Below are 52,263 nucleotides of genomic sequence, written 5' to 3'. Positions count from 1 at the left end.
TGTGTGTGTGTTCCCAGACAGCGCACACACAAGCTCCTCTCCCACTCACATGCTCACAGCGACACACGCACTGAGATCACAGCTGCTCAATGATCAGAGCAGAAGCTGCAGTTGGTTTGCAACGAGATGGAGTTTCTGTGCTAACTGCTTGATAACTAAACACGTGACTGTCATCTTAATTCATCCCATTCAAAAATAGAACAAATTAACGTGCTTGGGCCCCAATAATAATAACCATTTCCATTTCAAAAGGGCCTACGCACTGTCGGTTCTCGGGCACTAAATAGTATTAGCAGGAGCACAACACGATTAGCTGGTTGGAGATATACGATACGCCAATATGCTACGGCAGCTTCGACAAACAACGGAAGTTACGTTTGGCAGCTTCCGCTGACACCGGAAGTCTCACTGCAAGCTGCCGCTGGCTGCCACAATTTGAGTTTGCTGTCACTGGGGCAAGGACACGCAGGGCTGCAATGACATTGTGCAAGTTAGCTAAGTAGTCCTTACTAGCTCGTTACTAACGTCAAGCCGCTGGTTACCACTCTATAAAATATGTCATGGAGATGCGCTGGCTGAACCTCTGTCGGTCTTAACAAGGTTTTCGTCCGCAACAGGTAAATTTATCTTATATCGCACGTTTGCTTTGCCGGTAGTTGCTCAGTACTAGGTGCTTGCGGGTAACCCTCGTAAGCTAGCATCTATTGACTCATATTATGCAGTAGGCACTAGCAAACAACACGGACTGTAGTGTCAGCGATTAAAGGAAGGTATCTCAAACCATGTGTCCCGACTAATCTAGTAACTGTGTCTCAAACAGTGATCATAGCAACTTAAAATGCATCCGTTTCAAATTCAACCTAAATGGTTATTGACATTACATAAACGTTCGGATTAATGTAGAAAATAGTGGCGTCAATCTCCCATTATCACAATTTATTGAAACTAAATCAGTGCCAATGTTTTGTGTCCGTTCTTTCGCCATATAGGCACTATTCACGCATTTAGATAACTGCCACCAATTATCAGTAAATACTAAATATCATCTGTTGTATTAGGCCTGCGATTTACTGTAGTTAATTTTGACCTATATTGATCACAATAATTTACATATTTGTTATCCCTTTACCCAAGAAAATCGACATGCCTTTCATACGTTGCTAAGTGACATCTTAATTTTACTGGAAGGTATTCACATAGACGATGTATACCCACACATACAGTTACCCTTTGCAGGTTTTTAGAATCTGTTTGGGTAAAACATTTATTTTGGAGTATGTTCATGACTGCAGAACTCATTCTCAGCTGTCATGGTGGAGTCTCTGATTATAGACATGTGGTCTGCTAAGGTCATGTGCTCCTGGCATCAGCTCTGACTACCAATGTAAAAACAGTGAATATATCTGGCTGTCGTTTTCTGCTTTAAACTTCACACATTTTGAGGACAGAGGCAATATCCAATTCTTGATTGCTTCCTGCTCAGATTTGTCTTATCTGTGTTCTCAGGTCTCAAGGACATAGTGTCTGTGTCTTTGCAGTGTCCTCTGTGCTGTGGGTGATGCTCTGCTGGTGACTGCAGTTGCCGTGGCCCTGGTAGTGAATGGCTGTGTGCAGAGGTGTTCTTGCTTTCTGGATGGGTTGTGTTGGCAGCCATGGCAGAAGGCAACTCATCAAAAAACGGAGCTGGACCCTAAACCAGGTAATCCGTTTGAGATGCAAAACAGCACAGCTGCTTCAGGATGAGGGCAGAAGTACTGGTTGGTTTGTACTGTGTCTCCTCTCTGGGTGTGCTCCGTCCACACTGACTGCAGTCACTTTACAAAAAAAAAGTCGAACATTTTGTGGGCACTCACCTGCCACACACAAGATAAAACTCAAATAGCCAGGACATCATCGTTAAAGTGACCTGAATGATCCGTATTCATGATCCAACACCATCTTTAAATAACTAAATAAATGTGATTATCTGTTTGTGTGTGAAGAGCGACAGAAATAAGCAGACAAACAGACTAAAAGAAGCACTGGAATGCTAACCTAATACATTACAAACATAAAAGCTCATCTAAAACATATCCATCCCATCCTGTTAACAGAGTTGGTAACATATATCTTGTGCCAAATCTTTCATGTAGAGTAATTTTTGTTAACAGAGCCAGAGGGTTAATTTTATTTATGGTTTTGGTTGTGTGTGGTTTATTTTATTATTTTAAATTATAATTCAAATGTTAGACTGAATAATCTTAAGAATGAATAGTTAATTGCTCCCTGAAAGGGTGTACTTGCATGATTATGCTATAATATCATATCAGTGGTATAAATTAGTTTAAAAACAATGACAATACTATCATTTATGCAATATATTGTCCAACAAAATTTCTTACTGTGACAGTCCTATCTTAATATTTTCAATAATGCGCGAAGTGAGAGGTTTCGTTGCACAGTTTACTGTAGTGATGGCGAGATGAAGCTTCATGAAGCTTTGAAGCTTTCCATCCAATTGGTTCGCTCATGGGCCGAAGCTTCATGGTGCTTCATTTGCTCTACTGCGCCATCAAGTGGACATTAAATGTAATGTAATTATAATGAAACCATGGCTTTGGTGTGTGAAGCTTTGAATTGAATAAACGAATTAATGATGTTTGTGATGCCAATACACGTACACGTACAAAATGGATAACAGTTAATTTATTTTTATTTAAAAACAACAGCTTCTCAACAGTGCTGGGTTTCAGGCGGATTAATTTTTTTGAAATAATTTCGCCTGCTTTAGAAACTATCATTTCACAGCGCACAGATGATGCTGGGGTACAAAGAAAAGATACTTCAAGTTTGTACAAGTTAGGAAATAAATTCCTTTTCTCCCTGCAATACTCAGAATATATTGCAAGCAAACGCACAATAAAGTCCCAAGACAAGTAGTGTGGGGGGGAATCCATTGCGTTTCGCGGCCCCTTTTATTTTGAATCGCACACCAAACCCGCAAACCCTTTCCTGAATCAGTGACGTGCTCGGCCGGCTCGCGAGGCTTTGAACGTCATCACATACGTCATCAACACAAGCCTCGATACGCGCTTCATAAAAATCATCCTCGATTACTCGACACACGCTTCGAAGCCTCGACACGGGAGGACACATCACTAGTTTACAGCTCTAGTTCTATGAAAATTCATGTTATATCCTTAACTTAATCAATACTGAATCGAATTGGAAATCAAATCAAATCGAATTATGTGCTTGTGCACCTAAATGAAAAAGTTAGGTGCACCATTGCAACCAATGTTAAGAGTGAGTTTGGAGCCCTGATAAGTGATTCCTGCTTTCCCCTGTTTAACTATCAAAGAAATCAAATAAACTCAATGTCAGATGACTAAAGCTTAAATAAAACTATAACAATGATCTGATTATTTACAATAATTTATTAATGTTTTTAATTTACTAATTTAGTTAGAATGATACCTACACATGTGAAAAAAACCAACCCCAAAAAATCTTTAACAACACAAACTAAAACATTTCTTACATGTCCTAGCATTCAAATAATAAGGGTTAGGTTGGCACTTAATGGAGTTGAAAGCTTGCACAAGCTTGCACACTACACAAGTGCACTAAAGTAGACTGAAAACAAATGATTGCATAGCGCCAAATCACAACATTCGTTATCTCAATACACTTGACACAGTAAGGTGGAGACCTTTTTAAAATTTTCGAGGAGCTGTTCAGATGAAGCAAAACAGCTGAGATGGCTCACTCATCAATTTATATACTTTTTTATTCTAACTTAGGTAGTTATTTAATTTTTCCCGGAGCTGATGGTGTAAATAGCTAACGAGTGAGGCATCTTGCTTCTCATCTCTGTTGAGGTTTCACATGCGCAATATTTGATCGATTCCACAGTAAAATAAAGCTTAACTTAAAGGTCCCATATTTAACAATTTCTGGGATTTAATTTGAGGTATTCGTACCTATAAGATGATATGTCAGTGGTTTAAAGTCGAAAAAACTGCTGCAATGTGTATTTAAGATATGATATGAAGTCCTTTATTAGTTCCGCAAAGGGGGAAATTTGCAATGTTACAGCATGATGACAATACATTAGTAGCATTGCAGTACTTGGGTGAAGATATATTTATATTTTTTATATATAGAAAAAATATATAAATAGTACAGTAAATGGATGCACATAGTGGTTTATATTGCACAGATATATATTGTAGAGTTTCACAATGGAGTATCAGTCCCTTGTACGGCTAGGTTACTCCGTACTGGGCACAGCGACACGGCACGTCAGAAGAAATAAAGAGTAACCACTGGTCTCGAACAGTTACGTTCTTAGGAGAAATGTGCACGGACACATTCTTCCTTGCATCCCTCAACGCTGCAGTGTTGTTCAGTGTAGTCTGTTGGGGTTAGCCTGTGGTGGCTAACAAGCTGCTAGCTCAGCAACAAGTCTGGTGGTGGTGGGCAGCAGGGGTGGTGGGTTCGGAGGCTGGACTGGTTACGGCTGGGTGGGGCTGAGAGAAGAGTACGAACCCCTATGACTCATACGGGGAAGAAAGTACAAAACGCGACGTTTCAATGGCACATTTCTTAGAATCGACTGAGTGAAAAAGTCTTCAGAGTGACTGTTTTCATACTTTTAGGGTCTCTACTGACCCCCTTCAAGGAAATTACGGATATTAAAAGCCCAGAAAATGTATTTTACACAATATTGGCCCTTTAAGCGGCTGTTGCCATGCCAATAATAAACCATCAATCAATCAAATTTTATTTGTATAGCCCATATTGACAAATCACAATTTGTCTCATAGGGCTTTAAGGTGTGCCCTTAAACCTCAACAAGAGTAAGGAAAAACTACCCAGATAACTTTTAACAGGCTAAAAAGAATGTATAAACCTCAGAGAGAGCCACATATGAGGGATCCCTCTCCCAGGATGGACAGAAGTGAAATAGATGTCGCGTGTAATAGAGAACATCAGAAAGATAAGGGTATTTGCTAGGGATGGGCATTCGATTAAATTGTCTTAATCGATTGTCGGGAGAATTAACGATCGATTTTTGATTAATTATTAATATTTTTATATTAAAATTCCCTATTTATAGGCTATATTTAAATGCAGTGAAGATCTTTATTACAAAATGAACAACTCTTGTGGCAATTAAACAGGATCCGTTCATTGATTACACTTGAAAATATGCGCTACTGTACTCTTAAGCCCCTATGAGAGAGCAGCAGCTAGCCGCTGAGAGCTAGCTGGATTTGAAGGTTCTCGACCTCTCAGTCCGGTTGTTGTCACGTCCTCACTCCCGGAACCCCTCACCCAGACCCAGGTCTGTCCGGGTGTCCCCGTGGACTGAGGGTCCGTGTGCGGACTTGAAGCAGAGCAGTGGAGGCTAGCTACGGGCTTCTTTCTCCAGCTGCTAACATCCTGACTGTGCTGCGTTCGGGGCAACTCGGATATTCCGACCTCCTGACACATAACGAAATCCATTTTTTTCGATGCTGAAAAAATTATGTCATCGACGAAATTCTTAATGATCAATAATCGATCGTTGATTAATTATGCCCATCCCTAGTATTTGCAGCATTCATTAGGATACAAATTTTGTAGCATAATGAGAGGTAAATGAATTGATGGATTAGTGTCCGTAATGGTCGAGTATCTGAGTAGACATATTGTATATCAAGCAGTCTTGTTGTAATCAGGGTCCATGGTCAGCAGCTACCTCGATCGTGGTCCACCACCACTATCAGATGCCAACTCGATACAGGATCCGCTATTATTAATAAAATCAGCCAGCACGATACAGGATCCGCCCTTACGATCACGATCTCTGATTTGCTATCCACCATCATTATCCACGATGTGGCCGCAGCCCTGGATCTGCGGTCAATAAGGCATAGGGACTCCGAGGTAGAAGTCAAGTCAGTAACATGTTTTGATGAGATATTAATTTCTTTGATGTGATAAGGAGGGAGAGGTGGAAGGAGAAGCTTGGAAGAGAAGCTTGATGTGTCATGTATCCCCCGACATTCTAGACCAGTGGTCACCAACATTTTCAAGCGAAAAATCACTTGTTAATTCCAAACGTAAGCTGAGATCTACCACCCGGATATCTTCCAAAAATCCACTAAGAAGGGTCATATATATTATTTTCTGCAATTTGTTTTAAAGGATGAATGTGCAATAAATAAATATACACAAAGAGAGGCAGTTATGCAACTTTTTCTATTCAATGCACAATATTAAAATTAATATCAATTCATATTTAAAATGCACAATATGTAGTTTCTCAGTTCCACATCATGTTCTTACATATAGGCTTTGATTTAAATATGGCCACAAATATGATTATTGCCTTGTATGAAAGAAGTCCCTTATACTCAAATAAATACCAGTACTACACTGTATGAAGCCGTGCATCTTCCGCTCTTGCAAATATTTCACAATAAATAAAAACTTTTTAAACAAGCAAATGGATCTCATTAACAGAATCACTGGAGTCCTTTTATTTTGAAAAGGCATATCGAAAGTTTTTCGATAATTTTTTTGCGACATCATTTTTCAGATATACATTAAAACTCAGGTAAGATAATTTTCTCTGTTTTTTCTGCTGTGAACCACAATGTTTATCTGTTTATGACACAAATGTATTAACACTTTCCGAACCCCTCTCAAAGTGAAAGCACTCCAGGGTTTCACTTTCGTAATCCACTCATTTGTTCCAACGGGGCTTTGATTGTTATCGACAGACCAAAAGATGCGCATCTTCATACCTGACATTTAGTTTAGTACATAAACCAACTTGTTCTTGAAGAAAATGCAGGAGATAAACAGCAGCTCAGACGCCAGTAGCTGACACACAGCGCGTGTAAAAAACAGACAACTGACGCAGAGCTGATCTGTGGTGCGACGACAGCCAGTGAGTCCAGGGAGTTGGGGGATCGACAGTGAAGACTGGGAGATCGACCGGTAGATAGCGATCGACGGGTTGGCGACCTCTGTACTAGACCTGTAGCAGCTTAACCAATAGCAGGTCCAAGACAAGCGTGAAGTAAAAAAAAAAAAAAACTGTTTAAAAAAAAACTCTCCGACAGGCAGAGACGCAACGCAAGTCGCTTTCTACCAGCACCACGTCTGAACGAACCCACGTTTAACAGAACTCTACTGGTTAATAAGTAAGTACAAACTTCAAGCTGAAGAAACCCTAAACGTTAACGGAAAAGACCCGCGAACCTGAGTGACTGAGAGACAGAGAGCTGTTCTGTGAGTGAGTGAGCAGAGCGGTGTGTGAGGATTTTCATTCAGTCCGAGCACAGATATTGACTCGTATAATACTCGTGCTCGGCAAAAGTGCTTTATCCGTACCGGATACTCGTTTCAGCCGAGTATCTGGCTCATCTCTAGTTGATATGGTACTATCAGCTCTTTAAGGTATACTGGTGCCGTTATATTAAGGGCCTTGAAGATGAGGAAGATAATTTTATATTGTATTCTAGATTTAATCCGGAAGCCAGTGTAGAGAAGCTCATACAGGAGAAATGTGGACTCTTTTCACAGTTCTTGTCAGGACAAGTGCTGCAGCATTTTGGACGGCGCCAAGGAAAGCCAGGCGCCGTCTATCCAACCCGCTGTTAAACCTTTGTGCGGTTCACATGGGCTGCTATGCGCCTCGCGCCCTGCACTGATGGTTTCGCCGTTGAGTCTGTCGAGATCGCTTAATAATGTGCTTGAGACAGACTGTGTACAATGTTGACATCTTTATTCGGGTCCTCATTTCCGTGTCTGACCCCGCCCCCCACATTCATGCCTCCTCCTGTTGGTCCACAACATTCCAACATAGGGGCTCCCTATTAGCTAAATCTACTGTCAATCAACTGTTGTGAAACACATTGAACGATATCACAGTCTATTTTTTCCGCTCGCTGCAAGCGTATCGCGCCAGGAAACACACTGGAAAATGATTTTAAACGATATTAATCATATTTTATATGATATAAATGATCAAATATGTATCCCATATTTTGTATTCCCCTTCTGTTGTCCTGGAGTTTTAATTTCCCCAATCACATAATTAAATGACACCCTCTGCACATCCACTACAAGCACACAAGCAGATAGAGAAAGAGAGGGGGGGGGGCGGCTATGAACACTATCATCATTTACCCGCAAACCAGTACATTGAACAGGTTACATACAACAACAAGCGGAGAAAGCAGAATCGTTGGCTGACCGTTGCTGAGAAATGCGCGTCCCGTGTGAACAGCAGGGCGCCTGCGCACCCTTGAGAATAGCGCGTAGCGGAGCAGAACGGCGCTAAAAAGAGCGGCGTAAATTCATAATTTGTGTGGGTCCGACGCGTCGGTTTAAAATATTGATGTCGACGCATTTTCAGCGTCATCGATGACGTCGACTAATCGCGGCAGCCCTAATTAGAATAAAATTGGGTCGAGCACAGAACCCTTTGGAACACATTAGGACACTGAAAGTCTATCATCTCCCGCCGCAAACTATATACTTCTTGATTCTTGTTGTTCTGGGCTTGTACCCTCATGGTTAAATGCACTTATTGTAAGTCGCCTGGGATAAAAGCGTCCGCTAAATAGATGTAATGTAATGTAACACTGTGGTTAACTTTGGTGTGCATAGATGACTCATCATTAATTTGCAGAAATTGGAATCGATCTGTAAAATAGGATTTAAACCAGCTATGGGCGGTCCCTTTAATGCCAATTAGCTGTTCTAGTCCCTGTAATACAATTGGATGGACTAAAGTGTTGAATGCTGCACTAAGATGTAACAAAACAAGGACAGACACAAATCCATTATCTGAAGCTATTAGAAGGTCAATAGTGACCTTCGCCAAGGCTGTTTCTCTGCTGTGATTAGCTCTAAACCTTGACTGAAAGTCTTCATATCATTACTTTCCTGGAGAAACTCACACAGCTAGCTGGCTACAACCTTTTCAAGGATTTTAGACAGGAAGGCGAGGTTGAATATCGGTCTGTAGTTGGCTAAAACATCCGGTTCCAGAGTGTTTTTTTTTTAGAAGGGGTTTGATTACAGCTAGTTTAGAAGGACTGTGTTACATATCCTGATGATAATGAGAGATTCGGTGTGTTCAGTAACGTACTATCAACTAGGGGCAGAATTTCAAAAAGTTATTTTGTATGACAAGTTGTGTGTTTAGAAGATGAGATTATTTTGGTCAGCTGATCAAGGGTGATCAGAGAGTAGGCTGTGTAAATAATTGGTAAGATTCTCAGCTGTTCCTGAGATATCTGTTCTTAATAGGGTATTAGTGCCAACTGAGTGCAGGACTGAGGGTTGATATCGCTGGAGCTTTTTTTTTTTTTTTTATTCGTTGGTTATAATAATAAACAGTTGACACTTTTTCCTTCACTGATTTCATACAATGTTGTTAATATAGTTGAATAAATAAATGATGCTACATAATACATAGAAGGCTTTCAAATTGAGATCCGATCGCTCAGACCATATTCAGCTATGCTTCCTGGGCGACATTGAAGGATAATATGCCATACCTGCCATGCTGCAAGTACACATGAAACACACTCTGATCACCATTTGCTTCAGATTTTGTTCTGTAATATCACCAGACTCCCTTTTCAATCTTGCACTTTTGAAAGTTGTTAAATGGTTAATGGTTTTGTATTTATATAGCGCTTTTTCTAGTCTTGATGACCACTGAAATGTCTTTACAGTACAGTTTTACATTCACCCATTCACACACACACACACACACACTCATACAGTGCATCTATTAGCAGCACTTTGTTGTTCTATGGGGGGCAGTTCGGGTTTCAGCATCTTGCCCAAGGACACTACGGCATGCAGATGGGGAGGACTGGGGATCGTACTGCCGACCTTCAGGTTGGAGGACGACCGCTCTACCCCTCAGCCACAGCCGTTTAGTGAAGAGAAACTTTGTCGATGACTAACTCTTAATTATTTGAGCCTTCTTGTAAATTCGGCTCTTTATTTTCAAGTTTAGGGAGGAGAGATCATAGCTCGTTCACATGAAGCAGCCAGTAAGTCACTTTGTTGAAGAACATGGAAACTGTGAAACAGAGTTTCTTTAGTCACAGCTGATCAATTATCAGAGCAGAAGCTGCAGTTGGTTTGTACCGAGCTGGAGCTTCTAACCCTAACCCTGAGCTGCTCTCACTTTAACTAATAAACACACATCACTTTTATCAGGACTGATCAGTACATGAAGTAACTTAGTATGTTTGATTCGCTCCAGAGTTTGTGGATGCTTTTAAACATCATGAAAAATGACTCGTCAACATTTTGTGCTCAGTACAATACAACACTAGACATGATGCTCAAAATGACCGGAGCGACACGCAGACATGATCCGACACCATTGATTAAAAACTAAACACATGATCTTAAGCTTGTCACCTAAATCTTCCCAATAAAAAACGAATGAACGTGAACTAGTATTACTATATACAAAAACCTAATAAGTTGTGTTATCAAATGTTTTGTGGCTTCAGGCAAATTTTTATTTGGTGGAAGACAGGGCAAAATGGCTCTTTTGATAGAAAAGGCTGCCAAACTCTGCACCATGAGAATTAGAGTAGCGCCGCGCCGAACCAATCATGTGGCTAGAATAGAGTTACGCCTACATCAGGTAAGGTTGACGCACACAGCAGAGGAGGAGCAGCAGAACCTGTTTAAATGTTTGGGCTCCTGCACAAAGGTGGATGATTCTGCATCCTAGCAGTGACTGAACATAGTCATGTTTTCTGCTATATTCATTGTTTCAGACGTTTTCCACCGTTGAATAATTGTAACACCGGTGCTTCAAGAAAGACGCTCATTAAAGGTCTGGTCTTGTTTGTATGAAGGACGAAACATGACTTAAGTATAAATAAATAAATGCATAAATAAATAAGGAAATGTATACAAAATAAATGTATACAGAAATATATATACAATGAATAAATGTCCTCAATTTATTTCCACATTGGAAGGATTGGTCACAAGAGTGTGATGTATAATCCCAGAGGCCTGTGTGTGCGCCCGCTGTCTGGGAGATGAACACACATCGCTAGTGATCAGGACCTTATCAGTAAATGAAGTAACTTGGTGTTTGTCTGATTCGCTCCAGAGTTTGAGACTGCATTTAAACATCATTCAAAAAATGACTTGTCCACATGTGCTCAATACAACACGAGACAAGATGCTCACAGTCGGGACTAAATCAACCCAATAAATATTTAAAAAATTACTCTGAATGTGGAATAGTTAATTTTCATCTGCATGAACTGAACTTGTTACTAGTTGCTTTTAAGTGTGAACTGGCACAACACTGCAAACAGCTACTGGACACCAGTCAGCATTGAAAGGCGGAAGTAGTAGATCTGGAGCATCACACTCCTGTCAACAATCCTGCATGACACTGGATTTGGACTGCTTTTATCATTAGCATATGGACACAGAAATACAGAAATAAATAAATGCGGAAATAAATATGGAAATATATTTAGGCCTTTATTCATTTCTTTCTGTATTGATTTCTTTTTGTATTTATCTATTTCGTTATTTATTTCCTTATTCATTTATTCATTTATTTATTAAGATTTTACTTACGTCATGTTTCCTTCTCACATCGCCTCTGACCTGCACTCACTTTACACTTTAACGATAAACACTATCACTGATCATAAGTTATTAGGACAAGAACAGGACTGACATTTACTTTATTTGTTTGAGTTGCTCCAGAATTTATGAGTCACATGTTTAAACTTGCTACACATCACCAGATGTAACGTGACGTGCACAGTCCGGGTAAAAGAGAACTGGAGTCATGATCCGACATCATTGATTAAAATATATTTTTGAATATGGGACTAGATGGTGAATATCCCATGTGATTATCAGTTGGTGTTTGAAAAAGGACAAAGACGAGCGGATGTCAGATGTCACTAAATTCTACACACTGAACCTCTAAAACCAACAAAAAAAAGTAAAGTCCTCTTTGCCACAGAGAGTTGTTGAGGTTTTCTCTCGGTTGAAAGTGAACCACCCGTATTTATAGCGCACTACAATAGGCTGATAGACTCCTTGGTGGTGGGTGTGGTTAACTATTTCAACCACTTCAGGAAAAAACGTCTACAACACACAAAATTACAACGAGACCTACAACCAGGTATTAACAGGCCCTAAAACCTCGGTGGCAGTCGGGCAGCAACACGGACGTGGTGAGCCTGCCACATCCTGGCCAACATTTCCACTAAAAGGCACTCACTCGTTTTTTGACAGGAAGGATGTTCGAGGATGTCCCTGATTGTAGATTGTGTCTCACAATTCAGCTATGAGGTCTGGAGTCAGCTGTCAACATTTCTATGTAAATCCTATGACGTTTGAACCAGAAACACCACTTACTGGTGTTTCTGGTTTCTGGAACATCCTGTTTCATAGCTATATGGTCACAGGCATGCTGTTGAAGGAAAATAAAAAAGGTTTAATTGTTGAGGTTGTTTGTTTGCACTGACCAAATTTGAAGTTGATATTAACAACATTCACAAGATATCTTCATCACAGTCCTAATGGTCTTTGAACCAAATTGGATTGGACTAGTTTAGTTGGAACAACTTCCTGTTTTACGGCTAAAGATGTACATTCAATGCCCTCTGACAAACCTCCTGGAGAGTAGGGCTGCACCTAACGGTTATTTTTTTAATCGATAATCTAAAAAAAAAAATTCTGATTAATCTAACATTCATTTTGTATTAGGGGAGAGCGGGGTAATGTGGGACATCGGGTAATGTGAGACACCCCCTGTATCTAGGCAACGGAAAACATTTGTGGTCATTTGACCATTATGTTTTCAAGCCCCTCCCATTCCCCCCTTGCCATGAAGGAGAAGTTGGTGCTGTAGAAAGTATGTTTTTTCACAAAAATTTGTTTTTTGCATGTAAAAGTAAATTTTCTTGCTTTGAACTTACTCAACTGTTGTGTCAAAACAAATTGAATCAGGTAGAAAAACTTATATCATACATGTTGGTGAACTTCCAACATATAAAACCATGTGATTAATGCCATCCGAAGATTAGCCTGAATTGCTAAGAGATGAAGCACAAGTTAAGTTTAGTCTTAAACATATTTTAGTGTTATATTACATTATATATGTTTTATTTTTAATTTCATAAACATTGTAGAAAAGCCATCATGCCAAGAAACTATAAACCAGGAAGACAACCTTGGGCCAAACACCCCTCGCAGAGATGGAGAGTTCAGCCGCTGAGGTCATGCAAGGAAAGAAGTCTTTAAGAAAAGCTGGAAGGGATAGAAATATTGATAAGATAACCCTCAAAAGATTCATAAAGAAAAAAGAGAAAGGGAAAGTAAAATCAGTAGCCTGGGGTGCAGTAGCTGAGGCAAAGAGAATATTCACAGATGAGATGGAGGAGGAGCTTGCCAAACACTTGAAACAACTAGCTGACCAGTTCCATGGCCTTGCTCCAGTTAAGTGCCGTGAACTGGCGTTTGCAAACGAAGAGAAAAACAATATCCCTGTCCCTACCAATTGGACCGAAACAATGTGCCGGTAAGCTAGGGTGTGCAAGAGATCACATTAATCATAATAATCATAAATGTGCTTAATTGACCAATCCCCATGATTCTGTTACTAGTCCGATATTAGTGGTTGTCAATCTAGCTGTCGGGATTTTAACTATTACAACATTTGTTGTTATGGTAGTTTTAAAGTGGAAAAAGTAAGTGGACCACTTTACCCCGTAGCTGGGGTAAAGTGGGACACAAGACCACATTTTTTTACAACAATCATATTTTCACTGCCCTTTGTCCTGAAGACATTCTGATCATTTCCATTTCTAGAAAACATCCTGAATTAATGGGAAATGTGTAAATTTTACTGATATATCATTTTAGCTGAAGATGAAGTTTGAGTTTCCTCTATTATTCTTTCCTAATATATAACTACATTTCAGATTTTTCAGTTTTTTCATTTAATTTCAGTTAGCTAATGCTTTTATCCGAAGCGATTTACAATAAGGGCATTCAAACTTGAGGGTACAAACCAAGGAACAGCAAGAATCAGGAAAGAAATTTGTCTTCAAGAAAGCCAATCTACAAAGTGCTATATGTCAGTGCCATATAAGTTTTCTTATAGTACTTACGTTTTTTTTTTTTCTCCAAGGTATAGTCGGAAGAGATGTGTTTTTAGTCAGCTGCGTAAGATGTGTAGACTTTCTGGTGTCCTGATGTCATTTGGGAGCTTGTTCCACCATTTAATTAGCCTGGATGCCAGACGAATTTAGCCCCGCCTACAACATTTTTGGTCGGGCAGTTCGGTCTGGAGTCGCTCCATTGGGAAAAAATTATGGGGCGTGTTTCAACTGACCAGGAAGTAAAATTCCTCTTCGCTCAATTGGATAGACCTACAACCAATCAGAGCAACGTAGTATGTGACGTATACTAAGCAACGCATTGTGAGTTATTTACTAACGCCGGGTTCACACCGGACGCTTCAGCGCAGCGCCAAGCCTTAAATAACAGCTGGCTCCCATCCACTCCCATGTTAAAACTTTGTGCCGGTCACACCGGAGGCTGAAGCACCGCGAGGTAGCCTTGGCGCAGCGTGGTGCTTCAGCCTCCGGTGTGACTGGCACAAAGCTGTGCAGCGATCTACTGGATCAACGGGTGATATTATTAGCGCTGCCCGGCGGTTCAGCGTCGCTTCAGCGTCCGTTGTGAACAGCCAAGCGCCGGGGCGATAGGGATTAGCGCGGTGCTTTGGCGTCGCCTCCACGTTCTGTGTTCCTCTTTCAAAATGAATGCGCTGTCGATGTCTTCTAAAACAGACTCAATGGCAGCATCTACACATCTCAGCTCGCCAGCGGCAGGCATGTTTGTTGAAAACGAATTCAACCCAAGGGCACTTTGATGACGTGGTTGATTACGTCACCGTTGATCATCTGTCAATCATCTATAAAGCCCGCCCTGACAATCGATAAAATGCAATTTTCTAATCGCAACGTGCGCGATTAAAACGTGCGAAAGAGAGTAGGGCACTGGGCTGCTGTCCTCACCCGCAGCAAGAATGCCGCAGGACCACAAAACTCCTCTGATCAAGAAGATAGCGAAGCAAGCCTGCATCACCTACAGGGTCCTAAAGTCTTTGGCCGACGTGGCGGACTCACAGAGCGAGCTCATCCCGCTGCTGACCGCGGTGCGGGCGGCGGACCTGAAAATCCCTCCCCGGAAAAGCAAGCCGTGCTCCGGGGCGGCAGGGCTCCAGAGCCACCCGGTCACCTACATGCACATCTGCGAGACGGAGGTGTTCAGCATGGGGGTGTTCCTGCTGAGGCCCGGCGCCTCCATACCGCTGCACGACCACCCGGACATGAACGGGAATCTACGGAGCTGCTGATCCGCAAGCTGCCCTTCCAGCGCATCCAGCTGGCCCGCCGCATCCGCGGACACAGAGCTTAAACTGCTGCTGCTCCACTGACAATAACAACGCCGCATTCCAACACTTTGCAATTCAATGTGGAAGTAATCCAAGTATTCAGAATACGTTACTCAGATTAGTTTATGTAACGGAATACGTTACAGATCACATTTTTGGGCATGTATTCTGTAAAGGAATACGTTTTGAAAGTATCCTTCCCAACACTGGAAATGTTACTGACTTGGGAGCAGTAAGACACCTATAATTTAAAAAATGTTTTTCTCAAGATGGTCAATTTTGCACACAGGTTATAAAAAGTGCATGTCTTGTGTTTATACTTACAATGACTTTGATTAAATTACTTACTGCAGTTAATTAATTACTGCACACTGATTTGTTGTACTGAGCCGTTAAATTAAATGTGGGAAAGAATATTGTACAGTAAATGTATCTAATATTGTGTTGGTCATATTTAAATCATTCATTATGTTTTTTTTGGGGGGGGGGGGAGAGGATAAAATAAAAAAATCGCATATTAAATCGCAATATTTGGGAAAAAAATCGCAATTAGATTCATTTCCCAAATCGTTCAGCCCTAGTTAAAATAGAAACTGTCAGTCAAATTCTAATAACAAGTCTGGGTTTGTATAGAGCATCTTCTTGATTCGCGAGTCAATGTATTAACGTAATCGATGATGTTGATTAGGGATGGGCGTTCGATAAAATTGTCTTCGTCGATCGTCGGGAGAGTTAATGACGAATTTTCGATTAATCATTAATATTTTCAAGTTCAAAAATTCACTATTTATAAGCTACATTAAAATGCAGTGGGAAAAAAAGCGTGTTTCCTCATTGAGATCTTTATTACAAGATGAACAAAATATGCGCTGCCGTAATCTTAAGCAGCGGAACCGACAGCTAGAAGCCGGTGCTACTAAACACAACTGACCCTCGTTTTTTTTTCCTCCAAAATAAAATAATAATAATATAAAAAAACAATGTTAAACAACAACTACAAATATATAATACTTAGGTCTGACAGGTTTTGCCAAATGTAACTCAAAACTATCAAACAAGGTACTGAGTCGAGAAAGCTTCATAAAAATAACCAGTAACTCACATACAACTTCAGCACCAGCCTACAGATTTGTGTTGAGAAAGTTGAGCATGTTAACATGCTCTGGGGTCAGACGCTAAAGCAGACTGGTGACCGTCAGTCCAGCCGCCGAAAAACCCGCTCTCGGGGGACTGACGTCGCCCTGATACACAGGTAGCTCCGTGCTAACTTAGCTAGCCTGGCCGCGGCTCCGGTGTTTGCGCTCCCCTCGTCCGTGTCAGACAACGCAGGCTCCTCGTCTCCCCCAGTCTCTGGGATAACTTCGCAGTGTTGGCAGTGAACCAAGTCATTTTTTAACTCAAAATGATCCCATGCAACACTTCGCCGTGACCTCTTCATGTTTACTTTGGAAATGGAACCACACGGTAACTTGCAGCCAGTCGCAGGTAACTGAGTAGGACTGTGGCGTTTTTTTCAAACACTGCCCCCCGTGGTCAATTGTGTAATTAGCGAATTCCTCGATGAAAAAATTATTTCATCGAGGAAATTCTTAATGATCAATTAATCGATCGTCGATTAATAATGCCCATCCCTAATGTTGATACATAGACGCGTCTCCCAAGCCCTAATGAAGAATACAACTTTTCATCTAGAAGGTTTTTAGATTACACTCACGAAAAATGAAGCTGATGCGATGACTTGTTTGTTGAAGTACAATACATAGAAATGTCAAAAACCAAGCAAACATGTACATTACAATCAAAATGGCAGATCTCCTGATGGGTTGTGGGTGTAGGTACAAAATAATGGACTTTCATACCCACTTTTCAAGCATGTTTAGCAACCCAAAAATGTGATCAATTGTTAAAACTAAATATAACATTTTGGCGCGTTGCCAGCGCATCAGCCTTCAACAATAATGCACAACATCAGATAGATTTTATTAAAATCTACGATCATTATGTGATGATCAGTGTTAAAATTGTGGCGAAAAAGACACAGACATTTTTTTCTAAAGAGAGGGACTTCAGGTTCAACTGCATGGAGTGAAAGAAATACATTGCACACACAGGAAATATAAAGCTCACTCATACACACTCATTCATACAACTAACGATGATCAGCAGCCGGTGTGAACTTGTATGGGAACACTTCGGAGTCGAAGAATCCGACAAGAAGCAGCGTCCATTCTCGAGCACACTCCCGCCTGGCTGTTCACACCGGACCCGCATTTCTCCGCGCTGGTCAGCCTGCGATTCTCCGCTTGTTGTTGTATGTAACCCGTTCAATGTAAGGGTTTGGGGGTAAATGATGATGGTCCTCATAGCCACCCCCCACCCCTCTCTTTTTCTCTCTGTCTGTGTGCTTGTGGGGGGGGCAGATGGGGACATTTAATAATGAGAGGACAAAGTTCTCAGTTACAAAGTGTTTTTTTTTGGAGAGTGTTAGGGTTGCCATCATTAAGGGTTTGAATAACCGGGTACCGATATTCCGGTTTCACGGAGGAATAAAACACGCAGCCGTCATCGGTGTTTACCTGAACCGGAAGTGATTCACTTTATTGCGCACAGTCCAGTCATTTAAAGAATAAAAGCATAGACTTCAGAATAAGGGCACACATTAAGAATCGTTTGAAAAATCGTGATTATGATTTTTTCCATTATCGAGCGCCCCTAGCTCTAAATATTTATTGATTTGTTAATCCAGGTGAACTTCAGGTTGGACAGTTCCAGCTGTAAGTAGACGTTTCACGTCACATTGATAAATAATTAATTACCTGTGAAGGTTGTGACTGCTGAAATTGATCCATCACTGATTGTAGTTTAATCATTTTTTAATGATGTTTAACATTTTTTACTACCACCTCTGAAGCCTGCAGAAATTAAGTAAAAGGTGAGAAACTGAACATGAGAATATAGAAACACAAACACAAAGTTCTTCACTGTTTACTTCATTTAAAGTGAGTCACATGTGACAGAACCAAAGCAAGCCTTGCATAGTAGCATGTAGCATAGTGAACCCAAAATGGCATCATTTACTCCATCTTTTTAGCCTACAATTCCTATTATATCCTCTTCTGGGGTGCGTTCATGTTTTCCGGACACATCAGAAGACTGCAACACTCTCGCACAGGTGCACGTGCCCTTGGTCCGCATTGTTACGTCTGCTAGCATTGCTACTTCCAAAAGTAGACCATTAGGCTTCAAACCCGATATAAATTACCTTGTTTTGAGTCAAATATGACTGTCGGGGCTTGGAGACACTTAGATGACACCAAACGAGCAGTATGTAGGCAAGTTGTGTTTTTTTCTGTTTTATAATGTCTGAAGAAGGGGTCAATCCTGCTGCAACACTGTTTACCCCTGATACTCCTAAAGTTTATTGTGGACTCAAACACTTCAGCAACCCAAGCAGAAGCTCATATTTATATTGTTCTGACAGATGAGCTTGATTCCCCACAAGATTATCCAGATCCCTCTTGAGGAGTAGATAGTCACTCTATCTCTTTCAAAATAAGCAGTCTAGGGAAAAAAAAAATTATGTATGATTTTGGCTTTGAGGTCCCCAGCTGTACTGGATTAATACTTGGGGGAGCAACAGGCAGATAGGATGATACCATAGGCTGTTGTCCCTGGTTAAGATACTGTTGATGTGTTAAGGTAGTGAGTGACTGAGTTGCTGAAAGTCCACAAGTTGTTGCTGAGGCCAGAGGTTGCCAAGTGGGCCTAAAATGGTCAAAAGAAGAACTTATGGATGCCCGGGATAGTTGCAAATTGAGGTATGGTGCAGGAAATGGCAATATTTTGAAAGAAGGAGGTGAAGTGTCTTTGCAGGCTCAGTTGACTTTGACATCATTGACAATGGATGTTGCTTATTACCTTTCAATTGATCAGACTGCACTGGTATATCAGCTGAAACAGAGTCCCATGGAGCAGTTGTCATTTCAGACAGGGGGTAACTTAGCCACTCCACCCTTAGCACAGATCAAAGGAGATAAATGTGGAGAATGTGAAATTGCAACCTCTGCTGTCTCTTCAGGGGGAGTAGTTGTGTATGCTATTTTATTCTGTCAGAGGCTGGAAACCAGTTTACCCTTCTCCAGCTCCCTCTCTGCGTGTGTGAGCCTCCTAGCTCTTGAGAGTTTATCGGGTAAAAGCTGTGGTTTTGTGTGGCTTCATGTGCTTGGTCATCAAGTTCCCTTTAAGTCCTTTCTGCCTCAATTAACCCCCTTATGTTGTTGTGTGATTTCCTCCAGTTCCATTAATTTAAGTTTTTCCTCCAGCAGAGCAGACTGTAGTGGGTCCAGAGCTTTTCTTGAGGAAGCTCTACTCCTTCTTGATCCAGAGGAGGCATGGCTATGGTGTCCATTGGAGTGAGTATGGATGGATGATCTGTTTTCCTGTTCCTGTGCAGCTCAGCATGAAGGCATATGTTGAACACCAACTGTAGTGACGTAGTCTTTAAGATAGGTTCAGGGGCGCCTGTCTTGCTGCACCCTGGTTCTTCCTGATGGCATTGTTTTTGGCCTGGCTCCTTACTGGTTAGTCTGTGTAGCTGCTGTGTCAGCTTTGGGGTGAAAGTCAGGTTTGGACACACCAGGTTCGATCAGGGTTATCCGGGCTCATATCATTAAGTCTTTGAAGTCTGGCTCAAAGGACCATTTGTTGGATGGGATTTTGCTGCTGTAGACTGTGATGATATGTACATCAAAAAGGGAAGGAGATTTCAATTCCATTAAAAAAAAATATGTTGTATTCAGGCGTTGGTGAATGAATCAGGTAATTGTGATCGTGCTCTAATATTGTGAAAAAAAAGGTTTACAGCAAAGTAAAGAAATCAATAAACAGCACAAAACAAACATATCTCAAAGTAATCACATGATATTAATTTAATAATCAAAATATTGAAATATGTTACTTGGCAACATAACAGAAGACTTCAACAAAGGTGCAGGTAAACGGTGAATGTCTGTGAGGCAGCAGACACAGGTGCTTTGAGCTTCCTGATCAGTGATCAGCTCATAAATTTGGGCTTCAAATCTTATCACACATTATTGTTTAAATGACGACAAAAATAAACAGGGTCATTTTTTACGTGGTATTTTGTTTTGTTTTAAAGGAGACATATTATGCCCATATTACCGCAAGTTGAAATGGTTTCTTGGGGTCTTAATGAAATGTCTGTAACATTTTTTGGTCAAAATACCACAAGGATCATTTAAAACAGCACCCTTTTTACCCTGTCTAAAACAGCCCTCCTCAGATTGACCTGTTTTGAGTGCAATCCCTGCAATACTGCTGTAAACACGTGCACAAGCAACCATTCCAGAAAGTGCTGCAACTTTAAACACAAACTAGCAGCAAGCTAGCATTAGCTCGCTGCTGCTACCCATAAGGCATCTAAGTGGCCGCAGCGGCAGAGACACTGTCCCCTCACCGGCACGTCCCCGGAACAAACACAGGCACGTCCCCAGAGCAAACACCGGCACGTCCCCGGAGCAAACACTGGCAAGTTATTCCCTGTAGACAGACTGTGACGTCAATTCGGGTCGTAATCCCATTCGACGCACTCTAGAGTATCGTTTCTGACATAGAGGAGCCACAACAAATCGCGGGATTTTTTTGCCGAATGACCCTACCAGTTCGCAAAACCAATAGGTGATGTCACGGTGGGTTGCTATATGGTTAAAGGAAAATTCACTCATTATCTTCTCACCACTATGCCGATGGAGGGGTGGGTGAAGTGTTTGAGTCGACTAAACAGTGTTAAGCAAAGGCAACCTCTTCTTCAGTAGTAATAAAAAAATATATATATATATAACAGGCAGGGCCAGCCCTAGCACATTTGGCGCTCTAGGCAAGCTTCACTCCTGGCGCCTATACAGCCGAATGTAGCCCCGCCCACCTAGTAGCGCGAGTGTCTCCCCTCACTGCCCAGCAGAGTTTCTAAGTTTTACCAGTCTAAGTTAATAACCAAACAACATCAATATGTCTCAATGACACTCGTGGTGATCAAACGAGGCTTTAGGAGCTAACGTAGGTGACTCTCACCCACTACTGACCTGTAGAATACAGGATGAATGCAGCAGCAATAAAGACATGGAGCATTCACTTCCTCATCCAGACTGCATCTGACAGTACGGGGTGCAACTGCTCCCGTGCCAAACGTTCCTCCTGAAGGCCGAATTAGGCCGAATTATAGTCGGGTTGCACGCACGCACGAATGCACGCAAGACATGCAACACGCCCCTTTCGTGCCCTCTGGCGGCTTGCGTGCGTCCGCCAATTTTTCTAACTATACGACAAAGCAACGCGAGCCTCACGCAGCCCGCAAGGCTTGTGATTGGTCTGCTTACTACATCCCGTCCGGAGTCTAGTTTCCGGTTTCATGCCCCACAATCAGTGATGCCGGTAACGCGCTACTTAGTAACGCGTTACTCTAATCTGACCACTTTTTTCAGTAACGAGTAATCTAACGCGTTACTATTTCCAAACCAGTAATCAGATTAAAGTTACTTGTCCAAGTCACCTTGCGTTACTATTTCGGTATTTGTGGTTAACCCGCTGGGCACGTCCTGCGGCTGGGGGAGCAGTCGCCCCGTCGCCCTCCTCACCACGCCGCCGGAGGCTCGGTGTGCGGCACGCCTCTACGTTTTTTTAGGGGGGGAGGTGCTCATCCGCGGTGCGGGGGCTTTCCTTCTAGTATGCCGCGGGGCGGTGTCCGTCGGCGCTGCGGAAGGCGGGGACCGGTTGGAGGGGACCGGGTACGGCGGTCGGCGGCAGCGACTCTGGACGCGTGTCGGTCCCGTCAGATCACCTCAGCTACAGCGCCCGTTGGGGGAACCCTCCGTTCGCGCGGGGGGGGGGGGGACCTCCGGCGGTGTCTAATAAAGTTAGTGTTGGCAAAACCGGTTGTCATTTTTATGTTGAGGCGGCGGGGGTGTTGTCGGCAGCTGCTGAATGTAACTAATAAAGTAACTTGTAATCTAACTTAGTTACTTTTAAAATCAAGTAACTTGTAATCTAACTTAGTTACTTTTAAAGTCAAGTAACTTGTAAAGTAACTAAGTTACTTTTTAAAGTAACTATGGCAACACTGCCCACAATACGCGGAAATCACGGAAGATTTAGAAGAACGAATATGGCCCAAATATATGAGCACTTGGCAGAAGAGATCCGAAAGTATGACCACTTGTATAACCCGTCACTGACTGGCCGATTTGTCCGCAAGAAATAGGCTATGAGGAGCCGGAGTGGCGATCTAAATAAACAGTCGACGAAGAAGAAGACGTCTCTTCTTTGTGTGTTTTGTCTTCGACAAACAACGTTACTCCGCCTAGTGTTCTGGCGGTGAATTGCGTTGCAACACGCGCAACACATTAGAGAAGCATAAACCAAAACGAGTCCGTCGATGCAACTGCGTGGCCTTCCGCAGGACTATAATTCGGCCTTCAAGGCAATGAGTGCTGCTGTCATTAACTGATTTCTCTAATGAATCTACTTAAATTACTAAAGTAATTAAATACAATATTTTTGGCCATACCACATACAGAAGGGGGCGCCAAAAGCTGCGCCGAGCAAAAACATTTTTTATAAAAATAAATATATTTTTTTGCTAGGCAGAGTTTTTTGCTGAGTGGCGCCCTAGGCAACCGCCTATGTCGCCTGTAGGAAAGACCAGCCCTGATAACAGGCCTACATACTGCTCATGTGGTGTCAACCACGTGTTCGCTAGCCCCGACATTCATATTCAACTCAAAACGAGGGGTATATATGTAACGCCATTTACCCATGAGACTCCAGAAGTGTTTTGTGGACTCAGACACTTCAACCATCCCTCCATCGGCATAGTAGTGAGTAGATAATGAGTGAATTTTTATTTTTCTGTGAACTATCCCTATAAGGTCTAAGCAGGGCCAGTAATGCATCAATCCCTTCAGGGTTCAGGAAAGGTGCCATTACAGTGTTTCAAATTTAAACTGTATTGACCTGGTTACATGTTAAGAGTTGCCTGCAATGGACGGTCTGCATTACTTATTATACACAAACAGCATAACATTGCCCTCATACCTCATGCACTGGTACTTTGTTAAACATCTGTTGGATAGGATTCTTTCTATTCTTCCCAGTCTACTTACCTGCACTCTCATCATCTGTATGAGTCAGGATCTCAGAACCTGCACCAAAAGTTATTGGGTTCTTCCCTGGACCATCTCTGCACCAAGTTCGGTGCAAATCAGTTTGGTACTTTTTTCTGATCTTGTTTATTATTAACTATGTGGTATTGCATCGGCATATTTGTGTGCGTGTGTGGTGCTGGTAAAAGTGCATGCAATATATACAATAATCGTATGTTTCATTGAGGGAATGTTAGATGCAGGCTGCTTATGGTGACAGTTAATTGTATTGACAAGTATTCAATAAAAGCACTTGTTCAAATATGGTAGCATGGGCAGCTGCAGAGATAAAGTTTACTCTGAATGCATGCCAGTTAAAGAAGAGCAGAGGTGTTTCCTCTACGATTTATTTCAGCAGTGGGGGCAATTTGTTTAAATACATATCTCAAACTCAATGCGACTCAAACAAAAAAACACAAATTAAATGTCAAGTCCTGTACGGGTCATAGTAATTTCTTATCAGTGTTGGTGTTTATTGTTATAGTGTGAAGTGAGCACAGGTCAGCGGGAGAGTGGGAAGGGAGAAAATGCAGCAGGGTAAACCGTGACTGTACAAGGATACAGGGCCTATAATGTCTGCTCTGATCCTGAAGCAGCGGCGGTTATAGTTTTGCAGAGCCAGCTCAATGGACGTAGCGGCAATCCGGGGTTTATGGCCCAACTTCACTTAGTTCCAAGCTGCATGGAAAAGGAAAAACAGTCTTAAGAGGTCAAAACTTCGACATTGATAATGTCATAAAAATTCAGCATCAATACACACAGGAAACTGTTGCTATTACAATAATGTATGTTAAGATTTTACTAAGTTTTTATTGCTCCTTCAGGCAGTCAATTGGTTTTGGATCCCTCAAACACGCCCCCTGAGCAGTGCATCATGGGCCCTGGAACCCCCCAACAGCCTGCGATATCAGAACATTAAGCAGCCAGTGCTCTCCCACCCATTCCACAATGTCAGCCATCTTCAGAGAGAAGGCTACTATGAGGAGGACTTGGAGGAGTTTCTCAGAGTGTGTGTGCTGTTGCAACAGGGTGAGTCAGATGGTCTCCACACCCTGCTGGAAATCCCTCTATTCAGTCACATTAAACTCAGAGAGATCCTTGCTCTGGGGGCTCACAAATCCTCTGAGTTCTCCTTTCCCCTAACCATGGTGAATGGCAGCAGAGAGGATGATATCAGCATGGACAGCTTTAAGAAAGAACGAACCGATGCTATAACGAGAAAACAAGGCTGTTTTAGGAGCCTGTTTGAAGCGGAGAGGTGTCCTGCACCGTTCGTGTGCGGCTCCCACTATTATTGCTTCCATTGTCCGGGCACAGAACCTGTGGCTTGCAGTGAGCTGAAATCTAAGAGGCTGGGTATTGGACTTGATGAAAAGCCTGTGGAGCTACCTCTTCTGCATCCTACCACTCTGTGTAGCCATACAGAGAGAGAAGAGGATGGATATACTAAAGGAGACACTGAAGAAGAGGAGAAGTTGGCTGTCATGTATGAAAGACTGGGTATAGAGGTAAGAATGCACACCGTTTAGATAACATCTTGTCTACAAAATAGGTATACTGTGAGTACATATATTCTTTAAATCCAATCGGCCAACCCTATATAGCAAAAGTAAAATGCTACACATGGTCTCTGTATTAATTAATGAACTTCCTCTCAGCTCATAGCAAGTGAGTGAGTTGGGGCGGAGCCCCCGGGGCCTGTGTTTGTGTACTCCAACTCGCTTCAAGAGCACACACAAGCGTCCACTCTTTCTGGAGTGAAAACCGTTCAAGGTCATCATTTGTAAACTGATTAATTCGGTTCAGCGGTCAACAAGAATATGAACAAACTGTAAATTTCAGAATTTCTGGAAGGGCGGTGGGAGTGAGCAGTCTGCTAAGAGATGGGCTTAAGAAGACAGCGAGAGAAGCGAATCTCAAAGAGAATTTCATGCTGATGGCTTAAAACATTCACGTGAACAATTATACTCGATGGTCGTGATACAATAATTTTATACATCGCTCGTGGTACAACCTGTGATGCATCGAGTATATTGGATATATATCGCCCACCCCAAATTTAATTATAGCAGAGATTAGCAGAGAATGCTGAACAGCATCATACAGAATATTCACTTTATTTTATGAACCCTTCATAATATGCCTAATAAAACAGACCAAGTTTTGGTGAACTATTGGAACATTGTGAAGGCCCTATTGCTTTTCGTTTGATTATTCACGAAATGGTTGTGGCAATATTGCTCAACATCGCCCCCTAAAACACAGCAATTCCGTCTATTTGAACCAATCTTCACAAAATTGGGTACACACGTGTATCATGACCAGACAGAAAAAGGTCCCTGCCACCAATTAGATTAACGCAACAGGAAGTCAGCCATTAAGAATTTAGTGGCCATTTTACATGTTCTGTATTTTAAGAAACTCCTCTTACAGCTTTCATCAGATCAACTTCAAAATCAGTGAGTATCATCTTAATAAGATGGAAACTACCTTGATCTTTGAGTTTTCATCACAGAGTGTGACGTATTTTGGACATGCATGGCCAATTGACTCCAGACCTGGCCTGATTACATTACATGTCATTTGGCTGACGCTTTTGTCCAAAGCGACTTACAATTAGTACACTCAACATATATGAGGGGCCATTTAGGGGTTCATTATCTTGCCAAGGACACTTCGGCATGCAGATGGGTGAGAGTGGGGTTTGAAACCTTCTTGTTGGAGAGCTACCACTCTAACCACTAGGGCACACCGCCCCTGATGACATCTGGATTGAAATCATGACTTAAAATCACAACAGAAACGTCTTGGTTTTTGATCGCTTATACTTTAATTAATTCCTCCTTGTCCATTGACAACAATTATGTCAAACTTTATCAGAAAGTGATCAGAATCCGGGACTGAAAAGTTCCATGTGTCAAAAATATGTCAGGGTCATAGCGCCACTTACTGAATCCCCATGAAACATTAAGTTTTTGTATCTCGGACATACACTGTCCAATCTACTCCACACTTCTGATGACATATACACAGAAATCCTGATTTCTAGATGATTCTTTTTATATGATGCATGAAATGATGACACATAAATACTTTTCCTTACATTTTCCTCAGTGCGTTATCTAATTATCTTTTTTTGTATACAAAATCAATGTACAGAATGTAGACTCAGGACATCTGAAAATCTGAACCTAACTCACATTTGCCTCAGCTATTTAACAACACCCCCCCCCAAAATGTTTTTGTGTGTATATATATATATATGGATTCAGGTTTACGTTGAACAACCCCAGGCACCACCAAGTGGGACCCCAGGTAAACGACCTCATCACCATGAAGACAGAGAGAGCTAGCAAAAGAGGGAAGGAGAAATGGACATTAGGGAAGACAGACAAAGAACATAGGATTAGGGATTAGAGCAGACATGCCACTTCCGGCCTGTGGTACAATCATATCCGGCACGCCATTATTTGATCGTAACTGGCCCGCATCGTGAACGATTAACTGAAAAGATGTTTTCATTTGATGAACGTGAGTGACGACATTTATGATCCAACACCATCGATTAATAACTTAACACATCCCAATAATAAATGGAGCAAATAAACATATTTGGAACCGTGAACTGGCACAACACTGCATACCTGTGTGAGCAGCTTTTCTCTGTGATGAAAATGAACAAAAAACAACACAGGAGTTGTCTCACTGATGCAAAAGTTGACGAACATCTAGCTCTGGCACATGTACATAAAAGTAGAATGTAGCCTACCAAAAAACATTTTATATTTGCATTTATCTAATTTCCTGTCTATCCTGTTAAATAAATGTTGATTGTACGACCCTTGACTCTTGTATTATCATACGGTGTCTTCCGCGCAATCTAATTCTATCAGACCATAATTTAATAACCTTCGATTTTTTTAATTATCTGAATATATGCCATTAATAAAAAAAAAATTTACCTGTTAGTGCTGTAGCTAAATTTAAGGAAATAATTCCGATTACATTTAAACCCGTATTACCCGTCGATATAAACAAATTCATTAAAAACCCTAGCTCCACTGAGATTGATCATCTCGTCGATAGCTCTGCAGACTCAATACAATTAGACTCAATAGCGCCTCTAAAATGTAAAACATAGTAAATTAGCTCCGTGGTATAATTCCAAAATCACATGAGTTAAAACAAGTATCAAGAAAACTGGAAAGGAAGTGGCAATCCAGCAACCGTGTTGAAAATCTCCTAGACTGGAAGAGTAGTGTTAAAGCATATAAAAATACCCTCCACAAAGCAAGAGCTGCCTACTATTCAAAACTAATAGAAAAGAATAAAAACAATCCCAAGTTTCTCTTCAGCACTGTAGCCAGGCTGACAGAGAGTCACACCTCCACCTAAACCAGTATTCCTCGATCCCTAAATAGCAATATATTTATGACCATTTTTAATGATAAAATTCGAACTTTAAGAAATAAAATCAACCATCCCCTGCCCTCAATTGGCACTTATACCCTACCAACAACAGAAATCTCAGAAACGGCTGAGAATCCTACCCATTATTTAGACAGCTTCTCTCTGATCACATGTGATCAGTTTATCAAAAATAATCTCAGGTTCTAAACCAACAACCTGTATCTTAGATCCCATTCCTACAAAATTACAGAGGTTTTAGCCAATTACAGAACAAAATCTAATCTCCCCTTCCTGTAACATCTTAGAAAAAGACAGCTTTGTCAGTTTCTCCAGGAAAATAATATGTATGAAGACTTTCAGTCTGGGTTTAGAGCTAATCATAGCACAGAGACAGCCCTGTCAAAAGTCACTAATTACCTTCTAATAGCTTCAGATCAGGAATTTGTGTCTGCCCTCATTCTGTTAGATCTTAGTGCAACATTTGACACAATTGACCATCACATTTTATTACAGAGACTAGAACAGTTAATTAGCATTAAAGGAACCGCCCTAAACTGGATTAAATCTTATTTTTCTGATCGCTTCCAATTCGTGCAAATTAATGATGAGTCATCTGTGCGCACCAAAGTTAACCATGGTGTTCCACAGGAATCTGTGCTCGGCCCAATTTTATTCTCATTATATATGCTTCGATTGATTGATCCCCATTTCTCTCCCTCTACATCAATTAATCAATCAAATTTTATTCGAATAGCCCATATTCACAAATCACAATTTTTGTCATAGGGCTTTAACAAGGTTCGACATCATCTGCCCTTAACCCTCAACAAGGGTAAGGAAAAACTACTAAAAATCCCTTTGAATAATTGAAGGTAAATGATAATAATTGAAGGTAAATTAATTAATGGATTATTGTCAGTAATGGTATCTGAGTAGACCTATTTTATATCAAGCAGTCCTGTTTTAGTCATAGTCTACGATCAGCAACCACCACCATCAGGATCCACAATCACTGTTATGAAAGTTTTGTGGAATCTGGTGAAGGAGAACTCACGCATCACCTGATGTCCTATGCAGAAGATTTAAATGTTTACTTGATGCATCAAGGAGACCAGAAGGTGCAACAATATACAAACTTCAACAGAGCAACATGAGCAATTGTCACCCCAAGTCTGAAGATGTCTTCCACAGCTTCCCCATATAACTCCCTCTACATCAATTAATCAATTAAATTGTATTTGTATAGCCCATATTCACAAATCACAATTTGTCTCATAGGGCTTTAACAAGGTGTGACATCTTCTGCCCTTAACCCTCAACAAGAGTAAGGAAAAACTACAAAAAAATGTTTTAACAGGGTAAAAAGAACGTATAAACCTCAGAGAGAGCCACATGTTAGGGATCCCTCTCCCAGGACGGACAGAAGTGCAATAGATGCCAAGTGTAAAGGAGAACATCATCAAGATATGGGTAGTTAAAAGCATTGATAAGACACGATACTAAATTTAACCAGAAGCCAGTTTAGGGAAGCTTATACAGGAGAAATGTGGTCTCTTTTCCTGGTTCTTGTCAGGTCATGTGCTGCTGCATTTTGGACAAGCTGGAGCGTCTTTAACGACTTTCTGCTGGAGCCTGATAATAAGGAATTACAATAATCAAGTCTGGATATAACAAAGGCGTGGACTCGTTTTTCTGCATCTTTTTCAGAAAGGATTTATCAGATTTTTGAGATATTACGTAACTGGAAGAAGTCGGTCCTAGAAATTAGTTTTAAGTGAGAATAATATTCGTCACCCATTCCAACAGCACATCAATGAAAGGCTCTCTGTTACATGTAGGTGTTTGCATCCTATTGGATAGTTGAGCCTAAAGTTAGCATCCCTAAATCACATTGTGTCTTTACTTCTTGCCACTGATAAAATACGCCAAAGAGTTAAATTAGATGAGAGTTGAAGTTGGTGCCTCTCTGTCTGGCGCATCTGAATTAGTTACGAAATACCCTTAACGTAGATGTTACTATGTCATAAGGCCAACCAACCACTGTTTTTTTAGTTTTGTTTTTTTACCATATTTTTATACAATTTTCAAGTGTTTATCAAAATGTTTATGGCAATGAAAAAACTAAAAAAAAAGCAGTCACAGGTTCACACACAGGCATACACACACAAGGGGCAGTATAATCAATAATTCCACGTTAGCCGTATAACATTTCCTTTTCAGTCAGTGATGCATGTTTCGTTTGACAGGAATGCCATAAATGAGTCCCAAATACAAACAAATTCTTCCTGTTTACCTTTAACTATATATGTCAACCTCTCCAGCCCAAGACCTCATCATCACACCATTCCCAGCTGAGCCATACTCTATGATGAAGTTTTTGTGCATGTGCGACAAAAACTGCGGGAGGAGTACGCTGTTGAAATTTGGAGGAGGGGCACCATGACCCATTTGTAAAACAAATGAAAAAAACATTCTTAAAATTTCAAGATCTTCACAAGTCATTTTCTATTGTTGTTATACATGCATTACAATATAACTGATAAAACGCCATGAAGGAAATGAATTAGTGTCTTGCATTAACAACTAAAAAAACAAATGTTTACACGTAAAAAAGCATTTAATAAGAAAACTGAACCACATACTTTACGTGTACAGCAGACTTCAGCAGGCTGCTGTGTTACAGGAACAATCTGCTCGCCATGTTTACCCTCACTCCGTCTCTAACACACACACACACACACACACACACACACACACACTGCTATGCCAGACCTGCACCTCGCTCCACACATGGCTCACAACGCACACGTAAGTTCCCCATGCCCTTTTTGTATACTCTGGAATATCTTCACAATAATTGTCTATTAAAAGGTCGCAGAATAAAAAAAGTCAGCCTCTCAATTTACCTCAGACATCTCGTTGAACCAGAAAGCAGAAGCAAGACCAGATGATTACTCAAAAATCCAATTTAACAAAATCAGAGCACTGTAACGTAAAGGTGGGGGTTAATATGATTCAAAAGACCGATGGGTGAAAAGTACATTAACATCTTAATTCAATTATCAGAAAATATTATGTATTGCCACTTCCACCTTGTTTTCGTTATGGACGGATAAACTCCCATACCACACAGTGAATGATACTATCCAACTTAAATAAGAGGCATCTATGGGATCAAGTTAAAACAACACACAAACAAAAACAAGCCAACAAGGGAAAGAACAAAATAAGAGCGGTTTTATAGTCAATCATAGGTGACAAACATGAATATATACAGGCTTTAATAGTACAGAGCCTACTACATTTTAAATGATTCAGAACATAATAAGAAATAATAACTATCTACATAAGGACTTTTTAAATTATATTTAGACTTCAAATTTGGTGAGTGTCATGTTAATAAGACGGAGATTAAAATGAATGACATCCATAAAGAAATCATGATTTAAAATCACAGCACCCCCTGGTGGCAACATGAAATGTCTAGTTTTTTGCACTCCTTACACTTTGATGTAATCCTCCTCATCCATTTAACACAACTATCTCAAACTTTGTCAGAAGGGCCTCATGAAATTGATGATCAAGTCGTATGGAGATTTCGTCTAGCACTGAGATTTCGCCATGACACACGAAATTGCTGTAACTTGAGTGTGCTTTGTTCAGTCTGCTTCAAACTCCATGTGTGTAACAACAGTCTTCCCCTGAAGATATTCGTATGGTTTTAAGAAATTAACGTGGCAAAATAGCTGAATAGCACCACTTAAAGAGCAGCCCTAGCACCGCAATTGACCAACATATACAAAAATCAGTAGGGCGTAGGGGATGTAAAATTTTAATTACGAACTAAAAACTCTCTTGGATCGATATGCTAGACCAGGGGTCAGCAGCCTAATGATGGCACACGGTGCTATAATCATTGTCACACAGGCGAAACGTTTTGCCGTCACACAGCCTGTATTATTTAGCTTAATTTATGTTAACACCTCCCAGACACTAGGTGCCAATAATGCGCTATGCTGGATGCCAATCTCCATTAAATAATAATAATAAGCGCTGCTCACATTTCCCAACATGAATCTCTGTGAAGTGCAGCCGCTGAGATGTATCGGTGATGGAATGCCCGCTAGCTAAAAAAACGAAGGTACCCGCATTTCAGCCCTCATTGGCAGAAGACTATGGCTTTTTTTTTTCATAAGGACCGTGCTGTGTGCACATTATGCCTTGAAATGTTGCGTGCCGAACGTCCAGTGTTAAGCGCCACTTTGAAACAAGGCTCAAAAGTTTCAAAGACCATGCAGACAAGGGAGAATCTATCAAACGTGCAATGTCCTGGTATGGGAAGCAAGCCAACTCTCTCAAAGTCTTTGACACTGACGAAAACCATGCGACTGAAGCAAACTTTCGTAATTCTGAATGAGTGTGGTTGGTGGGGATAAGGACAAACTTATTATTGCAATCATAATGAGATAGGTTTCTTTAAAGTGTTGTTCTATATATAGCCAATATGGATGGAATAAAATGACAATATTTTGGAAATATTAATGTGGTTTAATAATGTGGCAATGATTGATGATTTACACATTTGAACAAACTCCTCTTAGAATTTTTCTTCAGATCAACTTTAAATTCATTAGGGGCCTTTTCAGCAACAATGAGATGAAAACTACCTCCAATTTTCAATGTGTACATCACAGGGTCTGACTGTGGTGTCAGAGTTTGATGGTTGCCATCAGTCAATATTGACGCATCATCAATGCGCCAGTTTTTGGCGACAGAAAGTGAGATGTTTTATACTTTGACGCACTACTGCTGGCTGCTTTAAAATACAAAGCTCAAATGAACTCAGACAAGCTATAAGAATATGGTTAGAATTGTGACAGTTCCTAAAACCGTGTTAACAATGAGGTGCGGCGAAGGTTGATCCTTGGAGACGCAGGAGACAAAGTTGTCATAACTCCACTGTGCATTGTCTAATTGCCCCCAAAATTGTTACATGATCACAGTCCTGCCTTGAACAGCTCCATGGGTCAATGTTAATTCAGGGTCATAGCGCCACCTACTGATTTGGCATGAAACGGGAATTAATTTGTAACTGTGCATTGTCCAAGCGACACCAAATTACTCACCTATGATCAGAGTCCAGACCTGAGCAGATGTTTTAGTCTGTATGTACTGATGGTGCCACCTAGTGATAAGCGTGCAAATGAAGATGTTGTTACTCTACTGTCGATTGTCCAATCATCCCCAAAATTCTGTTACATGATCAGAGTCCAGGCCAAAACAGCTCCATATGTCAATATTAACTGAGGATTCAGAGTCCAGACCTGAGCAGATGTTTTAGTCTGTATGTAGTGATGGTGCCACCTAGTGATAAGCGTGAAAATTAAGATGTTGTTACTCTACTGTAGATTGTCCAATCATCCCGAAAATTCTGTCACATGATCAGAGTCCAGGCCTAAACAGCTCCATATGTCAATATTAATTGAGGGTCATAGCAACACCTACTGATGAACTTTAAAGGCTCAATTAAGTCTGCAAGTAACAACTATTCTGATAGTCGATTAATCTATCCATTATTGAAATGATTAATCGACTAATCGGATTATTCTCGATTGCTCTTATTTAGCCGTCAGGTTTAAATTTAGCTCGAGGTTGTTGCATGTTGCATGTAATGACTGAAAATAAAGACAATAAAGATTGATACTTCATTCAAAAATGTCTTTTAATAAACTTTGCTGAATATTAGGGTACTATTGATACAAAAACATTGAAAAATCCAGTTTTTGTCCATTTAAAACCAATGACAGGCAATATAAAAAAAGTTTCCCTTTTTCCTGTGAACCAAGAACAGGCCAAGTGCTGATACAAAAAATAAATTAAAAATCAAGTATCCATTTTTTTCTGTTGACAAAAGGACAGGGAAAGTATCAGCAGTAAAAACATCAACAAACAAAACTACGGTCTTCTTCGTACTGTATAATTGTGATTTTAAAGGACGTTTCTCAGGCAAAAGGAAAACATTACGCTTTTAAACTCGTTAAAAAAAAGGTTTATACGTTTTATATAGCAAGCTAGATAACAGGCTATCTTACCGAGGCAAGTCTGCATCGTCTACGTTACAATGTCAAACATGCCTCCTCTCCAAATGCTTGTGTCCTGCTTCAATGGAAAGCAAGGTCTGCCTGACAAGTATTTCAGGTAGTTTTTATTCGGGCTATGTTAAGGGTGGAGTTCTCCCATACTTTTGACGTGATTAGATTTTGAGCATTTCTCTTTTAACCTGCACACCTTCTTTCACATTTATGGTAGTCCTATTTTAACCTGCGCAGCTTTTTACGTCTTTACGGTAGTAAATCCTGGCAGCACATGGTAGAGTTTACTTTTCTCATTGAACTGGAGAAAGTGGTAACACAGCTGTTTAGTCGTTAAGGTTTGTTGAGATTGTTTGTATGTGTAATGTAGTTATATATCAAGAAAAATAAGGAAAAGGGGAAACTCAAACCATAACCAAATCTGTTTATTCATTTAAAATAAATTAAGCATTTTATTTTAAGATTACTTTTTCAAAACCTCTTATTTATTTTTGTATTAATTTATTTAATGTATTATCGAATTAACACTGTTTTGATATTCCCCTCCAGAAAGTGCCTTGGATTTTACTTTGGTTTGCATTTATTGTAGATTGATATATTACTATTTAATTTGAACACTACTATTTTGTATGGGCCTGTGAAAGGCTGATTGGCAGTTCAGATTGGGCTATTTTTTGTTGTGCCTTGCAGTACATAATTTGTTTTGTCAGATTTGTTTGTATTTAATGAAGGACAAAAATTACTTAAGTATAAATAAACAAGTAAATGTATAAATTAATACATAGATACATAAATAAATAAAAGAAAAGCTGAAATAAATACGGAAATAAATAAACTGCAAAATAGCAAGGTTACTGGACAACAGTCAGCATTGAAAGGCAGTAGTAGTAGAACTGGATCATCACACTCTTATGACCAATCCTGCATGATATTGAGGTTAGCATACAGACACAGAAATATGAATGTGGAAATAAATTTAAGACATTAAATTATTTATGTCCTGTTTAATTACAAACTCTTCTTAGAGTTACAGGGAACGACAGTAAAAACTGTCAAGATCGACCCGTAGCGGGTTGTCTACCACTGCTTTAGAGAGAATGAGGCACGTATTCAAACACGTGCACACCATGCGCATGTAGTTCATCTGCTACACACGACGTGAGACTCAAACAGCCAGGACATAAGGGTAAAGGTGACGGAACATTCGAGATTCATGATCCGACAAACTAAATTCAAGTGGTTATAGGTTTGTGTTAGCGACTGAGACGGGCATACACACAAAGACGGGCTGCAGGCAGGAGAGAAGTTCCTCCCGCAAATTATCACACAACACAGAGGTTTCTTTACTTAATTGTTGCAGAAGCAGCAACGTTCCGCTTATCCAGGAACATATAAAGTGAGTGCTTAGAGAACAGTAGAGGACCATAATCTCTGTTCATTAGCGGAGTATTGTACCTCGATATGTGCAAACTCACTGCTTCCCCACCACTTGTTAATAGGCTCGCTTCTTCTGTTGAGCATGACTGTTTAGCCTAAAAACATATGAAGAATATGTGAAGTTATTAGTGTTTTTATTTTTAAGCATATTTGGCAGTTAATGCATATATAAGGCTATGGTGTATCATAAAAAATGAAAATAAAATCTACACAAAATAAAAAAATACACAATGAGACTGCACTCTGAAATTTCTGTTTAACTTCAACATCAAGGATTTATTATGTGTTTGTTTTTCAGCTTCCAAGTTTCTTTATAAAGAACCATGATTACACCATGTACTCAAAGGATATAGAATTCCTCAATGGCCTCATGAATACCAAGACCAGGTGAATCTGTTTGTTTTATTTGGGCTGATGATACATTTTCTTGATTGCAACACATCTGCGCTCACCAAATACTGTATACACATTTGCATTGTCATGATGTCACTGTGATTTTTGTTGCTGTGTTTTGGAATAGAGGCCGTGTGCTGTACCAGTTAATCCTCTCCCTGTGGCGCCTACTGTGTGTGTTTTACTACTCTGAGGCTCAGTTGGAGGTGCTGAAGCTCACCAAACACATGGAGGACAGAACCATTAAGGCCCGCTGGAGGATTAGGGGCCTGCCCTTCCACTCTGTGCTGCGCTTCTATCGCAAAGACAAATCTCACCTTTATAGGTAAACTTTTTGCTGTCTGATAAGACTACCTCAAATTCCACTAGCTTTTCTCTTTGATTTATCTCACACAAAATTTTGATTTCAGGTGTTTGTACAAGAAGCCCCTTTTCAATGTAACTTAATCCAAATCTGTTACAGGTCATATGATGCATTTTCTACATTCTACATTGGACAGGATGGACTCATTCATTGTCATAAAGTTGAAAAGGTAAGAAGCTAACTCCCAATATGTACCTGCGTGTATTTATAAATGACTTCAGTGGATTTGTGAGTAGTTAAGAGCCTTCCCAACAACCCTTTTCTTTTTCAACTCATCATAGAACTTGTTGGGTGCAGCTGCTTCCTGAATAATGTTTTGCTGATGTCTATATTCTAGGGGTGTCACGATACCAAAAATTCAGTAGTCGGTGCCAATACCAGTAAAATAACACGATTCTCGATGCCAATTTCGATATGTAAATGTAAACCTAAAATAAAAAGGATTTTCTATGATTCCATGTACTTGAACTTGAAACATTAACTTCTTTATTAAAATATTTGAAAAATAGAAAAAAATCATAAGACATACAAATCATGTGCAATAGATCATAACATAATAAAGTGCAATTAATGGTCATGGTGCAACAACTAGTGTCCCCAGACACATTCCAGACTTCCAGGCATCTTTTCAAAAGGTACTGTGCAAAAATAACAACAGTGCAAAACAAAACAGTGGATATAACAGTGCAGCCATTCATAGGTTGAACGTGAGTGAAAGTCACGTTCACGTTCATTTTTTAAATCATCATCGTATCAGGCCATCATGAAATACCAGGACCAGGGGAATGTGTGTATGTGTGTGTGTGTGTGTCTGTGTGTGTGTGTGTGTCTGTGTGTGTGTGTGTGTGTGTGTGTGTGTGTGTGTGTGTGTGTGTCTGTGTGTGTCTCTGTGTGTGTGTGTGTGTGTGTGTGTGTGTGTGTGTGTGTGTGTGTGTGTGTGTGTGTGTGTGTGTGTGTGTGTGTGTGTGTGTGTGTGTGTGTGTGTGTGTGTGTGTGTGCTCCCCCAGATAGCGGACACACACAGGCCCTGGGGCTCCGCCCCCCGCCCCTCTCACATGCTCAGAGACTCACACAGTGAGATCAGAGCTTGTTCACGTGAAGCAACCGCTCACTGACTGACCGGCCGTGTCTTATCAGTGGAAACAGTGAAAACACTGCTCAGAGATCAACGCAGCAGCTCCAGAAGAGGCGCAGCACCGATGCTAACAGCTGGCATCGGCGCTCACAGTGCTTAAAAAAAATGGGCATCGTCGCTGTTTTGTTATTTTAGCATCGAAAGGTATCGTAAGTATCGGTTCTCGTGACATCTTTACTATATAATGATACATATTTGAGTTATTTTGACAACAGAAGTTGACTTAACTGTACTAAATTTTTTTTTAACTCTTTTAACACATGTGCATGTGCAGTATTATTCATCCCCCAGCTTCAGTACTTTGTAGCGCATCCTCTAGCTTGTATAACTTATAACAAATGTTTTCGGTAAGTGCTGACAAGCTTCTTACACCTCTCGATCGGAATCTTTGTCCATTCTTCGGGTGCAAGAGCCTCTAGCTCAGTGATGTTTGATGGCTTCCGTGCTGCAACTGCCTTCTTTAAATCCCACCAAAGATTTAAATCTGGTGACGGGGAAGGCCACTCCAGAACGTTCCAGGATATTTTCTCAACCAAGCTTTAGATGACTTGGAGGTGTGCTTGGGATCATTGTCTGGCTGTAAAGTCCAATGATCACCAAGGTTTAATTTGTCAACAGAAGGCATCACATTACTCTTTATAATGGCCTGGTATTTCTTGGAGTCAATGATGCCAGGTACACAATCAAGATTGCCAGTTCCTGCCGCAGAAAAACAGCCTGGCCTTTCACACACCAGCTGGTTCATATGTCCAAACAGTTCCAGTTTGGTTTCATCAGTCCATAGAACTATCACCCACAACTCTGTAGTCTTATCCATATTCCTCCTGGCATATTCAAGTCGACTTTTGGGCTAGGTCTTGGAGTCCAGCCATGAGGTCCTTGTTTCTTCAGTGCACGTCTTATAGTTGCCACTGAAGCACTTTTATCAGATCATCCTGTAGGGGTCTTGAAATGTTGGGCCAGGTAAGCAAATTAAGGATCATTATAGAACTCCCAAAGGCTTAATTATGTTTCAACTCCACTTTAGGCCATAAAAACTGTCAGACAGCTTTAAAATGAAAAATATTATACAGGGGTTAAATAATTGTGACTTGGCTATCTTAACAAAATATACTGTAACACACAAATACTACATCATGCATTTTCTGTGTTGATTTTAGGTATCACTTAACTCATAAAGAAGTCACCGAAGCAGAATCTTGCTCTTTGAAAAAACTTGAATGAATAAATCCTTAAAATCTTCGGGGGGTTGAATATTCGTGATTGCAACTGTAGGTTGATGAGTCCCAAATGCCGCTCCTGCAGAGTGCTGGTTCTTAACATACATGTTCAGAATGGGCTGTTTGCTTGGTTATGGTAATGCTGCGCAGTCTACTTCAGAATTATTCCTCGTCATTAGTGAGTCCTACTCAAGAGGCATACAATATACTTTTTTTTACTGTTTTCATGCTGGACATTGTGTGCTGAGTTTTTTTTATATAGTGCAGAGTGAAGTTAAAAGACCTGATTTTTTAGTAAATGTTTTTTAAGCCATTTTAATGCCTCCGCGCTGGTGACAGCCAGTGGCTTTGGACATTATGTTTTCTGGTTGTCCTTCCATATGTCCCATTCTTGTGATTTCAATATCTCAAGAACGCCTTGAGAGAATTTCTTCAAATATGCTACAAACATTCACTTTGACTCAAGGACTACCTGGTGTGATTTTGTTAGCCAAAGGTCAAGGTCACAGTGGTCTCACAAAAGGATGCTTGTGTTTTTTTTTAGCATGATATCTTAAAGGGATGGTTCACCTAAAAATGAATATTCACTCATTATCTACTCACCACTATGCCGATCGAGGATTGGGTGAAGTGTTTGAGTCCTCAAAACACTTCAGGAGACTCTATGGTAAACAGTGTTGCAGCCAAGTTGACCCCTTCTTCAGATGTAATAAAACTAAAGAAAAAATATAACCGCCCGTGTGGTATCATCCAAGTGACACCAAGCCTGGACATTCATATTCGGCTTGAAACAAGGTCATTTAAACATCCTGAAAAGTCCACTAACAGAAGTAGCGATCCTAATTTGAACTTTTACCAGCTTGTGAGAATATCTTTAAATTTTTTACAAACATCTGATTAGATTTTTTTGTGATTAAGAGTCAAAGGTCAAGGTCACTTGACCTCATGTTATGAATGCGATATATCAGGAATGCTCAAAGGGAATTTCATAACATCTAGCACAAACATTCAATTGGATGATTGATGGTCATTGGTCAAGGTCACTGTGACTTCATAAAAACGTTTTTGGTCGCAACATCTCAGGAACACTTTTAGAACCACTTTTTCAAACAAAAAAACAACATAAAAAAACATAAAATGCCTCCTTACTGCTCCTGTGGTGTCATCCAAGGGTCGTAACAGCCTCATTTACACCATGATTTTAGCCTTAATGTCGACTCATATCCTCATCCCAGAGCCATGTTTGTGCACACATGCTCTCGTCGAAGGGGCATGAGACAAGATTAGCAAGTTCTAGAGATAACTGCAGTTACTCTCCCAATGTTTGTGCCAGCCCCGTCACCAGCAGAACCTGCTGCTGCTCTGTCATGCTCATGACGAGGTCTGTTGGGTGCGAGTGTAACACAATAGTTTACTGTGGTTGTTTCACTTAGCAGTAAGTACAGAACACAGAGCTGAGCTGAACCAAGGTGACTCCCTCAAAGTAAATGGAAAGTGTTTTGTGGACCCAAATAATTCATCCACCCCTATAACATCATAGTGGTGAGTAAATATTGAGTGAATTTGATCTTTGGCTAAACTATGACAATTGAGGAAAACATGGGAAGATTTTCCTGCTGAGGTCTAATAGATACAAGTGTAACACGAGAGTTTACCGCGATGGGTTCTCTCAGGATAAAGTACACAGCACAGAGCTGAGCCAAACCAAGCTCACTTCCTACACAACTACATGGACACGGGCAAAAACACAACCTCTTTGGCGGAGGTAACAAACTGGCGGGGTTCAAAACCTAACCTCTTTGGCGAAGCTAAAAAGGAAGAAATTAGGAAAGGGGCACAGCACTGTAGGCACTTTCAGGCATTAGTCGTGTTGTACTAATAAAATTGATAGAATGAAGGAGCAATTTGTCTACCCTGGCTCCAATTGCTGTCAGTAACTCAAATAAATGTGACCACCGACAAAGATTTTGTCAGCTGATTTACAGAGAACTAATAACATCTTGTTATCCTAACACGTGATATCCAAACGAAGTCAGACAGCTGTTTTTTTTATATTGTGTTCACCTTTCTGTATGATTTTCCTTTCTTTGTTACAGATGATGCCAGCTCAGCCCCCTGTCGCGCCCAGGATAACTTCCCTCATGGCGGGGGCGGTGGCTCTAGGGGTGCAGGAGCATCGACCTGCTCTCAACCTGTTGCCCCTCTTCCTTTCCTCGCTGCGACATACCAGAAACTAAACCAAGGATAACCATTGGAAGAATATTGGCTTGTGTAATCAACAATATGTCCAAGGTTTATGTGACTCAAAAGTTTCATTAATTTTCAACAGAGGGACACAATAAAAATGGGTTAAACATTCTGTTCTAAAATGTAGTTGCCTCCTGCTCTCTTCTATGTAATTACAGTTTAGATATTATTGTGTAATCTTAACACAGTATCCACAGTCTCATGGTTGTCATCTCTACCAGTCAGTCTACTGCTAATGTTGGAAAAACTATTTCAAATTTGAGAATGTAAAACTCAACATTTCTGTTTCGGCCTTGACTAGGTCTTTATGCCTAGTTTATACTCGCATGCCAGAAATTTGGTAATTTCCACTGGTGTGTGCCTAGGTTTCAGCTTCATTTCATCTAGTCGCGGACCTTTCAGTGAGTCTGTGAATGGGCCAGTCTCTACAGACATTTTTATGCACTCACATGGCTCCAGGAGGTAGATTGCAAGGGGTAAGATTAGGCATTCTGCAAGAAACTATGGAAAAAGTTCTGCAACTGGTTTGTCAAGGCTAAGAAGCACCCACACTGCCTTTTTCTCGGGATTTAGTTCTATTTTTCTCAGTGGCGATAGCTACAGTGCCTTGCATAAGTATTCACCCCCTTTGGACTTTTCTACATTTTGTCATGGTATAACCACAGATTAAAATTTATTTCATCGTGAGTTTATGTAATGGACCAACACAAAATAGTGCATCATTTGGAAGTGGGGGGAAATATTACATGGATTTCACAATTATTTACAAATAAAAATCTGAAAAGTGTTGAGTGCATATGTATTCACCCCCTTTACTGTGAAACCCCTAACAAAGATCTGGTGCGACCAATTGCATTCACAAGTCACATTTGCATTCACAAGTCACATTTGCAAGTCACTATAATTAGTAAATAGGGTCAACCTGTCTGCAATTTAATCTCAGTATAAATACACCTGTTCTGTGACGGACTCAGAGTTTGTTGGAGATCATTACTGAACAAACAGCATCAAGAAGACCAAGGAGCTCACCAAACAGGTCAGGGATAAAGTTGTGGAGAAATATGAAGCAGGGTTAGGTTATAAAAAAATATCCAGAGCTTTGAACATCTCTCTGAGCACCATAAAATCCATCATAAGAAAATGGAAAGAATATGGCACAACCGCAAACCTACCAAAAGGGGGCCGTCCACCCAAACTGAAGAGTCGGACAAGGAGAAAATTAATCAGAGAAGCAACCAGGAGGCCCATGGTTACTCTGGAGGAGTTGCAGAGATCCACAGCTGAGGTGGGAGAATCTGTCCACAGGACAACTATTAGTCGTCTACTCCACAAATCTGGCCTTTATGGAAGAGTGGCAAGAAGAAAGCCATTGTTGAAAGGGATCCATAAAAAATCCCGTTTGGAGTTTGCCAGAAGCCATGTGGGAGACACACCAAACATGTGGAAGAAGGTGCTCTGGTCAGATGAACTTTTTGGCCTCAATGCAAAACGCTATGTGTGGCGAAAACCCAACACTGCCCATCACCCTGAGCACACCATCCCAACAGTGAAACGTGGTGGTAGCATCATGCTGTGGGGATGCTTCTCTTCAGCAGGTACAGGGAAACTGGTCAGAATAGAGGGAAAGATGGATGGAGCCAAATACAGGGAAATCCTTGAAGAAAATCTGATGCAGTCTGCAAAAGACTTGAGACTGGGGCGGAGGTTCATCTTCCAGCAGGACAATGACCCTAAACATACAGCCAGAGCTACAAAGGAATGGTTTGGATTAAAGAATGTTAATGTCTTAAAATGGCCCAGTCAAAGCCCAGACCTCAATCCAATAGAGAATCTATGGCAAGACTTGAAGATTGCGGTTCACAGACGGTCTCCATCCAATCTGACTGAGCTTCATCTTTTTTGCCAAGAAGAATGGACAAACCTTTCCATCTCTAGATGTGCAAAGCTGGTAGAGACATACCCCAAAAGACTTGCAGCTGTAATTGCAGCGAAAGGGGGTTCTACCAAGTATTGACACAGGGGGGTGAATATGTATGCACCCAACAGATGTCAACTTTTTTGTTCTCATTATAGTTTGTGTCACAATAAAATTTATTTTGCACCTCCAAAGTACTATGCATGTTTTGTTGATCAAACGGGAAAAAGTTTATTTAAGTCTATTTGAATTCCAGTTAGTAACAGTACATAATGGGAAAAAGTCCAAGGGGGGTGAATACTTATGCAAGGCACTGTATATCAGTTAGGAGAAAGACTGCAGCGAGTCTATGTCACACTCTGAAGCAGTAGTAGTAGAAGGACATCTTTAACTCCTCCTCGGACTAATCTGATTTGTAAATGTATTATATATTATATTATTTATTTATTCAATGTTTACTCGTAGGGCTCGAAATTACACTGTTTTGAACTTGGTCAAGTTCACTGTGACGCTACAAAACACATTTTTGGTCTTGTGACAGCAGTATCTCCGAACTACTTTATCGGGATTTCTTCAAAATGAGAAAAAGTTAGCTTGGATTCAAGGATGAACCGATTCGATTTTGGTGGTCAAAGGTTTAGTTTATGGTGACCTCATAGTCTTGTTAATATGATATACAGTATAAGGAATACCTAGAGCAGGGGTCTTCAACGTTTTTCAGGCCAAGGTCCCTGAAACTGATGGCGAGATGGAGCAGGGACCCCCTACTATATAAATTGCATAAAATAGTGTTTATATTATTCTGGGCCTAGTGCCATGTGTAAACATAGCTACCCTGTTATTGTGCATTCAATACTACCCTTGTGGGTAGTAGCATGCTAACATTAGAAAGGTGGCTCAGACACGTCGCAAATCCTCTCAGACTTATTTTTCAGTTACAGTAATGCTTTTTTTACTATTTCTCGGTAAATTTTAAAAAATCTAAGCAAAAAAAAGTCAAACAAACAACTTTTAGGTACAAATACGACCATCTACAGAGTTTGGTCCGCCATCTTTTATTTTAGAGCTTCGCACTCTTTAGACGTGAGCGTAAACGCGATCTGATTGGCTAGTGCCTGTGCTGTCGTATTTGAATGAAAGGGGCTGTGAACCGGTGCCCAGCTTGAGAGAGCTACTGTGTGTAGCTGAATGTGTGCATTGCTGACTGAAAGATAACGTCTTCTGCCTCAATTTATCCGTTCGCTACAATATGTTGAATTCATGTCAATGTGTATCTAAAGACAATATATACAAATCTGGTTCTGAAGAGGTGAATTTTGTGGAAACATTTTTTTTGAAAAAAAAAAAAAAATATTGTCTTATCAACCAAAAATTTCGCGACCCCCCTGCAGTACCCCCGCGGACCCCCTGTTGTAGACCACTGACCTAGAGGGATTATTATTACATCTGTTTTTTTACTTGGACTTTAGAAATTGGAGGTCATCGTGACCTCACAAAACACTCAAGAGAATCCTTTCAAATTGGACAAAAATGTAGTTCAGGGCTGGACTGGCCATCTGGCGAACTGGTGGGCCGACGTGACTTTTAGGCTGATGCAGTTGTCTTTTCTTTTTTTTTTTTCTGATCGGCCCATAAAATAGGTAAATTGGACCATTTTTTAAAATCTTCATTAATCATCAAACCCAACATTAATATTCGACTCGAAACGATGTCATTTACACAATTTATTTTAGCCTAAATGTTTGCTGGTACGAGGTTTGTTCACGGACCCTCAGACACACCATCGCTTGGCTACATATGCTAAAAGCATTATGTAAATGACCTAGTTTATAGTCGAATATGAATGTAGGGGGCTTGCAGACACTTGGATGACATCACACAGGAGGTATGGAGGCGTTATGTTTTTAGAAAGTGCTTTAAAAAGTATTATAGACTGACAATTGTGCCGTCATTTTGAAAATAAGGTTTACAATACAAAAATCTGTCTACAACAGCAAGTCTATGACAGTGGTCAGTCCTTCTCCAGACTGATTTGACATTCATTCAGTTTAGACTTGTGTGCTGCAACTAAGGCTTAAAATGTTGAAATCTGATTATTGCCTTTAATGTATCAAGGTGACTCAAGATGACCACAACTCTAATGAGCGTCAGCACTGGTCCTGAAGCAGCACTGGTTATAATTATGCATCGAGGAATTGAGAAATTTCCACACCTCTAATGCTGGCGTTCATGCCAAATTTACTCAGTCTCATAGTAACGAGCACCTAACAAGATTTCATGACCGCGGTGTCTGCTTGAAGTGTCCAGGAGAGGTCCTCAGTGGTGGGATTCACACTGAGGAACCTGAATCTGCTGACCCTCTCAATCTCAGCATTGCTGATATGGATGGGGGCTGTCCACTTCCCTGCTGTTTTCGGTAATTCACAATCATCTCCTTTGTTTTGCTGACATTGTAAGAGGGGTTGTAAACCTTGAACCAGCTTGTTAGTGACCTCACCTCTCTGTAGGCCTTCTGGTCATTGTTTGTTGTTTGGTTGAAGATATTGGACTCAGATGGAGCCAGTCTAGGCAAAAATTCCCCCAAATCTAAAAAGTGAACAACTATTTAGTGATCACCAAGACTAGAAATGCGCTATATAAATATAGCCCATTTACCATTTGTTAAAAAAATTGTTAACTTGAATAGTAATTTAATTTACACATATAAGCTGAATAACACATAAATCTCTTGTATGAATCTGGTAAACACTACCTGGCTCCATGATGCTCTTCACTGAAACCAACATTGTAATATTTTTGTTCAGTCAATATTGTTAAAATAACATTTTAACACTATTTTGAACTTGTGACGTCTCTCTACAACACTTTCACTGTTTCACTTCATTATTTTTCCACCAAGGTAGTGGGTCTTGATCCTTGGGAATCCCTTTCTTTTCTGTGAACTGTGCTGGATATGGATCTGAACCGCTCAATAAATGCATAAACTAATGCACGCAACACTGAATGATGAAAGAAGAAGACATTGCATACAATATATTGAGACAAACTTTACCTAACATCATGTTTTTGACACAGAGGACCCTTACTGGAATTTCAGACAGATTGCCCCAGAGTGGCTCCAAAGAAAAATGTCTGTATCCATAGATCATTGTGAAAAATGTGGTTAATTGATAACTAATGTCTCAACCAACTTTCACTTCTACAATAACCCCTTTTTATCATTTTTACTATTCTGTATTCATGAAACACATCAACACATGATCAGAGAAGACAAAATGTTGACCTTCTGGCTTAATACTTTGAACCAAAAAATGTGGTCATTATTTCATATCAATCCTTGAGTTTAGCAGTGTCTTTTTTTATTCCATATTTACTTTTGAAATCCCAGCACCCTAGACTTCACATTTAAATGATTATTAAATAATCTCTTCTTGTCCTAATAGAACTAGGCAGCATTTTTTGAACGGAAATTGTTAGAGCTCATTTTTATCTATTTTGGGCTAGGCCATAGTCATAATAATGTAAGTGTATGTATAATGGGACTCAGAGTAGTGGTTTTAAAACGGTGCGGAAAAAGCACACAGTCTTTCAAACATAGAATTACAAATTAGTCTACCAATTCACACATTGTGGTTCCACTATAATGCAATTTCTTTTATTCTAGCTGTTTAAGCTGATGGAGTAAAATAGTTAATCTTGGATGATCTTGGAATTGAGTCCAATGCAGTCTGCATTTTCAGATTAGTTGACAATCTTCTATCTCTATTATCACTAATCTGTACATGGAAGTGATCTGATTGTAGGGCATATGCCAGTAATCATTGGACTGCCAAGCATGATCTATAATAGGTTTATCCCATGTTTTGTTCTTACATGTGCTCTCTTCTAAAACAAAACTAAAGGGAATGCCTTTTCTCATGATGGGCCTGTTTCTTCACAGCATTTTATCAACTTTGGCTCTAGCACTAGTTGGGTGGTAGGCACAGTGGTGTTTCAGATTGATAGCAAATAATCTCCTGACATTACTTACAAAGGCTGAACTGTCATAACTTCTGGGTGGCGGTGGCTGAGGGGCTAGAGAGGTTGTCCTCTAACCAGCAGGTCGTTCTTAATTGCCCCTCTTAAAAAAAGTGCTACCAACATGTGCACTATATGAATGTGTTTGTGAATGAGTGAATGGCAATAGCCTGTACTGTAAAGCGCTTTGAGTGGTCATCATGACAAGAAAAGCGCTATATAAATACAGACCATTTACTATGACAATTTTTCACAAGATATTCCCTACCTGGAAATTAGGTATTGCTGTAGAAGCTTGGCCACAGCACTTGCATCTTTGGAGGTTGGAAAGATTGCAATGCTTTTTTCCTTTACATTAACTTAAATTTGATGTGTCTGCAGATAGTCAAAGTTCTTTTTTGTGTTTGTGGATGTGCTACCTTTTAAATCAATATACCTACCTATTGTGATGGAAGTTTTCTGGAAGCTGGTGAAAGGCAGAACTCAGGCAGCAGCTGATGTCTTACGTAGAAGAGTTTAATGTAGACTTGATGCATCAAGGAGACCAGAAGGGGGAACAATATAACCAACACCAACAGAGTAACGATTTTACAAGTTTGCCCACTGACAAATAAATGAATGGTATTTAATTGTAATGGTTGGTTTATTGTAACAGTGAGGTACAGAATATCAAAACAAACTCAAGAAAATCACATCATATAAAAGTTATGAATTGATTTGCATTTAATCGTTTGAAATAAGTATTTGATCCCCTAGCAAAACATGACTTAGTATTTGGTGGAGAAACCGTTGTTGGCAAGCACAGAGGTCAGACATGTCTTGTAGTTTGTCACCAGGTTTGCGTGCTTTGAGGCTGTCGCTGGCCAACTTGAAGCTTCAGCTCCCTCCACAGATTTTCTATGGGATTAAGGTCTGGAGACTGGTTGGGCCACTCCATGACCTTAATGGGCTTCTTCTTGAGCCACTCCTTTGTTCCCATGGTCATAGATTTTGGGTCATTGTCGTGCTGGAAGACCCATCCACGATCCATTTTCAGTTTCCTGGCTGAAGGAAGAAGGTGTGTTACCAATGGTTTTCTTGGTGACTGTGGTCCCAGCTGTCTTCGCTGTGTTCGCATCCTATTACATAGTTAATCCTAAAGTATGCATTCCCAAATCACCTTGTGTCCGTACGTGTTGCCGCTGTTGTTATACATAAAATAGTTAGAGTTGGTTCCTCTGAATTACATATGAAAGTCCATAAGAGTGGACACTACAATATCCTGCTAATTGGCCTTTTATCTATAACCTGACCTTGGGTATTGTTTGGAGAGAAGGGCGTGTGTGGAATGAAACGGGCTCTATTCTCCTAATGGTGTACAGATTTAATGTGTGAGGATGATTAAAACTTCCTTAACAACTATATTATTAGCAACACAAAATAAACTTGGACTACAACATTTTTAGCAAATGTTGATAGTATACCAGTATATGCTTACCTCTGTACACCCCCCTCTTTTTGATACATGGTCTTTATCAATATCTCACCTGAGTATCAGTGACCTGTAGTCTTTATAGTAACTTTGAAGAGCAAACAGTTGGCATTTACAATAATTCCACAGTGACAGCTTCATTTGTTTTTACGTTTGTCAGGATTGCTTTAACCTTTCTTGCTGGAACTCTTTTATGGGTTTCTGAACCGAATGTCTGCAACTTTATTATTTCTGTCCACATGACTGGTAGGTTTGAAGCTCTAGAAATAAAGGGGTTAGGGGATAATGTGTTGGTACTCCTCGTAGTTTTTTAAATAGCAGTTTAAAATATTTGTGTAATATGTGCTGCCAGTACACTTGTCCATGTCTGTGATAATACATACGAAGTAAACACTGACTCTTTTATGTGCAAGCATCTGCTTGATCTTGATGAGCTAAACCTTGGTTGAATTAACGAGTTGATAACAAGCTTTGTTTAACCGATTAGCCAGATTGCGATTGTTAGGTTAAGTTCAGCCGGGTCTCAGAAATATATCCTGGATATTTTGAACTTGCTTCGTAGTTTAGACCCCAGGTCTTCACGCACAAGGTTTGCAGATATTCACTAATTACAGTATAAACTCAATATTTGCATTATGTAATGTATGTCTTATCTAAGTGTTTGTGTTTACTGTTTTACTGTAATTTTAAAGGGATCCACGCTGAAAATTGAGTGACTGGTGTCAACAGAAGGAAGACCTCATGTATGGAGCAGCATATTTGATGCCATTCATCGGGATGTAGAGGAGAGAAACTGGATAACAACATCCTTAATTATTTAATGAGATGTGATGATGTCAATAAACCACCTTCAGTTTCCTCTGATGAGATGACCAACAGAACTGTGTATCATTCTCTGTATTCACAGGCTCAGTTTGACTTAATCTATGCTGTTAATAGGTGGTAGTGACATTGTTAAAACAGAATAAAAAAAACTATCAAAGTGAAATTAGGTGATGGATCAACTTCAGCAGTCACAACCTTCACAGGTACCTTTACAAATCACCTTTTCACACAAACATTCATACAGTGCATTTCTCAGTAGCACTTTTTTTTCTATGAGGGGCTATTTGCGGTTCAGCATATTACACAGACACTTTGGCATGCAGATGGAGACGACTGAGATGAAACTGCCAACCTTCTGGTTGGAAGAAAACTGCTCTACCCCTCAGCCACAGTCACCCCAAACATTTAACAAATGTTTACTGCTGTTACCAATTTAGGTATTACCTTAAGCTATGATCTCAAAATGTTGTAGCCATAGTTTATGTGATTGAACAGTGTGTTTAACAAATGTACTTAACTTGATTAAACTAGACACAGTACATTTTCCATGGACGGCACATTTACCCTTTCCTCATAATAAATCAGGATACTTGGGTGAATTGATGTAATGTCATTACATTTTATATATCATAAGGAATAAGGAAAGCTTTAACTAATATCCTAGCTGATTTGATTAAAACTATGTTCATCTGGTAATGTTCATCAAAGTGTTCTTGTATGATTACAATACTGTGCATGTCATTGTCCCTTTATATCATATGTGCTCCATAAAATCATTAGTACAGTTTCATAGATAAGTATAATTTCTGTTGTTACTGATGCCCGCTCTGTTCGGTTCCCTTTAGGAGTATTGCTGCAGCCATCCCGGCCTTAAGCTTTCTATGAAGGCACATGAAAGTGTGAAGAGGTGTGCTCTCTATTTCTTAGGTTTTCCACACATGCAGGTGAAAGGGCAGGGCAGCCCCAGAACAGAGCCATATCACCCAATGTAAGTTATGCAGTGGCAAATTAAGTTTTCTTTGATTAAAGTGATTCTAACTGAAATTTGGTTTGTGCAATCAAAAGTTATCTAAGATGTTTGTGGCATAATGTGGAATTTTGAAGTTTTACTGTGACATAGGAAGTTGTCAATTGAGTCTACATATTAAGCACCCAAACTTCAAATGCTTTATGTATTTTTTACAAAACAGTAAGTTCCACTAATATAAATATCCACTGACCATATTTATATGCCGAAATCCAACATAATCAGAGCCCCACCTATCCAAGCCATCTTGACTTCACAGGGGAGAAAACGACTAAAGACTACCAACTTACGCTGCTATGATCACATCATGTCCTGTCAAGGACTAAGATGTCTTGTGCATGCGCCTAAGCTATTGGGCTTGAATTCGCAGAAGTCCGGCATCTTGTCTGCAACAAGTTTTTTTAGGCCAGCATGACCTTCTATTGTGGTCCTTGGGTCCACGTGAATATTTTGCCAAATATAATGAAATTCGCTTTGGGTATTCCTGGTATATCGCGTTGTGCTGGATGTCAATCTGTCTGTCTCTTTGGTATGAAATCATGTAACAATATCATATATAGAGTCACAAAAAATACCATAGTTCATAATTACATACCGAGGCAGAGTTTAATTCATGTATGGGTGTTGTTAGGGCTGGGATGAGTTCTCCTCTTGTGGATCTGGAGGTGTGGACTGTTCTCCTGTTTGTCCATCCTCTTCACAATTTGTAGTTTCTTCTATTTGTAGGAATAGCCATTAAACACAACTTCCTATGCGTTCTTTTGGTCTAGCTCTCCCAAGCAGTAGAGAGTTTGGGCTGATGTAGACTATGCATTCCTCCTGGTTCTGAGATCTGGCATCAATCGGCCTCTGATTTGTCAGGTTTTCTGCCATGCATAGGAATGTCCGAAATTCTCCCCATGTGAAAACTCCATCTCCTCCCAGATTATGCAGAACTCTTTTCACTATACAAACAACTGCTTTAGTGGCTCAATTACTGTGAGGTAAGTGTGCTGGATGGATCTTCCAGCTCCATTCTGGCCCATGCTTGGCAGCCTTATTCTCTAGTTCTGATTTATCCAGTTATTGGCTGAACAGGTATAGCTCCTTGAGAGCAGGTTTGGCTCTTACAAAGTTTTTCCAGGATCAATCCATAGCTTTCTTGGATGTCCCCTTAATGCTGTGAACCTCTGGTAGGCCGAAATGAACCCTTTAGCTGACTTGTCACTAACAACATCTGTGTGTAGAGAGCCTGTTACCCAAGCATCTCATTGCCAGCTGACTGCTTAATGAAATCGTTGTGCATATGACAATAAACTCTTGAATCTTGTATATCTCTTGATGCCATGCAGCAGAAGACAATTAACCATACATTGAGCCTTACTTTCTTTCTTACTTCGTCCTTCACTTGATAAGATCCGAACAGATCTACTGCTGTGAACTCAAATGATGTAAGTGGTTTCTTCTGCAAACCACCTGCTGTGAAAGGTTGCAGATGATATTCTGGTGGTGGTCATCAAGACTGAAAAAGCACTATATAAATAAACACCATTTACCATTTATAAATACGGACCATCTTTAAAATCAGAATCACTTACTCCAACCATGAAATCGTCTGTCTTTTTCTCCCTCCCGGACAGTTCTGCAAAAAAGACCTCTATCTTTGCAAAAGGTGGAAACGAGTACAGTACTTACCAAATAGATTCTGGCAAATATGGAAGAGGTAATATTTGCTAAACCTCCATCAATGTCAAAAATTGCAAAGATCATCAAGATATTTATAAGTAGATGACATTATGATCCTCCAAGATGACAGCTTTCCAAGAAAAGAATGGAAGTTGGCTGGTAAGAGCAGAAAGATGAAGTTCCTCATGAGTGACACCAAACCTGTCTAGGGAAAAACATCAACAAGATCATTTAATCTTCTAGGCCTATTCCCTAATTAGTTACTTTAGTTGAGGTCAAATAAGACACATACATGTCAGGCAAATACATGCAGGTCATTTATATATATATACCTATATATATATATATATATATATATATATT

At 40.3% G+C, this 52,263-nt stretch overlaps 1 protein-coding gene across 4 annotated transcripts; it reads left to right on the top strand.

Annotated features, from left to right (window-relative positions):
* The first annotated feature begins 380 nt into the window (after window positions 1–380).
* On the top strand, window positions 381–41,767 carry c18h6orf136 (chromosome 18 C6orf136 homolog). Of its 4 annotated transcripts, none has more exons than XM_053446964.1 (7): window positions 381–617; window positions 1,539–1,699; window positions 24,507–25,190; window positions 35,920–36,008; window positions 36,142–36,339; window positions 36,478–36,547; window positions 40,830–41,767. In XM_053446964.1, the coding sequence occupies exons 2-7, from the start codon at window positions 1,601–1,603 to the stop codon at window positions 40,968–40,970; spliced, it is 1,281 nt and encodes a 426-aa protein (XP_053302939.1). In that variant the 5' UTR covers window positions 381–617; window positions 1,539–1,600; the 3' UTR covers window positions 40,971–41,767. The 4 variants fall into 4 exon arrangements, with proteins under 4 accessions (XP_053302939.1, XP_053302938.1, XP_053302940.1 ...); XM_053446963.1 differs by having other exon boundaries at window positions 382–617; window positions 1,507–1,699; XM_053446965.1 differs by lacking the exon at window positions 381–617 and adding an exon at window positions 19,789–19,878 and having other exon boundaries at window positions 1,559–1,699.
* Window positions 41,768–52,263: the final 10,496 nt, after the last annotated feature.

Source organism: Pleuronectes platessa, chromosome 18 (assembly GCF_947347685.1).
Source record: "Pleuronectes platessa chromosome 18, fPlePla1.1, whole genome shotgun sequence".
NCBI classification, from domain to species: domain Eukaryota; kingdom Metazoa; phylum Chordata; class Actinopteri; order Pleuronectiformes; family Pleuronectidae; genus Pleuronectes; species Pleuronectes platessa.
This window is presented reverse-complemented; position numbering and strand designations above follow the sequence as displayed.

Excerpts from the sequence above, each read along its gene's own strand:
- c18h6orf136 (XM_053446964.1), top strand. The coding sequence starts at position 1,601 with ATGGCTGTGTGCAGAGGTGTTCTTGCTTTCTGGATGGGTTGTGTTGGC. Across the intron at positions 25,191-35,919 it reads ATGAAAGACTGGGTATAGAG|CTTCCAAGTTTCTTTATAAA; the intron begins GTAAGAATGCAC and ends TTTGTTTTTCAG. Across the intron at positions 36,340-36,477 it reads GACAAATCTCACCTTTATAG|GTCATATGATGCATTTTCTA; the intron begins GTAAACTTTTTG and ends AATCTGTTACAG.